The 72,089-nt window shown below is 37.1% G+C and overlaps 1 protein-coding gene, 1 non-coding gene and 1 pseudogene across 2 annotated transcripts in view; 1 reads left to right on the top strand and 2 right to left on the bottom strand.

Moving 5' to 3' along the window:
• TRNAW-CCA overlaps positions 1 to 19 on the bottom strand; it is a 74-nt gene extending 55 nt beyond the window's left edge. The window contains exon 1 of the tRNA in view: positions 1 to 19. This exon is cut by the window's left edge and continues 55 nt beyond it. This is a non-coding gene — a tRNA (tRNA-Trp).
• A 14,787-nt stretch (positions 20 to 14,806) lies between these two features.
• Positions 14,807 to 21,104, bottom strand: LOC110710900. The gene is made up of 3 exons (XM_021889244.1): positions 20,484 to 21,104; positions 15,013 to 15,106; positions 14,807 to 14,928 (listed from the first exon to the last, which is right to left on the bottom strand). The coding sequence occupies exons 1-3, from the start codon at positions 21,102 to 21,104 to the stop codon at positions 14,807 to 14,809; spliced, it is 837 nt and encodes a 278-aa protein (XP_021744936.1).
• A 9,351-nt stretch (positions 21,105 to 30,455) lies between these two features.
• LOC110710914 lies at positions 30,456 to 58,282 on the top strand (annotated as a pseudogene).
• The last annotated feature ends 13,807 nt before the right edge of the window (positions 58,283 to 72,089 follow it).

Raw genomic sequence — 72,089 nt, 5'->3', positions numbered from 1 at the left:
CGAACTGAACTAAGAGTGCTTTCTTATCACAATAGATAAGAAAGATTGAAAAGAATGGTTTTTTATAACTCCAAACTATATCTACATCCTATATGCATAAATTATCTACCATATAGAGTATCATAAAATAAAAAAAAATAAAAAATAAAAAATAAAAAAAAAAGATTATGTATTTTCGATTTTAATCAAAATTTCAATTAATCCCTCCTTACTTTTCAGAGTAAAAGTCATTAGGTAGGGATGACAGGATTTGAACCCGTGACATTTTGTACCCAAAACAAACACGCTACCAAGCTGCGCTGCATCCCGTTCAATTCAATTCGTTTTTATAGTGTAATTGTAAAGAATCATTGCCTTGTTTTCCACATTCTTTTTTCCATAAAAAGAAAATACAGAATTTTTTTTGCTCGGCTATTTCCTCTTCTTTTCGGCCTCTTCTCATACTAAGGTATAATAGAAAGTATTTGTATATTATAACCTAACTTAAAGTTAAAAAATAAAATGTTGTAGGAATGCTTAGTTCGGTAGATAAGGGACATGCTATTCTTTTTCTTAAAAAAATCTCTTTAAATTCTATTATTGGAAATTTTCATTTGACTTAGCTTAGGCAATATAAATCTTCATTTTCAATTATATTAATTTGAAGGTTACTAAATCATTAAGTAGTTTGATTTTCAAAAATAACACTTTTGATTTGCTACAATCAATTTTAACGTTTCACTGATGACTTGTGATGGTTTTCATATTATTTGGTTTTAATTACTCCCTTTGTTTTATTTTTTCAGTCCCATATACTATTTTGGGCTTTTCAAAATGATGTACCCATATTGAATATTTCCTAACATTATTATAAGGTGAATAATTTTCATAATCCATGAGCAATTAATCTAATTGGGTGTTTAAAGAATCAAATAATTTTGATTGGTTAATGTATGTGCTCGTGGATTGCTGACATAGCAAATTTTACAATCAAAATTTATAATAGGCGATTAATTATAGCCAATAACCATAAATAAAACAAGAAAAGACAAAACATTAATTACAAAGTTGCAATCAAATTTCAAATTACTAAGATTCCTCCTTTTCTTATTTTAAGTGATTGATTCCAAAAAAAAACTAACAAACTGAAATAGAGGGGTACAAAATATTGAAGAGGAGTTTTTAAGGGAAATATTCAATGTCAAAAGTTAACGTTTGATTGGGGCCATGGGGGGTTACATAAGCAAATTGCTTGAAGTTGGTAGTGAGTTACTGCAGTGTGTAACGTACACATTTACTCTAATAATGTACACATTTACGTAGAAAATTTCTTGGTTTTATATATACTTCCTCTGTTTTCTTTTAGATGCAACACATTTTTTAGCACGGTAATTAAGAAAGGTGGGGTTTACATGATATAATAAACTTTAAAATAGGATGAGTGGTTGTTAGGAGTGTAATTTAGTTGGCCATGTGCTTTAAATAAGGAAAATAGTATAGTTTTTTCCAAAAGTAACTTTCCTTTTATAGTGTGTTGCAAGTATTGTGACATTTCCTTTTTAGGAAAGTGTTGCAAGTAAAAGAAAACGGAGGAAGTATGTTTTTTTAGCATCAATTTTGACCTTTATAGCTAATCCGCTTTCAATGGTCCCAAGTGACCTGAAACCAACTTAGTAGGTAAATTTTTTTTAAAGTTTAATTTACACGTGTCACCACGTGATTGGTATAAAAAATAAGTTTTAATTGTAATTTTTTTAAGAAATGATTATTAATAATTAACTTTTTTTTAAACTAAAAAAAAAAAAAAAAACTAATCCAGCCACCACACCACCCCACAGCGACCCCAGCCACCTCACCGCCCCTACCATCAACCCAGAAGAGGTCCAAAGCAGCCAGCCCCACCGCGACCGCACCGTAGACCTCCGACGTTGTTATCCGACCCTTCCTACCCCTTCGCCAATAATCCACCAAAACCATTAACGACATCAAGGTGTGCGAAGAGAAGAAGGTCCAAATTCAAGGCGTGGTAAGGGGATAAAGGGCGAAATCGGGGCATGGGTATGGGAGGTTGCCGGAAAGGAGCCGGAGAAGGGGAAGGGGGCTGAGATTGAGGGTATTCGATGGTTTACAAGGTTTTTCGGCCATGTTCAGTTTAGGGTTTTGATGGTGGTGGGAGGGAGGTTGGTGGTTTAGGGGAGTGGGAATGGGAGGAAGGGCGTCGGCGCTGCGAGAGTGTTTCTAGGCGATCGGCGCTGTGGGACAGGGGATTCCGGTAGCTTGGCCGGCGTTAACGGGCGGCAGGGAGGGTGGTTTTGGCTGGTGTGGGCTTTTTCAAAATAAGTAATTAATTTTTTCAATTTTTTCTTTAAGAAAAAAAAAACTTTTCTTAATTTTATTTTTATTTTTTTGACCAACCGCAAGCCAACACGTGTTAAGTGACTTGTTATAATAGGTTAGGTGATCGGTTGGGACCATTGGGAGCGAATTGACTATAAAGGTCGGATTATTCAAAAATAGTCCAAAGGTGGGATTATTTTGAGTGGACGGCCCAAAGGTGGGATTATTCCAGGCAATTTTTCCTGTTTATTATAACAATCCCTCACATACTTGGATAATATACAAAAGTCGGGTATTTTGATTATAAATGCTTCTACTCCTTAATACGCATATTAGGGAGTGTATAAGTTGTTGTTTTATCATGGGGACAACGCGCCATTTACTCCCTGCGAGTTGTAATGGAGGGCGTCAATCGTCTTGAGGAGAGCTGAAAGTGATCCCCGACTCACCCAACTAAATTTTTAGATTATTTTCCACTTCATATTTCTTTATATTTTTCCCATTTTTTCCTTGTAGTATTTCCAACATTCTCAAAACGAATCATGGACCCTTCACTAACCACTTCCAATCCTAATGATTTTAACAAGCCTTTCAAATTTACCGGTGAGTTTTTCAAGCGTTGGACTAAGAAGGTGTTGTTTTACTTGAAACTCATGAAGGTAGTATGGATTTTGGACACCAAAAATTCTACTAAAAAAGATACCATCGGAATGAAACTCGAAGAGCTCGAGAATCACAATAAGGAAGTTTAGAAGTGGAAGAGCGACGAAGAAGGTTGTAGAAATTATTTACTCGATTGTTTGTCCGATAAACTCTATGACTACTACTCTAATTTCTACACCAATGCAAGGAAGATATGGAAAGCTCTCCAACACAAATATGATACTGAAGAAGCCGGAGCCAAGAAGTTCGCTTGTAGCAAGTTCTTGAATTTCAAAATGGAGAATAACAAGTCTCTGGTGGCACAAGCTCAAGAGCTTCAAAAATACGTCCACGATATTCAATCCGAAGGTATCATCGTGGATGAACTAATGCAACTAGAGTCCATAACTGACAAGTTACCACCATCATGTGGAGAATTTCAAAAGACCTTGAGACAGAAGCAAAATGACTTAAAGGTAATCGATCTCATGACAAGGATACGTATTAAGGAAGAATCACTAGAGCGTGACAACGTGACAAAGAATGGTAATGGTGATTCTAGTAAGGTAAATTTTATCACTTTAAATGAGGACTCTCATAAAGGTCATAACAATGGTTAAAATAATACTCACTTTAACCTATGGGTAAAAATTTTAAGAATAAAGGTCATGGCAAACATAACTATAATAGAAATTATAGTAATAAGCATAGGTCTAATAATAACGAAAATCAATCTCACACCAACTTCTCCAATAATAAGATCAATTTAATAAACCTCAATGTTGGGTGTGTGGTAAGTATGGTCATATTGCTAAAAATTGTAGAAATAAGAAAAATGGACCTACTTCTCAAGCTAATATGGTAGAGGAACCTCTTGTAGCCATGATTAATGAAATCAACATGGTTGATAACTATGAGGGTTGGTGGATTGATACCGGGGTTTCTAAACATGTTTTTCCATGATAGAAATTGATTTAAAACTTATCACCCTATCAATGTCAAAAGAAAATTCCTTAGGTTATTCTCACTCTACTAATGGTCTAGGTGTTGGTGATATTGAGCTTAAATTCACTTCTAGAAAAGTTTTGATCTTGAAGGATGTTCTCCATGCTCCTCATATTCGTAAAAATCTTGTTTCCGGTTATCTTCTCAACAATGCAGGCTTTGAACAAGTGACCAAATTCGACAGTTATACTATTACCAAGAATAATGTATTTGTTGGTAAAGGTTATGTTTGTGATGGTATGTTCAAATTGAATATTGAGATGAATAAAAGTACTATTAATTCCGTTTAAATTGTGAATTCTGTTAATGTTTGGCATGCTCGTTTATGTCATATTAATAGTAAATATATCAATAACATGAGCTATTTAGGCCTTATACCTAAATTAGTAAATAAATTTGAACAATGTAAAATTTGTAATAATTCAATTACAAAGAAGCCTCATCCTAAAGTTGAGAGACATATATACTCAATTATTAGAACTTATACATACTAATATATGTGAGTTTGAAGTAGAGGTGATCAAAATTCGGGTTGGACCAGGCCTTAAAACATTGCCTCGTGCCCAAACCCACAAACAAGTAGCGTGCTTTTCGGGTCAAATTGGGTTTTTGGGCTTTTCGGGCAGGGTTCGGGCTTTATAACTAAAAATGCATTTTTAAGCTTGTCCAAACCCGCCCTATTTTCGGGTCGGGCTAGTGGGCCGGGCCAATGTTGATCACCTTTAGTTTGAAGATATATTGACTAGAGGTGGACAAAGGTATTTTATTACTTTTATAGATGACTATTCACGTTTTACTTTTGTCTATTTGATGAAAAATAAAAGTGATGCTTTTGACCGCTTAACCACTTTAATAAAAGAGGTGGAAATCAATTTGAGCATAAAATTTTAAATATTTTGTAGTGATAGAGGACAAGAGTATGCTTCCTTAGGATTGATAGGCCATATAAAATCCTTAGGAATTATACATGAAATTACTCCACCCTATTCACCGGAGTCTAATGGTGTAGCGGAACGTAAAAATAGGACTCTAATTACTTTGAGTAATGCTATGATAGTAAATTCCGGGGCTCCTAAAAATTTTTTGGGGAGAAGGCATATTAACCATAAATTATGTGTTGAATAGAATACCTCGTAAAAAGACTTTATTAACGCCTTTTAAGTTAAGGAAAGGTCGTAAAATCAATCTTAGTTATTTTCATGTTTGGGGGTGTTTGACTTATATTCTAAAAACGGATCCTAAAATTCCTAAATTAGGCATCAAAGCAACTAGGTGTGCTTTTATTGGTTATGCTTACAATAGTAAGGCATATAGATTTTTAAACTTAGAAAATTATGTTGTGATTGAATCTTAGATGCAATTTTTCATGAAGATAAATTTCTTTTTACAAATAGTGGGGGTGATGTATCTATTAATTATGATCACGTTTTTAAAAGATCTAGTTTTACCAAAGCATTAGTTTTAGATGAACCTTCAAGAAGGAGTAAGAGGGGTAGGGTAGAAAAAGACTTTGGTCCTGATTTTCATTTGTATTCTATTGATAATTGTTTGTTTGATTTAGAAGATATTATTTTTAATATTGAAGATGAACCTAAATGTTTGGCCGAAGCTTTTTTCTCACCCGTTGCAAATTTTTGGAGGGAAGTTAGTGATGAGTTAAAATCTTTAATGTCTAATAAAACTTAGATTTTAACTTATTTGCCACCTGGTTGTAAAACAATAAATTTTAAATGGGTATTTAGAAGAAAAATAAAGCCTGATGGTAGTATTGAAAAATTGAAAGTCATACAAGGATTTCTTCAAAAGGAAAAAATAAACTTTTTTGATGCTTATTCTCCTGTTGCTACAGTGTCTTCTCTTAGAACTTTAATTGCTATTGCTGCTATTCATAATCTTGTAATTCACCAAATGGATGTTAAAACTGCTTTTTTAAATGGAGTCTTAGATGAAGAAATTTATATGAAACAACCTAACTGGTTTGTTCAACCTGGGATGGAGGATATATAAAGTGTGTAAACTAACTAGGTCACTTTTTGGCCTTAAACAACCCCTAAACAATGGCATAAGAAATTTGATGATTGTGTTAAAGCTAATGGTTTTTTGGCCAATGAAAGTGATAAGAGTGTTTACTATAAACATGAAGGTAATGATAGTATTGTTATTTGCTTATATGTTGATGATCTTCTTATTTTTGGTACTAACCTTTCCATTATTTCTTGTACCAAGAAAATTCTTTGTAATTATTTTGATATGAAGGATATGGGTGAAGCAAATGTGATATTGGGTATGAAAATTTATATGTGCTCAAATGGAATATTTCTTGATAAATCTCACTATGTTGAGAAAATGTTGAAAAATATAATTATGTTGATTGCAAACCTAAAAATAGTCCTTTGGATTCTCAAATTCAACTTTATCCGACCGTTAATAATTATGATGTTATTATTCTAAAGGAGTATGCTAAAATTATTGGTAGCTTAAGATATGATGCAGATACCACAAGGCCTGATATTAGCTATTTAGTTGGTATGCATTGGTTTGCTATAGAACGTTTAATGTGTTATCTTAAGAAAATTGTTGACTATGATAATTTTTTTATAAAAGACATCCTGCAATAATTGAAGGTTTTTTTGATAATTATTGTAATTCTTTAGCTGAAGACACTATGTCTACCAGTGGATTTGTGTTTCTTAATAGGTGGTGGTGCAATCAGTTAGAGGTCAAAAAAGCAAACAATTATATCCCACTCTACCATGGAGGCCGAGTTAATAGCTTTGTCAAATGCTAGTGATGAATCAAATTGGCTATGAAATTTCTTACATGATATTCCTATGTGGGATAGACCAGTACCACCAGTATTTTTGCTCCAATGTGATAGCACTGCGGCTATTGGAAAAGTACATAGTATGCACTATAATGGGAAATCAAGAAATATAAGAAGGATGCATGGGATTATAAGAGAATATTTGTCCAATGGCACCATAAATGTTAACCATGTACGATCGGAAGATAATCTTGTCGATCAATTTACTGAAGCTCTAGCTAAAGACAAGATTTGTAAAGCATCGAGGGGGATGAGACTAATGCCCAAAAATAAAATAAGTCATATATGAGGATACCTTATTAGGGAAAAACGAATCATATGATGACTTGAGGACATGCCAATTATTTATGTGCATATATTATTATTTTGTCCCTTCCTAAGGTGCAACATGTATACTTGTGGTGTTCATGAGTTTGAGCAAAGTAATGAATAAATATTTAATTTGCTTTATATGATGGTTTGTATGGCTTTGCTCTTAATGAACCTATAGCCTATGTGGGCGGAATGCTTGACCACAAGAGTATTCTTGATAGGATCACCTATATGAGTATGTATAGGGAATATTTCAAGCATCTCACACTTGAGCCCCACGGTGATCATACACTTAAGCATGGTGGCGTCCAAATAGAAGGAAGGTAGAGTAAAAGAGTCGTTAACAAGTTTTAGGAACTTGTAAACCGTTCACGAGGTGAAGGTTACACCCCTTCACGATCCATGTGATCGCTAACTCCATAGTGGTTTGGAACCATGACTGGATATTGGGGGTTAAGGTACAAATCCAACCTAAAAGAGATTGAACCTGCCCTAAAAATAGGCCTCTACTTTATTCTTCTGACATTCATGTGCGCTTTCTGACTAACGTGCAATTAATAGATTAACCTTAAACCTATTTAATCTATTTTGGTTGAATATTAATGCACAAACAAAACTATTATTGGCGATCACTTGAATTATAATCATATTAATCCTAAACAAGATTATTAATTATCTTATTAAGCATGATTACAAGTACAAATTTCCTTTAAACATGCATAAAAGGCGTGATCAAGCAATAACAATAAAAATGTCAAGCAACATAATAATGATAATAAATCATTATACTCATAATAATCATGTTAACAATAAAGCATAATATTAATAGCAAGATCCTAGGCATGATACTAACAAGATTAATAACAAATCCTAGCGTGTCACTACACATTAAAGATCAAAGCTTTATCCCTAACATGATACTAACATGATATTAGGAAGCATCATAAACATACATGATATTAGAAATCTTAGTTATTACCCTAAATATGATACTAGGAATCATAAAGACATCCTAACATGATATTAGGAATTAAAATAATTAAAGCATAATTTCTATATCAAAAGAATAACAATCAAATTACTTACTTGGATGTCTCGTATCTCTTTCTTTTACGTCTAGGGAGAAGGCAACTTCAAACTTGGCTAAGTGTGTCTAAAGCTAATGAATGTAGAATTTTGTAAGAGGGATGATTTAGAAAAAGAATAGAGAGAGAAAGCTTCTAGCTTTTAGAGAAAGATAATAGAGAGAGATGATAGTTGAATGATGATTCTAAATGAATGAAAATGGGGAGATACGACCCCTATTGATAGAAAAAATAGTTCGGAAACAAATCAAGTCTTATTCGGAATAAAATACCTCATGTCACCAACGACAGGAGTTAGCGCCAGACGACAGGCTTAGCGCCAGGCGACTGCCGAGAGGAAAAATAGGTCGTTATCTAATCTTCTCTCGGTCAAACTAATTTATAAACACTTTAAAAACCTAAATACGAGTATAGAGGTGTAGGCGTCGCTCGAAGTGCGCCTACGTAAAAGTATGGTGTGAATATGCTTGGCACTCATAGGAAGTGGGAATTGACATAATACGATTAGGGACAAGGAAAGTAGGGAGCCGCCAACAAGTTTTTAAGGATCTTGTAAACCGTTCACGGATCATAAAAAGGCAACCACGATAAGGGACAACGATAGGCAACAAAGATTGACCCGTGAAGGTTACACCCTATTCATAATCCATGAGATTACTAACTCCATATGATTGGGAACCACGAAAGGAGGATCGGGGATGATGGTACGAAGTGAGTCATGGAGTCACATTCGCCCGTATTGGCCTCTACTGGATTCTTATAGAGAAAAACATTTCTGCGATCTCAAAGGCATACAAACAAAGATTCAATTTGCTCCAATCTATTATTAAGTTAAATTGGTTGAATATTAATGCAACATATAATTCTAAAATATTGTGATCACTTGATTAAACAAAAAGATTAAAAAGGAATTCCCAGCCTGCTTTTCCGTCTAAATACATTTTTAACCCTAATTTCGTTCAGCATTTTAAGTGCCGATTGATAATTTCGGGCCATTTTCTGATTTACAATTATTTGGGCTAAAATAAGAAAATAATTAAATAAAATAAATAAAAGTTTTGGGACAAAAATAAATAATAAAACAATAAATAAAAAAAAGTTTGGGCTAAAATTAAATAATAAGTTAGGGCTGAAATTAAAACTATGCTTTTACCAAACATCAAGACTAATCTATGGACTGTTCAAAAATATGAATTTAATCAAATACGATTTTTTAAGCACTCTCAGGATTAAATACTAAACCCGACCAATAGTGGTGGTGAAAGGTTGTTCATCATCGGGTTTGGTTTTGGGGAGACATTTTTAGGTGTCTACAAGAGGCAAGTCAAGGGTCAAACCCAAGGGAACGATAATGTTAAAGCACTTTCAATTATGCGCCTAAGCTAGGTCGAAATCAAAGGTAAGATGTAACACTAACAACTAACAAAACAAGAAACCAAACAAATAAACACTAGGAACGGGGATCAACAAGTAATCATGTCAATAGAACCAACTTGAGAAGATCATTCCAATCAAAGGTTGTGAAGACTAATGATAAGAGCAATCAATTGGAATCAAAGAGTTATCTCCTAATTGTTAAGCTAGGGTTCACTATGAATAACAAACTAAAAGAATCACAATCAAAACCAATCGATAATTGCAATTCCTAAATAAATTGTTTGTGTCATTAGAAATTGCAATGCAATATAGCATAATTCTCAAGGCCTTATCGAATTACACACATGCAAACCTTCAATAATCACTTTAATCTCAATAATCAATCAACACAATTCCCAAATTAATGATAATTAATCAATCATACAAGTTTCGCCCAATTCCTAGCCAAACAACTATTCAAGAATCATCATCTATCAACTAACAACTATGGAAATCAAGAATCAACAATATATCAAGAACAACTACACTAATCAAGCATCAAACTTCAAAATTAAACCAAACAAACATGAAATTAAACAAAGTAATAAGGTGAGATAGAGTTAAGAATGCTCATTGATAATGGAGAAAATCTTCAACACAATTGTCACCCTTGTAATCTTCAATCTCTCAATCACCATTGAAATCCTTCACTTTCTATCTCTAAAACTACTCTTAATCTAGAGAGAGGAACTCCTAATCTATCCTAATCCTCCTTAGAGGAGAGAGAAACTATTCTAATCAAAAGAATTTCATGTATGAAGAATAAAGAAGGTCGTACAATATATATACAAAAGGAAAAAATAATGAAATCGCAAGTTAAACCCAGAAACCCGTGCCCGCGAAGGAAGAAACCCCCAAGCTCGCGCCCGCGGATGGAACCTGCGCCCTCGGGAAGTTTCCCCCTCGATTTGGGCAGTTTTGGACTGCAGCAACCCGCGCCCGCAGCGGCAGACCCCGTGCCCGCGGCAACAGGGCCGCGCGCCCGCGGCCAGCCCACGGCTGTGCTGTTGGGTGTGCGGCCGAGCTGCTGGGTACGTGGTTCCTCGTGCTGCACGCAAGAGTGCTCGGGCTGCTACGCTGCTAGGAGCTCGAGCTCGCTTCCTTGACGCTCGGAATCCCAACCTCGGAACTCGAGCTTGCTTGGATTGGCTTTACTTGCGTGCTTGGCTTCCCTAACTTGGCTCTGTTAAATTCCTTGAATGCACTTTAGTTCCCTCCTTGATATTAAATCCGCGGGAACTCAACATACCTACAAAACAAGACAAAGAAACAGAGAAGTGAGAGAAATAGCCAAGAAATGAATTAAATAATAAAAAAAACCATTAAAAAGCACGCATTTCTCTAAACTATCACACAAACACGCAAGTCAAGCATTATTCCCTAAAAACACGACATAAATGACTAAAAACGAGCATGAAAATATAAAGAAAACATAGCCTAAAGGTGTCATAAATGGCACGGATCAATGACATCTATTAGCGTCAGGCGACAACCTTGTCGTCTTGCGCTAAGTCAGAAATCAAACGCGCTTTGTACGCGGAATCCTCTTCTTAATATGATTAAGCAGCAAATTATGTGTTTATCAAATTAAAATCAGGTTTGTGATAAATCACTTATTTTATTCCAAATAAAACTCTTTAAAATATAATTATCAATCCTAATCTCATTAGAATTTAAAAGAACCTTCTAGATTATTCTAGAAGATGAAAATCAATCCTAATAACTTTAGAAATAATAATAATTAATAGGCCCTCCTCTAGATCATTGGGTCACATATAGAATTCATTTCGGGCCAAATTTAATTTAGGCCACAACTTCCTCATTATTCATCGGAATTGGGCTTATAATATATCGTTGGAAAGCTCTATTCTAGCCCAATCCAACTACACTATTATTGGACCCTTATCATGGACCAAACTAAAATGGGCTGGCTATTTTCATAAATAGAGTGTAAGAAGAAATATTTTCAAAAACAACAAGAGAGATATTTTAATAAAAACAACCATATCACTAGACTTTTCACACTTTCACTTCGTTCGATAATCAAATGACGTGAATGATATTCATCACTGGGTTTGGTTTTGGGGAGACACATTTAGGTGTCTACAGTATGGAAGTAAAACCGCTTCTATGAGGATGAGGGTACATTCTCTAAAGACACTTATGAATACCGAGATGGTGCAGATGGCCAAAAACACGCAAACCTAGAAGCTTTAAAATACCTAAGGTATCATGTGTGTGAAGTTTCCAACGTGTCATTAAGTAGTTGAAGTTTCTAGGTCGTGCCACTTTGACTCTAGTACGTGGTAAACTGAAACACTAATTAGAGGTTTCAATGAAGCCAACTCTATTATGCATGGTATATTGTGACGTTTATACAAGTAAGATATTTTTTGTTATAATAAGTGGGGGATTGTTGGATAGTTTAAATAAAAATAATTAGTATTATTCGATTTTAATTTAATGTGTTCAAGTATTAAATTTAAAATATAAATCTTCATTTTAAATTATTTTATTATTTGCATATATTATGAGATTTGTAACTCCTAATATTAATTTGAAGGTTACTAAATCATTAAGTAGTTTGATTTTCAAAAATAACACTTTTGATTTTCTACAATCAATTTTAACGTTACATTGTTGACTTGTGATGGTCTCCTTGTTATTTGGTTTTAATTACAACATATTGAAGAGGAGTTTTTAAGGGAAATATTCAATGACAAAAGTTAACGTTTGATTGGGGGGTTATATAAGCAAATTGCTTGGAGTTGGTAGTAAGTTACTGCAGTGTGTAATGTACACATATAATTAGTGATGGCTGATTTTGTACTTTTCAAGGGTCTCTTTAATATGTCCTTCGAATTCCAAAACATTGTCGGAGATAATATCACAAGGTATCTGATACCGACATTTGATGTTATTAATCACAAATTTTGAGACTTGTTTTGCTCCTAATTTTGAATATGATGATGCCTCCACCCATTTCAAAAAATAGTCAACAACTACAAGAAATATATTAATGTACGTTCGAAGCTTTAGGATGTATTTGCCCAATTCAATGATAGCTATACCCTAACATGAAAAGGGCCATGGTGAAGTAAAATTATTCACACTAAAAGGCGGCATGTGATAAAGATTTGCAAATATCTGACAGTTTTTGCATGTTCGTACGAACAGGATACAATCACTTTACAAGGTTGTCCAATAATACCCTACTCAAAGATTCTTCCAAGCAAGCATTCTTCCATTCATATGAGGTCCATATTCTCCATTAATCATAATTGTAGGCCAGGTTTCCATTAAAATTTTTATGATAAAATAAACCTTTTAATGTCGTGAAATGAGAAGCTAGCCTTTGAATAGCCAACTGATCTTTCTTGTGGCTTCCCTCAGGATACTCTCCACCGATTAAATACTTTTTAATATTAGTATACCAAGCATCCTCATTATCTTCCCGGGTTAACAGAGCAATTATTGGTTCATAATTAACCACTAGAATTTCTTTTTCTACCATCATTACCAATTGTACCATTACATCATCATCCCAAGTCAAATTCACCGCAAGGTTTGCCAAAGAATCGGTGAAGTTTTTTTTTCTCATGGGGGGAGATGCTTGAATTCTATATCTTCAAAGTATAGGATAACTTGCTGAAGATACTCTATGTACATTTGCAACCTTTCATCCCGAATTTTCCAAGCTCCAATAGTCTAGGAATTTATGAGATAAGAATCAACGTATATTGTGAGATGTTTTGCACTGGCTACTAATGCAGCTTTGATTCCGTAAATGCAGGCTTCATATTCATCCGTGTTATTCATCGTTGCTAGGAAACTAAGCTTTACAATGAATGGAATATGTACTCCACATGGATCAATTAATAATACTCCTGCACCATTGCCCCTCTTGTTAGAGGCTCTGTCAAAGTACATTTTCCATTGTGACGTACTAAGACAGAATATATGCTCATTCTGAAATCATCATCAAAATCATCACCTAATATAGGTCCATTAGCTAAAGCTTCAAATATAGCCTTTCTTTTTTGTTCATGCATTGAATGTCACATTATGACAATATTACATGCCATCTTGCTATTTATCCTTTCACTTAAGATTGGTTTCTCAAAGATATACTTGATTGGATCTAATCTTGAAACTAGATAAGTAGTATGTGCTTGCTGATAATGTTAAAGCAACTTTGTTGCATAAATAAGGGCAATGAAAGCTCTTTCTAAAGGAGTATATCTAGTTTTATACTCAAGGAACTTTTTACTGAGGTAGTAGATAGCTACTTCCTTCCTGGTACCCTCTTGGTATTGTTCCAAAAAAGCTACCATGGTCATTTTCATGATAGTAAGATATAATATTAAGGGTTGCCCCGGTTTCGGCGACATTAAAATTAGAGGGTTGGAGAGGTTTTCTTTCTATCATTCCATTTTGTAGGGACATTTTTAAGTAGCTTGAATATAGGTTCCAATCGGGTTGTCAATTGAGATATATGAACTTATAACTATATTGGATTCTACCAAGAAATTCTCGAATCTCCTTTTTTGTTCTTGGTAGAGGAAGCTCTCGTGTAGCCTTTACCTTGTCAGAGTCTACCTTAATTCTGTCTTGACTTACAACAAATCCCAGAAGCTTTCCAAAGAAACCCCAAATACACATTATTAAGGATTTAACCTCATATTGTATTTCTTAATTTTGTCAAAAATGATTTTAAAGCATTGATGTGAATCTCACGATCATGACTTTTGACAATCATATCATCAATATAGACCTCTACAATATCATGGATGAGATCATACAAAATTGTCGTTGCAGCCCATTGATAGGTAGCCCCTGCATTCTTTTTCTGAAGGGCATTACTCTATAACAAAAGATCCCCCATAGGGTGATAAAAGAAGTTTTCAACATATCCTCTTCTAACATGAGTATCTGATTGTATCATGAGAATTCGTCCATGAATGAGAACATGGCGTGTCATGTAGTGTTATTAACCAAAACATCAATGTGGGGCAATGGAAAATAGTCTTTTGGTGATGCTAAATTCAAATCCCTAAAATCAATGCACACTTTGACCCTTTCATCATTCTTGGACACTACCACCACATTCGCCAGTCAATTCGGATGCTTGATTGGTTTAATGAAGTTGGCATCAAGTTGCTTTTGAATTTCTTCCTTAACTTTGAGACAAACTTTCGCTTTCATTCTACGAAGCTTTTGTTGCTTTGGCTAGCTTTCGGGGTAGAGCTAGAGGCATACGATGTTCAGCAATATCACGATCGACACCAAGCATATTAGTATAAGACCATGCAAATACATCCACATATTCTGTAAGTAAAATAATGAATGCATTTTGTTCATCAAAGGAAAGGGAAGATTCTATCTTGACTTCTTTTACATCACTTTACGTACCCATGTTTACAATTATAGACTCTTCCATGGGTGTCACGCATGATTTAAGTTCATTATTAGAAGATGCATCATGATCAAGATTAATTTCTTGTACCTAAACATGTAACAAACAACTTTTTCGTTGTCTTCATGGTATGAGGTATCGGGCAGTGTATGGATAGATGATTGGCTAGATGATGAGCTATTAGTTTCATGTCCGTCTGAGGTTGAGGATTATTGAAAGGTATGCGGTTAATGAAAGATGATATTGTTGACTATTTATAAAGAACGATTATTGTTGACTATGTTATATGATATATACGTTCGTTAAAAAATATGTATAGTTCGCTGGTGGATATATATTATTTGATAGAGGGTATGTATTTTTTTATTAGGAATATGTGTATAATTTGGCGGAGGATATGTACAGTTTGTTGAAAGATATGTATTATTTGATAGATGATTTATATAACTTAATAGAGGATATCATTATTTCAATAGAGGATATATTTAAGGCAAAAAAGGATATTGTTATTTCAATAAAGAACGTATTAAAATAAAAAAGGAATAAACCAAACGTATGTTAGTGAATATGTATCATTTGTTGGAGGATGTATATTTTTTTATAGAGGATATGTACAATTTGTTAGAGGATATATGTACTATGTTAGATAATATGTACAGTTCGTTAGAGGATATGTATTGTTTGATATAGTTTATGTATAGTTTGTTGGAGAATATGAATAATTTGGTAGAGAATATGTACTTTCTAAGAGGATAATGAGAATTTTCTTTTTGAAAGAAAGATAATAAAAAACTTAAGGGCATGTTCTAATAGACTAAAATCAGCTGAACTAAACTGAACTGAACTGAACTGAAATGAATATTTTATAAGAGAAGGAAATTACGAGCTGAACTGAACTGAGCTGAGTTGAACTGAAATGAACAGAAAATAAACGTATGAGAACAAGCCCTAAGAGTTTAAGGAATAATAATTTTCTGAAATTTAATACTACCAAAAAATCATCATGACGGGTCTCGAGCTTCCACCTTGCACCATAAGCCTCTTCCAACCCAAAAAATCATTATGACGGGTCTCGAGCTTCACCATACGCCTACAAACCAAGAAATAAGAACCAATAAAAGAGAAAACAAGAGAAAATCTACAAAAATGAAGAAAACACAATATAAGCAAGAAATAGAAAAACTAAGGAACAAATGAACAAACTAAGCATATAAAGGGAAAGAAAGCTATTAAAAGAAAGCAAAACATCCTAAAATACTACCATTTGAGTTTCATAATGACACCCATCAATAACTCCGTCACATTGTTACCGGAAATGAGAGGAAAGGTGGCAAATAGATGTCGAAGGCGTAGTGAGGAGAGAAAAAAAAAGTTGAAAATGGTGTCAATTAGAAAAGAGAAAATTGTGAGAAATGACCTTTTAAGTGGTCGACTTTTTTAAAAAGGACCTTTTAAGTGAAAACTTGTGAAAAATGATCTTTTAAGTTGTATTTTGTTTGTATGGGGTACTTGGGTGAGCTTGCATGGTGGTAAACGTCGGAGCTTCGACGTGATGGTCAATGCGGTTAGTCACGTGACTTTTTTTTAATAAAAAAAAATCCCCGAGTTTCCCTCCTTTCCCGACCTATCCCTTTCATTGAATGCTTTGTCTTCAATTTGGGTTAGGTTGGGAAAGGAGGGAAATTTAGGGATTTTTTTTATTTTTATAAATAAGTCACGTGATTAACATGTGATAGTTTGCGCTGGAGCTCTGGCGTTGACAACCACGCAAGCTCACCTAAGTACCCTATACAAACAATATACAACTTAAAAGGTCCTTTTTCATAAGTTTTCACTTAAAAGGTCCTTTTTCAAAAAGTCGACCACTTAAAAAGTCCTTTTTCACAATTTTCTCATTAGAAATTGATTGCAAAAACAAAATTTCGGCATCTAAGAAATTGATTAGTGAAATCGCCAATCAACTTTAGGAATTTAAGAGAAAGGGGGGGGGAATCGTATTGGACATTTAGATAGAGATTAGAGAATAACTGCAAGAAATTCAAGGGTTTCTAGAGTAGCCAACGATGGGGTGTGGTGGTGGTTGCGGTGGAGGGTGGAGGAGAGAGAAAGGAAAAAGCGTTGGGCATATTGTAGTTACTAGTGGATGAGGAATTTTGTGTGATGATGATGTGATTATATTGCCGTTGCTAGCTAGTGAGAACCATATATAATCGATGTGTCACAAACTGTTGCCTCACTGTAGGCGTCGTTCGAAGTGCGCCTACATAAAAGCATGTTGTGAATATGCTTGGCACTCATAGGAAGTGGGAATTGACATATACGATTAAGGACAAAAAAGTAGGGAGCCGCCAACAAGTTTTTAAGGAACTTGTAAACCGTTCACGGATCATAAAAAGGCAACCACGATAAGGGACTACGATAGGCAACAACAATTGACCCTTGAAGTTTACACCCCATTCATAATCCATGAGATTACTAACTCCATATGGTTCGGAACCACGAAAGGAGGATCGGGGATGATGGTACGAAGTGAGTCATGGAGTCACATTCGCCCGTATTGGCCTCTACTCGATTCTTATATTGAAAAGCATTCATGTGATCTCAAAGGCGTACAAACAATAATTCAATTCGCTCCAAACTATTATTTAACTAAATTGGTTTAATATTAATGCACACATAATTCTAAAATATTGGTGATCACTTCAATTAATAATAAGATTAAAAGGAACCTAAACCGGTTGTCCAAATTATCTTATTAGGCGTGGTTTTCAATTACATATTCCCTTTAAACATGCAATATGGTGATCAATAAAAAAATAATAGAATAAAAATTAATATTGGAAGCAATTTAACAATAATAGTGTTAGCCAAATCAAATATAAAATAACCCTAATCATGATACTAGCAATATTAAAAATAAAATAAGAGCAATTAAATTAATTAATTACTCACATTTTGCGCGTTACTTTAAATTGATACATCATAAACAAACTGTTAGTAACTTCATTATTAAAATATAAAGTGAATGAAAATTAAATCAAATAAAAAGTAGAGTTGATTTGGTCCAAACCCTCAGTTATTTGTACCTTTCATGCCTTGGTTTAAGGACGGAACCTCGGGTTAAGTATAGACTCCTTGGAGTGCTTACGGGAATTGTTGTGGAAGAATAAAGAGGCTAGAAATTAGGTTAAAGAGGGAGAAGAGAATGATTTTTGGTGTAAGGTGAGAGAGAATTATTATTGGTGCCCCCGTGTAACACCCCCAAAATTCGAGTCTTTAAAAACAATAAGAGTAACCTTTAACTTTCAAAAACCCAACCATCGAACTCTGGAAGTGTTACTGCTACACTTATTTTCCGTAGAAAATAAATGCAAAGCAAAAATAACATAATGTTTAAAATAACTAAGTGGTCTAAGTTGTGGCAAAATAAAATAGTCATTACATCAAACTGCAATTATTTGAAACCAATAACTGCGAGGAAATAATTAAATTCGGGGATAAACTAAATTGTCTTAGCTACGTGATTATTCTAACGTCTCCTCACACGTAACAATGTACCTTTTCTACCAACCTACAAAATAAATCAGAAACAAGAAAAAGAGAGAAGACTCCCAAAAATCAGATAAACTGAGTAATTCCAACTCCACCCCGTAAAATAAATAAATTTTAGTTTAAAACAGTTTATACATAATATAGTCTCATAAATATTTTAATACTCAACCAAGTTCAAATAGCCACATAAAATATTATTACTTTATTTAAGAAAGGGAAAGAGAACGCCAGTAAGCCGGGACTAGTCTCTGTCACCACCTACTTTACAGAGGGTCGCACGTAACCCCAATTGGCCATAAAATAAAACAGAATGTCCCTAGTGTGCACACCCCTCACTAATACCCAATTATTAGGAGGAAGACTAACAACAATATACAATAATTTAAACCAACTAGTAGCAACCATAACTACTAGTGGGCAACCTGTTCTTCACCCTTTCGGGTTTCATTTCCCTTCTTAAATTAAATTTTACTGTACATCTTATTAGATTATATCATCCAATTACATTGTACACAAGTATTGCACAAATCAATTTAATTTCAAGTATCAATACTTCAATTTCAGTATTATTAGACCATAGTCATCCTACATGACATTATAGACCATCAATCACGTATAATCAATCATCCAATACCCAAGATTATATTTTAAGAAAAAACTCATACGATAACAAATAATGAATTTTTTTTTTTCGAAATTACATATACTAGTACACAAATTAGAAAACTCATATATAATATATGATTCCATAATAGCATACGATAGCACACTCATCACATATGATTACATAAGCACGTATTTGACACATAATATTTCAAAATAATTTCCTAACAAGATTCTAAAGATGATGGACATTGAAAATTACCTTGATCGCGCGTAAAAACTCAAGGTAATTAACCTCCGAAACATTCACCTAGTAGCCTCCGTTTACAAATAAACGAGTCCAAGTTAATTTAGTATACTAATCGAATTAGTTAGGCAACCTCATTAATGCTTGATGCCTATTACTAATACACCACTACGTAAAAAGAAAGGAAGTAGATTTTTTTTGTTTTTATATATAAAAGAGATGTCTACCAACTTTTCTAACTTTGTAGATCAATTACTCATCTAACCCCACCATTGTTGCTCCCCTAAGAATCATCTTACAATTTACAGAAGACCAAACAAAACACCCCCCGCCCTTTTCCTTTTTTTTTCTTTTTAACAAACAAAAATAAATAATAAAAACCATACTCTTTAAAATGTGAATCGGAAGAAGCCATAGAAGTATAACTCAAGGTCAAGGGACGAAGGCGTAATTCGTGGTGGGTTAGCTAACAATTATTATTATCAAGAATGATAGACGAAGAAGAATCATGGCTTACCACTATACTCAGTCAATTATAGTTGGTGTTTTAGCAATTGACACAACTAAGTGATAATAATCGGTTTTGAGGGGAAAAGAAAGCTTCTTGGAGCTAATGTTTTCTCATAGCAACTTGGGTGTGTGAGATTGGGAATTTATAAGCTTAATATTGTGAAGGTAGATTCATCCAGAAGGTCTTCTACAAGATAAGGACTGATTTCAAATAGAATTTGTTTGTTGTTTTTCCTTTTTATCCGATAACACCAATTCTAGAAAATCGGTTTCTCATTTTTTTTTATTTTTTTTTTCAAATACGAAAATTATAATAATAATAATTTTACAACTTGAAAATAATAATTAGTTTTAAAGTTTATTTATTTTTGAAAAGAAATCGTTGACTAAAAAAAATACTCCAAAATTTGGGGTATTACATCTACTCCCCCTTAAAACGAAAGTTCGTCCTCGAACTTTAAAATTAGCTCTCAAAAAGTCTCATGCGAAGATAAAAGATCAGTTAGTATTACATTCTACCCCCTTTAAAAGTTTCGACCTCGAAACTTGGCATACCTGGTCGAAAAGTTCCGGGTAACGTTTTTTCATATCATGCTCAGCTTCCCAAGTTGCTTCTTCAGAATTCTGATTAGACCATAGGACTTTAACTAACTTTACCGCCTTATTTCGGGTACTTCTCGTTTTGGTGTCTAGAATTTTCACAGGGCGTTCTTCGAAAGTTAAGGTCTCATCTAGCTCAATAGACTCGGGTTGGATAACATGGGTAGGGTCATGAACATATTTTCGGAGTTGGGAAACATGAAAAACATTGTGAACGTTGGCTAACTCCATGGGTAAGGCTAGTTGATATGCTACCTCACCAACTCTCTTCAATACTTCATACGGGCCAATGTATCTAGGATTCAACTTCCCTTTTCTACCAAACCGCATGACTCCCTTGGTAGGTGAAACCTTAAGTAAAGCCTTTTCCCCAACTTCAAATTCCACTATTCTCCTATTCTGATCTGCATATGACTTTTGTCGATCCTGAGCTGCCTTCATGTTTGCCTGGATAAGCCTAACTTGCTTCGTTGTTTCTTCAATCATTTTTGGCCCCAAAGTCAAAGACTCACTGATATCGCTCCAACACAAGGGACTCCTACATTTTCTCCCATACACCGCTTCATAAGGTGCCATTCCTATACTCGCATGATGGCTATTATTGTATGAAAATTCTATCATAGGTAATCTTTCGTCCCATGCTCCGCCAAAGTCCATCACACAAGCTCTCAACATGTCCTCCAAGGTCTGAATTGTTCTCTCTGTCTGTCCATCTGTAGCAGGGTGAACGCTGTGCTAAACTTCAGGATAGTGCCAAATGCTTGCTGAAACATTTCCCAGAACTTTGTTAAAAATCTTGGATCTCTGTCTGAAATAATATCTTTAGAAACTCCATGTAGTCTCACAATTTCTTTCACATAGGCAGCTGCCAATTGATTCACATTCCAAGTATCCTTTATTGCTATGAATCTTGTTGTTTTCGTTAAACGATCAACTATGACCCAAATAGCATTCTTTGCTGCCCTTGTAAGTGGAAATCCCATCACAAAATCCATAGAGATAGACGCCCACTTCCATCCTGGTACATCTAACGATTGCAGCTTCCCTCCAAGTCTCATATGTTGTATCTTCACTTTCTGACATGTAAGGCACCTTGCCACAAACTCGGCTACTTCACGCTTCATGTTTGGCCACCAAAAATGTTTCTTAAGATCCTTATAGAGCTTATCTCCTCCTGGGTGTACAGAGTACGGGGTGTTGTGAGATAATTCTAAAATCTTCCTTTTGAGATCTTCATTTTTAGGAATACACCATCTCCCTTTGTATTTCACTGTTCCATTATCATCTACATCAAACTCAATTGTCGCTCCTTCTTCTTTCATCTTCCTCACCTTGGTCAACCACTCATCTAACATTTGCTTCTCACGAATCTCATCATGTATGGTAGGTTTGACTGACATTGCATTCAACTGAGCGTTCACTTGGTCATACTCTACAACCTCCAAGTTTAACTTCCTAAATTCTTCACAAAGTTCCTTGGCTAAAATCATCAAGTTCACTATATGAGTTGTCTTCCTACTCAAAGCATCAACTACCTTGTTTGCCTTTCCTTCGTGATACAGAATGTCTGGGTTGTAATCGGTTAACACCTCAAGCCATCTCCTTTGCCTCATGTTCAAATGAGTCTGTGTGAATATGTATTTAAGACTCTTATGGTCCGTATACACCTTACATCTCACACCATACAAGTAGTGTCTCCAGATCTTGAGAGCAAACACTACCGCTCCTAGCTCCAAATCATGAGTAGGGTAATTCTGTTCATGTTGCTTGAGCTGCCTTGATGCATAAGCTATAACCTTCCCATGTTGCATAAGTACACACCCAAAGCCATTCTTAGATGCGTCACTATAGATTTCAAACCCTTCAGTCCCTGATGGTAAGGTTAAGACTGGTGCTGAGGTGAGTCTTCGCTTCAATTCTTGAAAAGATTGCTCACACCTCTCATCCCACTAAAACTTAGTAGTTTTCTTCATCAAATTTTTCAAGGGTTGAGCTATCCTCGAAAAGTCTTGTACAAATCTCCTATAGTATCCAGCAAGCCCTAAGAAACTTCTCACTTCGGTCACACTTCTGGGTCTTGGCCAATCAAAAACTGCCCGAATCTTGGATGGGTCCACCGCAACTCCTTCCTTTGAGATCACATGGCCTAGAAATGCTACCTTCTCTAGCCAAAATTCACATTTTGAAAATTTGGCATATAACTTCTCCTTTCTAAGAATCTCCAACACTTTTCTTAGATGTTCTTCGTGCTCTTCTTTATCCCTCAAGTACACCAAAATATCATCTATGAACACCACCACAAATTTATCTAAATATGGCTGAAAAGTTCTATTCATGAGATCCATAAAAGCTGCCGGCGCATTAGTGAGTCCAAAAGGCATAACAATGAACTCATAATGTCCGTATCTTGTGCGAAATGCTGTCTTTGGTATATCTTCCTCAGCAATCCTCAACTGGTGGTATCCTGTCCTTAAATCAATTTTTGAGAATATCCCAGCACCTTTAAGCTAATCAAACAAGTCCTCGATCCTAGGCAATGGATATTTGTTCTTTATAGTGACATTATTCAACTCTCGGTAGTCAATACACAACCTTAAGGATCCGTCCTTCTTTCTCACAAACAAAACCGGTGCTCCCCAAAGATGAAACACTTGGCCTTATATAACCCTTCTCCAGCAACTCCTCCAACTGTACCTTCAACTCTTTATCTCTGCTGGTGCCATTCTATATGGTGCTTTAGAAATAGCTCCAGTCCCAGGCACTAAGTCTATTTTGAAATCCATCTCCCTAACCGGCGGCATCCCTGGAATTTCATCTGGAAACACATCTTGGAATTCTCTCACCACTGGAATGTTCTCTATGGATTTCTCTTATACACTCACATCTTGCACATGGCATAAATAAATAGGGTATCCCTTTCGGATATAAGAATGAAAAGTCATGGCTGACACAATACTGATCCCTGGTTTTGACACAACCCCCTGGTAAGAGATTCTATTCCCTCTTGGCCCCCTAAGAGACACCTTTTGGGTATGACACCCAATTCTAGCCTTATATTTACTAAGCCAATCCATCCCCAATATCACATCAAAGTCAGTTAAGTCAAACTGAATAAGGTTTGCAAGCAACTCAGTTCCAACAATGTTAACTGGAATGTCTTGGTATAGGGATCTACAAGGAACTACCTCCCCTGAAGGAATTGTTATATTGGTTTGACACAAGGATGAAGGTTTTAAAGCATGCTTATTCACGAAAGAAGTGGCGACAAAAGAATGAGATGCCCCAGAATCAAAAAGTAAATAACCAGGTTTTGAGTTCACGAGAAAAGTACCCGTCACAACGTCGGCATTAGAGTCAATCTCGCTCTGGTTCATGACATAGATTCTTCCATTACTGGTCCTACCATTGCCATTGTGGTTGCTTCCTCCGCCATTGTTGTTGCTTTGGCCATTCCCTCCTTGAGCATTTCCATTTTGGCCCTGAGAATTGTTGTTGTTGAAGCGGTTGTTGTAGTTTGAGTTCCTCCCATAACTACCTCCCTTGTTGCCATTGTTGTTACCTTTCCCATTCTGAGCTTGATTATTTCCATTCTGCTTCTTTGGGCACTCAAATTTCTTGTGACCAACCTCCCCACATTCAAAGCAAGTAAGCAAATCTTCATTGCAGTTGCGTCCTGGATGGCTCTTGTCACATTTACGGCATGGTCGATTGCGAGATCCTTGCTGATTCTGTTGTCCCTGGCCCCGGTGGTTGTTGCTTTGATTGTTGTTGTTACGGCCTTCCTGCTGACCATTTCCACCATTCCCATTGCTATTACCCACTAGGCGTGGTCTCTTGTCATAACCTTGAGGGTTCGATGAACTCTCACCATTTCCTTTCCTCTTATGCCTATCCTTGACCTCCTATTCACGTTTCAAAATCCTTTCAATATTACAAGCTCTATCATAGGCCTCTTTATAAGTAGCAGCAGTACCAACCCCGATCACCTTCTTTTGGATCCTAAAAGTCAGTCCATCTTCAAACTTCTGAGCCTTGGATCTCTCATCAGGCACTACATTAGGACAAAACCTTGCGTACTCATTAAATTTCTCAGCATACTCCTGCACACTCATACTAGCTGTTTGGTTAAACCTACTAAACTCACTGTATTTATGCCTCTTGATATGCTCAGGAAAGAAGTGATTCCTGATTGCTGTCTTAAAAGCCTCCTAGTTAAAATTCTGTTGAGCTCTTATGGTGGCTGCTTCATTTTCCCACCAAATATCAGCAGCCTCACGTAAATAGAATGTGGCTTGATCCACCTTCTGAGCATCAGGGGTACCAGCAGCAGTGAAAATCTTGTCAAAGTCACGTACCCAGTTCTCAACCAACATGGGATCTTCCTTCCCCATAAATAGCGGAGGTTTCAATGCAACAAGTTTCTTAGCCATAGCAGCTTGAGGGTCGTTGTCATTATTATTGTGGTTGTTGTTGTTATTCAGCTGGTTTTGCAACAACATTCCAAGGTTCTAATTCATTTGCTCAAGAGCTCTTAACCTAGCAGCAAGTTGTTTAGGAGTCTCAGCCATTTGTGCAATTCTTCTCCAACGAGACATGGTGTAAACGTGGTAATTTTGCATACACAGTATGCACAATTTCATCACTGCTGTTACCACCATACACATTTTAACACGACTTATTTAGATCGTGTGAATTGCAATTAAATCATCAACCACGACATGCTTTCATGTAACACATCAGCACATATAGAGACAAGAATTAAGCGATGTATTAAATCTCATAGAATTCAAAGAGTCGGCCAAATTCCAAACCAAATAATGCATCAACTTAGCATTAGACTATAAATTCGCGCATTGCTTTGTGATTTCACTATCACCCGACCAAGTCATTACTAGTTTTGACTAAAGTAAGCATAAGAAAATAAGAGCTTTGGCCTATATAAATACAATAGATAGAAAAAAAAAAGAATTGATTTTGATTAATAATCATAAAATAGCAAGGTAAAAATATATTAATCAAAATTATTTTGTTGCAAAACCAGAAGAGAATGAAACCCGTCTTTGAAATAAAATACTAGTACTAAATAGCTCAATAAACTACTAGTTACAAATAAACCAAAACTATAGTTTCTAGTCATAAGAAACTAGCTTTTGTTTGTAAAACTAATATATAAAAATTTTAACCAAATAAACTAAACGTAGCTTTAAAAAAAAATAAATGGATAATTCAATTACTATTTTCCCCTTGACTCTCACGAGCTTCACTTTCCTGGGGCTCATCCTCCTCCTCATCATCCAGGTTATAGTCAAAGTCTCGCTTGGCTTCCATCATTGCCTTCTCAAGGTAGTCCACAGTAGGGATCCATTGTTCATCATAATAATACTTATCATTCGGTTTACCATTAATGTATAAGTCAACATACTTCTTTGTAAGTTGAGGATAGGGTCCCTTCCCAATTAACGTGTGCAGAAGGATTTGAGATCGCCTCTCTGGAGTGAGATAATCAGATTGGCCCCCAAGTATATTGTAATGAAAGTGCTCAATGCCGAGATTTAAGTGGTGCACGTAATGTCGAATATTTTCATTATAATTCATACGAATCCCATAAGGAGAATCAGGTAATAATGTGTACGCTTCCTAGCACTCGACTTTCTTGCGGTTTTAAGTACTCGTACCATCTAATAAAATAAAGTAAATAATCACATAATAAGTATTAAATAAAAGTAATATAAAACACATAAATCCCTTATCGTGATTCCCACACTCACGGCTTTCCTAAGCTTAAATAAATTTTAAACTTATATACAAATTTTAAACCTAAGTATTTAATTTAATTCATTTAGTCCCTAAATTTTGAAAAACCTGGGGTCTGATACCAATTTGTAACACCCCCAAAATTCGAGTCTTTAAAAACAATAAGAGTGACCTTTAACTTTCAAAAACCCAACCATCAACTCTGGAAGTGTTACTGCTACACTTATTTTCCGTAGAAAATAAATGCAAAGCAAAAATAACATAATGTTTAAAATAACTAAGTGGTCTAAGTTGTGGCAAAATAAAATAATCATTACATCAAACTGCAATTATTTAAAACCAATAACTGTGAGGAAATAATTAAATTCGGGGATAAACTAAATTGTCTTAGCTACGTGATTATTCTAACGTCTTCTCACACGTAACCGAGTACCTTTTCTACCAACCTGCAAAATAAATCAGAAACAAGAAAAAGAGAGAAGACTCCCAAAAATCAGATAAACTGAGTAATTCCAACTCCACCCCGTAAAATAAATAAATTTTAGTTTAAAACAGTTTATACATAATATAGTCTCATAAATATTTTAATACTCAACCAAGTTCAAATAGCCACATAACATATTATTACTTTATTTAAGAAAGGGAAAGAGAACGCCAGTAAGCCGGGACTAGTCTCTGTCACCACGTACTTTACAGAGGGTCGCACGTAACCCCAATTGGCCATAAAATAAAACAGAATGTCCCTAGTGTGCACACCCCTCACTAATACCCAGTGAGTAGGAGGAAGACTAACACCAATATACAATAATTTAAACCAACTAGTAGCAACCATAACTACTAGTGGGCAACCTGTTCTTCACCTTTTCGGGTTTCATTTCCCTTCTTAAATTAAATTTTACTGTACATCTTATTAGATTATATCATCCAATTACACTGTACACAAGTATTGCACAAATCAATTTAATTTCAAGTATCAATACTTCAATTTCAGTATTATTAGACCATAGTCATCCTACATGACATATAGACCATCAATCACGTATAATCAATCATCCAATACCCAAGATTATATTTTAAGAAAAAACTCATACGATAACAAATAATCATATTTTTTTTTTTCGAAATTACATATACTAATACACAAAATAGAAAACTCATATATAATATATGATTGCATAATATCATACGATAGCACATTCATCACATATGATTACATAAACACGTATTTGACACATAATATTTCAAAATAATTTCCTAACGGGATTCTAAACATGATGGACATTGAAAATTACCTTGATCGCGCGTAAAAACTCAAGGTAATTAACCTCCGAAACGTTCACCTAGTAGCCTCCGTCTACAAATAAACGAGTCCAAGTTAGTTTAGTATACTAATCGAATTTGTTAGGCAACCTCATTAATGCTTGATGCCTATTACTAATACACCACTACGTAAAAAGAAAGGAAGTAGATTTTTTTTTGTTTTTATATATAAAAGATATGTCTGCCAACTTTTCTAACTTTGTAGATCAATTACTCATCTAACCCCACCATTGTTGCTCCCCTAAGAATCATCTTACAATTTACAGAAGAACAAACAAAACACCCCCCGCCCTTTTTCTTTTTTTTTTTTTCTTTTTAACAAACAAAAATAAATAATAAAAACCATACTCTTTAAAATGTGAATCGGAAGAAGCCATAGAAGTATAACTCAAGGTCAAGGGACGAAGGCGTAGTTCGTGGTGGGTTAGCTAACAATTATTATTATCAAGAATGATAGACGAAGAAGAATCATGGTTTACCACTATACTCAGTCAATTATAGTTGGTGTTTTAGCAATTGACACAACTAAGGGATAATAATCGGTTTTGAGGGGAAAAGAAAGCTTCTTGGAGCTAATGTTTTCTCATAGCAACTTGGGTGCGTGAGATTGGGAATTTATAAGCTTAATATTGTGAAGGTAGATTCATGCAGAAGGTCTTCTACAAGATAAGGACTGATTTCAAATAGAATTTGTTTGTTGTTTTTCCTTTTTATCCGATAACACCAATTCTAGAAAATCGGTTTCTCATTTTTTTTTTCAAATACGAAAATAATAATAATAATAATAATAATAATAATAATTTTACAATTTGAAAATAATAATTAGTTTTAAAGTTTATTTATTTTTGAAAAGAAATCGTTGACTAAAAAAAATACTCCAAAATTTGGGGTATTACACCCCGAACTGCAGAAAGGAGGGGGGTATTTATAGGGAAAATGAGTAGAGGGAACACACGGAACCCTAAAAAGATAAAAACCCTAAAAAAGGCTACCGTGACACGGCAGATTCTACCGTGTCACGGGGGAAATTAGCGTGACGCGGGAAATATTTGACCTACGGGAGTAAAAATGCGTGAAGGGATTACGCGGAAAAGACACGGATTACGCGTGAAGGCATTAATTCCCGTGTCACGGCACACTTCCCCGTGACGCGGGGAAGTTTTAAGCACCGTGACATGTCAGCAACCCACCGTGACACGGCAAAAAAACGTCGTGACGCGGCAAAGTCCACCGTGTCACGCCATATGGCGCCGGGTCACGGTACTTATGCCAAGTCACGGGGCACTAAAAAATATGAAAATCCCCTCCAAATTACCGTGTCACGGGAATTTCTCCCGTGCCACGTCAGATCTTGCCGCGTCGCGGCATTTTAGCTGCTGCGCGGTAATTCCAGTTTTTTTTATGCGTTTTTAAAATCATCATAACTTTTGATCCGTAACTCAGAATAAAGCATATAATATATCATTGGAAATCTTATCAAGTCTACTTTCCAACCCAATTAGAATTAGGTAAAAGTAATTTGTAGATTTTATGATATGGCCTTTTTAGTAGAAGGGTGTCGGTTTTGGGCCGAGTTTAATGTTTTGCTCATATCTTTTTCGTTATAGCTCGGAATTGGGCTTATGATATATGGTTGGAAAGCTTATTTAAAGGCCTATCCAAAAAAATAATAATTGGATCAAAATTTTATAGCCATAAATTCTGTTTCTCTCAGTTTTGCGATGTGGACACGAAAAGTGGAAAATAGGTTATGGTTTAGGGAAATGAGCTAGAAATTGTATTGGTTCATGAAATATATTGGGTAGAACATGGATTTAAGCACTCCAAAGATTAAATACTCAACTCGACCAATAATGGCGGTGAAAGATGTTCATCAACGGGTTTGGTTTTGGGGAGACATTTTTAGGTGTCTACACTCACCCAATAGTATATGTTAATATTTACAATTTTCATAATTTTTACATATATGAAAATGAAGATAAAAATCATTATAACACGCATCTTGGAGACCATAATTAATCAATAGGCTAAATTATTAGGGACAAAGGGAGTATATATTATTAAAAAAATATAAAATAAAAGGGTAATATTTTGGAAACATACATAAACAAAATACTTTACTAGTACATGATCAAAGTTAGCATATAAATCAAAATACAAATTAGCGCCTATTCTGATTTACTGAATTGAGCTGAATTGAACAGATTGGAGATGAACTGAACTGAATATTTTATAAGAGAAGGAAATTAAAAACTGAACTAAACTGAAACAGACTTGAGCTAAATTGAATTAAACTGAAAATAAGATGAAGAGAACAGACCCTTAATGCGATTATTACGAAACAGAAATAGTAAATAATGTCGACAAGATATTATCAAAACTTTGTAATAATTAGCCTCAACTACATCGTCTAACATGTTAGGACAATCCTACCCACACTCTAGTCGAATAATGGAGAAGGTTAAGGTAAGCCATAGCATGAGTTGCACAATTAACTTCCCTATTTTATTAGCATAAGGATAGAAAAAGGATTACTCATATTTAGAGGTGTCAAAAGCACATCCGACCCGATCCGAAAAATATCCGATTCATATTTAAACTCGTATAGACATAACAATTTAATACTTCCTCCGTTTTCTTTTACTTGCAACACACCTTTTAGGCACGCAATTTTAGGAGATGATTAGTGAGGGTAAATGAGCTATTTTATCAATATAATTTTTACATGAAGATTATAGGGTTAAGTATCATTTGTAAAAATTATAATGAATAATTCATTCGTTTACCTTACATAAACCCGACCTCAAAACACGTGCCACAAAGCTGTGTTGCAAGTAAAAAGAAACGGAGGAAGTATGACTTAATTTAAAAATTTACCCGATTTGACCCAACCATATCAGACCTAATCCGATCCTGCGAATTGATACCCCTACTCATATTTAATGAGTTGCACAAGCTTAAGATTTAAAATTTAAATAAAGCTTTCTAAAGAATCTTAAGGTTTATATTTAAAATTTAAAGAAATCTTTCTGAAGATTTATACGTACAAGCAAAAGATTTAGCTAGGTCTTCTTAGGATAAGAGTGGTTCACTCAAACAGCTACTATAGAAGTCTAGAACATGCGCGGGAATTTTATTACAATATTTTTTTATTGGTTAATGCGGTGTTATAAATTCACTCACTCACTTTTCTTCTCTTCTCTTCTGTGTTAACTCCTGTCACTGATCATTTTGTGATAAAATTCAAACACACTTTTCTTCTTTCAAAATTCAAATCCTAAATTCCATCTTTTTTTTCTTTTTTTTTTTCTTTCTCCATTACTATCTTCTTTACTTCATCAATTGCTGCTGTATTGTGTCGGTAATGTCGCTGGAGGCATCGTTAGAGGAGCTACGGCTTAATGTGCCAAGGAGTCGAAGAGAGATTGTGTTAGATGCGCTTCAAACACTTGAATTCCGTAAGGCTTTCTTGATTCTAAATTACATTGGAAGGTAATATTCGTTTAAGTTTATTTCTCACTTGATTTTAATTTATCTACTAATTTCAGAAATTAAGGTTTTTTTTTTTTTTTTTTTGGGGGGGGTGAGTTGTAATCTGGAGGATGTTGTTTCTGCTGATAAAATTATGAATTATCAAACGCTTTCTATGAAGGAATTTGAGGTTGAGATTTGGAATTATTTTGGCAGAATCATTCTCCATGAAGATGACCGACTTAATATGGTTCGATTATTATTGTTGCATAATTTTTAATTTTGCAGTATTTCATCACTTTATTATTATTATTATTATATATTTTTTTAATGAAATTTACAGGTGAACTGGGAAAGTAGAGAAAGGTACTACTACTATTGTCATGTTGATGGACAAGGAAATTGCCGCTTCAAGGTTCTTACTTATCCTTGTTACTGTACAACTTTTTACTTTTCCATTATTACCTCCTTTCACCTTCTTTTCCAATTTATACGTGTAAATTTCTAAATATCAACTAGTTTTTAGGTTTGGGCGATGCCCATGATCAAATTATTACATAGAAGTATAGACCTGATTGATTAGGGGATTTTGCTCCCACCAATCGGAATGCGCCACGTGGGCCAATCAGGTCCTGCCAAGTGTCCCCCAGTTGGAACTGTCAGGGCTTGCCACGTGGCACGCGCTTATTCGTCCACCTTGGACCTGTTATGTCATGACATGTGGCATACTCCATGCCTAATGGAGAAACCGGCCACCCAGGCCCAACTTCCGAGGGAAGCCCAATCAGCCCTAGGTTAACCTAAACCTAGGATGGGCACGTTTCCCAAGGTTATAAATACCTCCCTTAATCCTCATTAAGGGGGATAACGAAAAAAACACATTAATTACACACAGTAATAACCGGCTGATCTCGCTAACAAAGCAAATTACCTACATTAAACACTCTTACCTAGAGAGACCCAATCACTTTAATTTCCGCATTAATTACTCCTTAATCAAGTACTAACTTGACCGTTGGAGGCGGAGCTCCCAGGAGTCTCCGTTATTTTGCAGGTACAGGCGTCCGGTTCCAGTCTCGGAATTGTAACTCTCCCGCAGGACATCAGAAAACCCCGAAACATTTGACGCCATCTGTGGGGAGAGTACTTCTGAGATGGCATCCAAGTCTGTACCGACTCCTGAAGAGAGGCGTCCCCTAGACGACCCTCAAATTCAGTCGGACCATGATACCGAGAGTGAATTTGAAATTGAAGCTCACACAGCTTCAGACGGGACCCTAGGGGGCCCGACGTACCCGTCATACCGAAAGGAGGGAACGGGAACATCTTCAAACTGGAAGTGAGCCAGCAGGCGCACCGCCTGTTCGGCAACAGCCGACTGATGGGTCTGCTCTCATCACAAGGAACGAACTCATGACCTTCATGAGGAATTTCAAGGGAGAGATTCAAGAGTTTATCAACAAGAAGCCGCTTGCTCCAGCCAAGGAGCAGTCGACTAAGAAACCCTCCACTTCACTGAAGAGGAAGCCAGTTCAAGGGCGAGAGGCGACTCCTCATCCTAACCTGCCCTTGATTTCACAAAATTCCGTTTTCCTACAGGAAATAGGAAACCTGTTCGTCATATTCAGGCGGACGGGTCGAAGCAAACATTCACAGACGCTCGGCTACTGCTAGAGCAGAAGAAGAGTGACCGATTGTCAGAGTCGGCCTCTACTTCAAATTTTCAAGACAGTCTGCGAAATGCCTCGATGAGGCATACTCAGTCGTATCATGAGAGTCAGGCGGCACCTCTCGTCAGTCCGGCTTTCATAGCGACCAGGCGGTACCAAACTTACCATTTGTGCCGCAACAACAGTATTTTTTGCAGCCACCTCCGTTTGGTGGAGCTGCAGCAAAAAACGTCCAACCTATGGACTGGCAGCTACGGTTGCTTAGACTTGGTGAACAGCCGTCGGCCTTCTCCAAGGAAATTACAGAAGCCGCTCAGCCGGCCAAAGTGAAAAATGTATTAGTAGGCGCCTATGACGGCACTACTAACCCAGAAGACCATCTGATGACATTCACCAACCTGATGTACCTTCAAGGGTTGGATGATCCCACTTGGTGCAAGTGTTTCCCAGCGACTCTCAAAGGAATCGCACAACAATGGTTCGGCAACCTGCCGACTGGTTGTGTAAATAGCTTCAGGACGCTTGCTTACTTATTCACCTCCAACTTCGCCATGAACATCCCTGCGAAGAAAACGACCCTTGATTTAGGAACAATTCAGCAGGGCGAGAAGGAGGGGCTTCGTTCTTACATCAGGCGGTTTAACCTGATGAGAATACAGATTCAAGGGTTACCGGATGAGGTAGCCTATACTGACTTTTTCAGAGGTCTCAAAGACGGGTCTACCTTCAAATTTGATTTGGTTCGAAAGAGGGTGGCGACTCTTCAAGAGGCCTTGATTGAAGTGATTGAAGCAGAAGCCTATATACAGACGACTGATCTTTGTACGGTAAAACAGTCGGACGGGAAAATGTTCGACAAAAGAGAAGGACGACAGAAACAGTCGTCAAACAAAGATGAGAAGAGAAAAGAGGTCAGGGCGGCTGATTCCTCTAAACAGTCGGCCCAGAAAAAGAAAAAAGAATTCAAACCATACTCCCCAAAGTATGCGTTTAACAAGGATAACCAGTTTATCCTAAAAGAAATCAAGGGACGGATCTCAATTGAGAAGCCGGTCCCCATGAAGGGTTCTGCAAACAACCGGAACCAAGATAAATTCTGTGCTTATCATGATGATGTTGGTCATCACACCAATGACTGCATCAGTCTCATGCGGTATCTGGACCGCCTGGCTGAGCAAGGTGATCTTGACACTTATGTCAAGAAATCTACGGGGAACACTTCCTCAAAAAAGCAGTCGGCCAAAAAGAATCAGCAGGCCGACAACTCCGATACAGATGATGCAGTCGTCTACACCATTGCAGGCGGCTTCTCAGGAGGCGGCCCCACTATTAGGGGCAACAAAGATAATATAAGGCGGTTAGATGTAAATTCCGTTCACCAAGGACGGCCGTCCAAATATACATTTCCTGAGATTGTCATCACTGAAGAGGATCTAGGAGGGGTAAGGGGGCCGCATGACGACCCTCTCGTTATTGAATGTAAAGTGGCCAACCAGAGAGTTGGCCGAATCCTCATAGATACCGGGAGCTCCTCAGATCTCATCAGCAGCAAATGTCTGTCGAAACTGAAATATCAGACTGACTGCATACATCCGGCCTCCCACCCTTTAATAGGGTTTGGAGGAGGAGTCGTCCACCCACTGGGACGAGTAGATTTACCCATTCGCCTGGGAGAAAAAGGGGAAGGACGACACATGGTAGTCCGGTTCCTAGTAGTAGAGGAACTCTCGGCCTAAAACATGATTCTGGGTCGACCAACCCTGAATAATTCCAAGGCTGTTATAATCCCGTCTCTTATGTTGCTCAAGTTTGAGAGGGATAATGGAACAGTCGGCTCCCTAAGGGGAGATCAGAGGATGGCCCGAGAGTGCTATCTCTCGGATGTCAAGCCCACTTTTATGGCCACTGGGTCAAGTGGTGAAAAAACAGACCTTGACAATGTCAAGGAGAGTGCGCCTGTTCAAGAAACAGGCGGCAAGAAGAGAGAGGCTTCTCAGACAGGGGCCGCAAGAAAAGAAAGAAAATAGCAATCATTGGCAGAGGAGCGGTCGGATGAGTTCCGCCCTCAGCCAGCTGGTGAGCATACGGACCTGATCTTAGACGACTCACGTCCTGACCGAACAGTCAAAGTTGGGACGACTGCTCTGAGAGACCTTGGTGACGACTTTCACAAACTATTGAAAGAATACAAGGACATCTTTGCATTCGAAGTCCATGAAATTCCAGGCATTAGTCCTGATCTGGCGGTACATAAACTGGCCGTGGATCCGAAAAAGAAGCCGGTACGGCAAAAGAAGCGGAACCATGGCGAAGAAAGAAGTCAGGCGGCAGCCGCCGAAGTTAAAAAATTACTTGATGCAGGGTTCATTCGGCATTGTTACTTCCCAGACTGGGTTGCAAATGTGGTGCTTGTTAAAAAGCCGAATGGCACCTGGCGAATGTGTGTAGACTACACAGACTTAAACAAGGCGTGCCCCAAAGACAGTTACCCTCTGCCTAAAATTGATAACCTGGTCGACTCAACAGCCGGCCATGCTGTGATGAGATTTATGGACGCCTATTCTGGTTTCCATCAAATTCCTTTATGGAAGAAAGATCAGGAGAAGACGGCCTTCGTCACTGATCAGGGGTTATACTGTTACACGGTCATGCCGTTTGGTCTTAAGAATGCCCCGGCTACCTTCCAGCGAATGATAAACACTGTGTTCTTTGATCAGATTGGGAGAAACGTCGAGGCATACATTGATGATATGATTGTCAAGACTAAACTTCAGAAAGATCATCTGTCGGACCTCCGAGAAACTTTCGCCACACTCAGGCGGCACCATGTCATGCTCAATCCCAAGAAATGTGTATTTGGAGTTGAGTCTGGGAAATTTCTCGGATTCCTTATCAATCAGAGAGGAATAGAGGCGAACCCTGAGAAGGTGCAGGTGGTCATAGACATGCAGTCGCCTCGTACCATCCGAGAGGTTCAGAAGTTAACAGGTTGTCTGGCGGCCTTGGGAAGATTTCTAAGCCGATCAGGCGACAAATGCCTATACTTTTTCCAGGCAATTAAGAAAAAGGCAAGGTTTGAATGGGTGCCGGATGCTGAGGCCGCCTTCCAGAAATTGAAAGTTCACTTGCATTCCTTGCCGAGGCTGGTCAGCCCTTTGCCCAGAGAAGTACTCTACATGTACCTGGCCGTCTCTGATCATGCGTTAAGCGCTGTTCTCCTTGCTGAAAGGGACGGCTGTCAGCTCCCGGTCTACTTTGTCAGTCACGTACTGAAAAATGCCGAGTTGAGGTATCCCCTAGTGGAGAAATTTGGTCTTGCACTCTTCATGGCTGTTAAAAAATTGAAGCCCTACTTTTTGGCACATGCAGTCGTCGTGTATACAGACCAACCTATCAAGCGGCCACTTACCATCATGGAGTCGTCAGGCCGAATGATCAAATGGGCTATAGAAATACAGAGCCTCGAAGTTACTTTCGAGCCTAGAAAAGCAGTGAAGGGGCAAGCCTTTGCTGACTTTATTGTAGAGATGACTCGTCCTCCTGACTCTCAAGTTCCAGACCAAGTATGGAAGGTATATGTGGACGGAAGCTCTACTTCAAATGGTTGTGGAGCAGGCGTCATATGTCAGTCGCCAGAGGGCGACAGGTACGAGTATGCTCTACGCTTCAGTTTTCAGGCTTCAAACAATGAGGCAGAATATGAAGCTTTACTAGCCGGGATCCGCATGTGCAAGGCGGCAGGGGCAAGAAAAATAGACGCCTGTTCCGATTCACAATTGATAGTGAGTCAGTACAATGGCGAATACAAAGCAACCCATCCGGCCATGATCAAGTATTTACAGGCGGTCCGACAAGCAGTCGGCTCCCTTGAAGATTTCCATCTGATCCAAGTGCCGAGATCAGAAAACAACCAGGCAGATGCACTGTCAAAATTAGCATCATCCGCCTCCTCTGATACTCCTCGAACTGTTTTTTGGGAAGTAATGGAGAAGAGAAGCATCGAGGAAGACCCTATTGGAATCTTAGACAAAATCTCAACCTGGATGGATTCAATCAGGGCATATCTGACAAACGGTACACTGCCGGATGATCCTCAACAGGCGGCAGCACTGAAAAAGCGAGCCACCTGTTTTGAAATGATAAAGGGAGAACTTCACAAAAGGGGGTACCTTCAACCCTTCTTAAAGTGTGTTACTCCAGAAAAGGGACGAGAGATACTAGATGATCTTCACTCTGGTTACTGTGCTTCTCATATAGGCGGTAGGACGCTTGCTCAAAGGGCAAGGCGGCAGGGCTACTTTTTGCCTACTTTGGAAGCAGATGCAATGGAGATGGTGAAAAAATGTGACAAGTGCCAAAGGTTTGGCAAACTAATTCACCGTCCGGCTATTGACCTCACTACCATTCATAGCCCACTACCGTTTGCTAAGTGGGGCATGGACATTCTGGGTCCATATACGCCTGCTACAGGCGGAAGGAGGTACATACTTGTTGCTGTTGATTACTTCACTAAATGGGTAGAGGCGGAGGCTGTAAAGGGAATCAAGACGAAAGATGTAATTTCATTCATTTGGAAAAATGTCATCACTCGGTTCGGGGTTCCCATGTCTATGGTTTTTGATAATGGTCCCCAATTTGAGACGCCTGTTCTCAAAAGCTGGTTGGGTGACCAAGGAATTGCAAACTACTTTGCATCTGTCGGCCGTCCACAAGCAAACGGCCAGGTAGAAGCCTTTAATAAAATCATCTCGGACGGTCTCAAGAAAAAGATTGAACGAGCAGGCGGCCTATGGGCGGATGAACTACCACATGTTCTCTGGGCCATTAGGACGACTGAAAAAAGGGCTACTGGAGAAATTCCATTCCTCCTAACTTACGGTGCGGAAGCTGTTCTTCCAATAGAACACTACGAGCCGACTCTTCGAGTAATGCTATATGACGAAGAGGCAAACTGGGAAGCCATGCGCCTGGCATTAGACTCACTTCCTGAAAAGAGGGGCAATGCTGTCTTGCGCCATGAAATCTATCGCCTGAGAATGACTAGATCATACAACAAAAAAGTACACAGGCGTCCACTCAAAGTAGGGGACTTTGTACTTAGAAAAATGGAAGCAGTTGGTAGGGCTAATGAGTCTGGCAAACTAACTCCCAACTGGGAAGGACCCTACCGAATCTATGAGGAAGTCAGGGACGGTACCTACCGTCTGGAAACACCAGACGGACAACCGTTGCCTCGAACTTGGAATGTAGATAATCTTAAGAAATATTTCTTTTGAATGATGTAAATAGTCAAGAGCTACTTAATAAAAGTTTGCACTTACTATTCAATTTTGTATTAAGAGGGGCACGCCTACTAACAAATAGTCGGCTACTCTCCATGTTTAATTTTTATTCTTACTTCAGAGGGGCATGCCGTCTGTATCTTTACCGTCGACTACTCTCCATTGAGTATTTTTACTCTCTTCAGAGGGGCATGCCGTCTGTACCTTTACAGTCGGCTACTCTCCATTGAGTATTTTACTCACAATAGAGGCATGTCGTCTGGACATATAGTCGGCTGCTCTCCATAAGAAGATGGCCGACTGGTCCAAACACATAGCCACCCCCTAATACTTAGCTAAAAAGATTAGGGCCTGGCCGACCCTGTGCCTAACAGGCGGCTACCCTCCTTTTACTTAGCACCTACGTTCACCAAGAACTTACTAAGGCGACAGGCCGAATGATCAGACCAGGCGCCAAGCCAACTGATCAAATCTACAAAACTAATACGACCTGTCCCAACATCATAGCAGGCGTCCGGCGGCATCCCTCCGGATGAAATTCGTCGCAGAGAGCAGCTCCCTTTTGGGTGGAACATTGTTCTATAAACTAATTACACGGCACCTATACGATTGTCCCCAAGGGCAACCACGTAGCCGTTTTTGAGACAAGGATAACTCTATCACTAACCAAACCCGTGGTAGCAGTTGACATCTGAGTCAGATGACCGCCTGTATTACTTGGGATAAATGCAGGGGGTACCTCTTGAGTTAATAGCCAACAAACATTGGCGAATCAAGGGGTCTAGCCGGCCTCCGCCGCCTTGTACCTCTACTTCTCAAGCAAGAGTGACGGCGACTGAGTAACTCCAACGTTAACTCATAGTCACTCCCTCAAATTTGGTATGGAACCTAAAAGGTTTGAGTAGACCGCCTGTTTTTTGGCAAACAGGGGCACTCAAACCCCTATTCCTACTAGGTAACCTATTGAGTTAATAGCCAACAAACATTGGCGAATCAAGGGGATCAGCCGGCCTCCGCCGCCTGGTACCTCTACTACTCAATCTAGAGTGTGACGGAGACTAAGTAACTCCTATGTTAACTTATAGTCACTCCCTCAAACTTAGTATGGAGCCTAAAAGGTATGAGTCGTCCGCCTGTTTTTAGCAAACAGGGGCTCTCAATCACTACTCCTGCTAGGTTAACAAATTATGAGTTAAAAACCAACAAACATTGGCGAATAAAGGGAAACAACCGGTACCCGCCGCTTGTTATCTCTACTACTCAGTTCCTTGGCGACTAGGTAACACTCATGTTTACTTGGTCAGACCACTTTCCTACTTGGTTAAATTTACAAATGACAAGACCGCCTGCCTAAAAAGGATCCAGACAAAATAGTTCGAATACCGATTGGATAAATGGCCGACTGATCGTCTATCCTGGAAACACCCAGACAACCAGTCGTCCAGGGGCATAGGCGGCGTGACTAACTATATGTACCTGTCTGCAACTATCGGCCATGTAAAACAGTCGGTCTAGTGAACAATTGGATATTAGAATATGGAATACTTAGACAAATTTGAGGCAAAACAAAAATTCATTAAAAAGAAGCCGGTCATTAAAGACCGGCAAAATATTCAAAGCCCCGGCCCCCTGGCCGGGTAAATACACAACAAACGGCACGCAGGCCGTGGAAAGAATACATAAAGCTTAAGAAGGGGGCAGATCTTCAATATTAGCAGCTGCCGCCTGGTCAGCACTCTTCTTGCTGGACTCGGCTTCAGCTGCATCCTTTTTTGATGCCTTACCCCCAAGCGGCACAAGCGCCACTACCGGCTCCTCCTCCTCCAACGCTTCCTCCAACGCCTCTTCCTCAGCAGCCGCCAGGATCTCTTGATTATATGTATCAGAACACTGGCGGTACGTTTTTTCCCAAGAGGCAAAGTCGGCATTGGGGAAGAGGCAGCCCCAAGTCATGCGCTGGATTTGAGCGGAGTCTTCCATCATCTCCCGGACAACTCTTTCTTCTCTTGCTCGGCCTTTTCCGAGAGCTCCTGAGTAAGACTTTTCTCCTGGGTCACCAGGCGTTCCTTTACGCTGGCCAAGGATTTCTCCAAGGCTTCGTAAGAGTACATTTTTAGGCGAAGAGGTTTCAGATCGGCCTTGAGATTGGTGATGGTCGCCTCCAGCTCGCCATTCCTCTTCTAGGCCGCCTCTATCTGAGCCCGAACAGCGGCGGTAGCCTGCGCCTGATAATAAAGAATATCAATGGTCAGAACTTCATTTTGGGCAATTTGAAACATTGCCTTATCACAGTCAGAGGCGGCCATAGCTTTTGCAGCCTTTACCTCTTTGTTCTTCCGGTCAAGCGGCTTGCGAAGGCCGTTCACTCGGAGCAGGGCCTAAGTAAAAAGAAACAGGCGTCAGTTTCCAAACAAAAAAGAAAACAGGCGTCCAGAAATTCAAAAACTCAAAAATATGCTAAGTATACCTCAGCAAGGACCCCTGCAATCCCGTCTAGGTCAAGGGTGCCGACACCCCTGACCGCCTCCCTTTCAGCTGGAGGAACTGCTCTGATCATAGACTTGGCCATCTCTACCAAGTCAGGTTCCTGAGGGCCGGCTGCATCAAGCATAAACAAACGGATTAGACCTAGTAAAAAAGGGAGCGAGTCTAAAATTTACAAGGACAACTTCTTACTTCTAGGCAGCCCAGTTGGAGTTTTAGAAGAAGTGGTCGGCTGTTTCTTAGCCGCCACATGTTTCCTAGCAGAACCAGGAGAGCTCCCAACAGTCGTCCTCCGGGCCTTGGGGTCCGGCTTTTGGGAAGATGAAGCTCTTGGAGCACCCGTCTGAAAGATTCGGAGCTCACCAGGGGTGCCCCCTTCTTGGGGGAGTCGGTTGAAGCTTGTTGCATGATGGAGGCCCGCAACATGGCCGCCGCAGTCTTGGAGGCGGTGATTTTGCTCAAGGCGTCAGCTGCAAAAACAAACAGCAAAGTTAATAAAAGTCATAACAAGAAATGTATGGAACAACAGAGTATTCGACAGGCCGACTACCTCTTGAGCACCGACTGCTGAGGCCACAGGCGGCCAAAAAGTACTCGTCATAGAGCCATTTGAAGCTCGGGACGCAGTGCAGGGGTACTTGTTCTCGTACCCCTGAAGTAGAGTCGACCCTCGACTCTACTTTAAAGAGTCCTTTATCAAGAATCTCTTTCTTAGCCTTGGGGGGAACAGGCGGCATGCTACGGCCGCCTGCAAGAAGGGGCGGATTCCTGTTCCACCTATTGAAGCGCTTGTTCAGCTCAATGTCTGAACTCTCAATGATGAGGAAGGTGCTCCGCCAGTCCTTCCACTTGTTTGCTTTACCTCTCGTCATGAGGTAGCCCCTGTGGCTTGTCAATTAATACCAGCCGGTACCGCCTGTCTTAGGGGTCCGGCTGAGATAGTTCATATGGGCGAAAGCCTCGAAGCTCGGCTCCACCCCGTGCAGTTCGCACCCGGCCACATAGCCGAGTACGTTGACCCAGGAGTTTGGGGCTAACTGCCATAACCCCAACTCATACCCATCCAAAATCCGCTGAACAGCCGGATGTAATGGGAAGCGCAGCCCTGCCTTGATGGCCGCCTCGTAGCAGCCAAAGCAGGCGCTATCATAACTGGAACCAGCCGGCCAGACGACTGTGTCTTCTGGATCCGGCACAAACACTAGAAAGTTGGGGCCCATGGTGTGGTTTGCAATAAAGCTCTCCACTTTCTCTTGCATGGCTGTGATTCGGCCCCGAGGTACCGTGCAGTAATAGGGGGTATTTAGCTCTCGGTGAGAGGCGGATGGCTCCGCCCAATTGTCCTCCTTCTCAACTGCGTGAGAAAGTCTCGCCTCTTGCAGGCGGCTGTTTTTCTCTTCTGTGTCCAAAGAAGTATGGCCAGAAGAGCTTGACTCGGAATCGTCCTCTGACGAGTCCGAAGAGGACGACTCCTCCCCTCTCCCGGAGGGGCCCGTCTCCTCTCTTTGAAAAGGAGCAGAATTGTTAACTGTTAAATGGGAAGGGGTCACTATGACTCCTCCCTCAGAATTGCCGGCTTTCAGGCCGCCTTGTTTCACTTCCACATCTGGCGCCTGGTCAGATGTTTCACTAAGCGGCACCTTGTGGGAGGAGCCGTCTGAATTTGAGATCCTAGTAGTCTTTTTCGTTCTGGCCATCCTGCTCTGCATAGACACAGATACAGTCAGACTTTGTATAAAGGGCAAAGATGGGTCCGGAAAAGGGCAGGCGGCACTCCTAGTTTAGATTCAGCCGTCCCCGGTGACCGGCTGATCACTAACCTAGGTCGTGTCGTGTGCTTCTGTGGTGCCATTTCAAAAAATAAAAAGAAAATTAAGAGCAAGAGAACTGACAGTTACGTGAACGAGTGACGGTTGATGAAGTTCTGAAAATCCTGTGCAGTCGGCTTGTCAGAACAGGCGGTAGGCAGAAAAGGTCCGAAATGTCAGAGCAAGTTCAGGGGTCCGAATGTTCTCAAAAAGTTCTCAAAGTGTGAAAATGACTCAAGACAATCCTCCCTTATATAGGCGAAGTGAGAAGGCGAAGGGTCACTTTCAGAATTCAAAATTTGGGCGGGAAAATCTCTCGTCCTTTCGCCGACTGACACCTGTAGAAGGTCGCCGCCTGTTACAGTGCGACACCTGTCACAGGTAACACGTGACCAATCACGTGCCACCTATGAGGGGCAAATGATTAGGGGATTTTGCTCCCACCAATCGGAATGCGCCACGTGGGCCAATCAGGTCCTGCCAAGTGTCCCCCAGTTGGAACTGTCAGGGCTTGCCACGTGGCACGCGCTTATTCGTCCACCTTGGACCTGTTATGTCATGACATGTGGCATACTCCATGCCTAATGGAGAAACCGGCCACCCAGGCCCAACTTCCGAGGGAAGCCCAATCAGCCCTAGGTTAACCTAAACCTAGGATGGGCACGTTTCCCAAGGTTATAAATACCTCCCTTAATCCTCATTAAGGGGGATAACGAAAAAAACACATTAATTACACACAGTAATAACCGGTTGATCTCGCTAACAAAGCAGATTACCTACATTAAACACTCTCACCTAGAGAGACCCAATCACTTTAATTTCCGCATTAATTACTCCTTAATCAAGTACTAACTTGACCGTTGGAGGCGGAGCTCCCAGGAGTCTCCGTTATTTTGCAGGTACAGGCGTCCGGTTCCAGTCTCGGAATTGTAACTCTCCCGCAGGACATCAGAAAACCCCGAAACACTGATCATTAATATATATATTGTAATTTATGATCAATTTTCTTGTAATTAATTTATTGCTCATACTCTCATTTGCTACATATTTATATTTCACAAAGCAAAAGCTAATTAGTGCCCTAAGAGTTCTAAATAAGAACAACATTTAATGCATCGCCTTTCTCACATTTATTGCTCATATATCAAATAAGTAGTATTTTTTATTGTCCCCAAAAAATATACTAGTAATTGAGTATTATGTGAATACTGGGTAATTCCAAGTTTCTCTTCTTGTTTGTGTCAAAAAAAAAGTTTCTCTTTTTGATAAGCATGATAAGTATCTCAAAGGGATGTTTTTGTTATTTTGGGTATGTAAGTGGGGCTAATTATGTAAATTGTTCTTAAATTGGCATTCTTTTCCTCTGTCCGTTCTCCTTCTTTTCTCCATCTGTTCTCCATTCTCTCACCTACTTTAATGAAATTCAATGGAGAAATCAGAATACATGAACATCTTCGATGAAGGTAGAAGTCGAACCTTTCCCTAAAGGGTTAACCAAGCCCTAATTTCTCTATTTTTATTAGGGTTTTTCGTTTGATTCGGCGGTGAAGCCACCGAAAAGGTATGGAGGTTGAAGAAAATAGGGGACGACGAAGATGATGGTGGTTTATGAGCAACACGATGATGGTAGTTTATGGTTGATAGTGGTTTAATTTTAAAGGAGTACACTGGTGATTTGGTGAAGGTGAGGGGACGAAAGATTAGAAACAAAAAGGTACAAAAAATAAAATAAAATATTAAAAAAGTTGCTTTTATTTATCAATAAGCCATTTTGAGATACAATGATATTTATTAATATGAGAAACTGGGGCTTACCCGTGAATACTAACCAATAAATTACTGCCATAACTTTCATTAAATAACAGAAGATAGAAAGCCAATTTATTTTACACGTAATATACTCCGTAGTAAGCAAATAAAAACAAAAAGGCTACCCAACTATTGTAGTCCCCTATTTTGGCAGACTATCGACACAACAAAAACGTAATATACTCCGTAGTAAGCAAATAAAAACGTAAAGTTCAAAGAAGGATAATATTGGACATTGACTATCGACAAAACAAAAAGGGTAATTATGTAAGCAATTCACTCTAGCATATAGAAAATAAAGAAGATATCGTTGAAAGAGGTTATAGTATATTATTTCTTGAATATTGGCAGCATATTATAGTCGAGAATATATACTATTTGGCAACTAAAGTAATTCTAGGAGAAAATTACGAAAGAAATACAGCTAAATTCTAGAGCTAATTTAACTATGGAATGAATATTAACCAAATACGATGCAAGTAATTGTGATAGATAAGGATGACTTTGAAATATAATGGCTACCCAACTATTGTAGTTGGGTAGATAAGGATGACCAAGGTTAATAAGTCAATCCCTATCATAGCATGCATGTAGTTTATGAATCAGGGGCAAAGCCAGGAGGGGCCGGGCTTATTAGACAAAAGATTGATGGAAAAAAATTAAAGTGTACTAATATTTTATTGTCACCAAAAAAAATTAGTTAAATCGTACTCGATGATTTTTCATAGTAGCAAAATCATCAATCAAAGATTAAATACTAAAATCTACGACAATCTCTTTTTCTATGTATACAATCAAAACATCTTTAAGAAAATCATCTTCCTTTTTACTCCTTAGTTGAATTTTGACAATATTCATTGCAGAAAAGACCCTCTTGTTGAATATTAACTTTTCGTAAAAAGAAATTTGCCTTTGAAGTGGAACCCTCCTCTTGTTGATTATTAACTTTTTTGTACAAAAAAAATCTAGTGTTTTTTTATTTCATGATTTAATCTATATCAATACAAAAATTACAATTATCAAATTAAGTAGAATATAACCGTTAAATTTGGTCCTAAATGTCCATTCAATAAATTAAAAATTATCCAAAATTATAAAGTAAATAAACATATTAAGCAAGTAAACAATTAAACCCAACCCACTTGAAAAAATAAAACATTAACCAACCAACATGACAAGGTATAATTATTGTTATAATTGTGTCTTGAATATTATACTCCCACCGTCCCCGATTGATAGTTACTTTTGCCATTTTTTATGACTCAAAATGTTAGTCACATTTGCTTTTTTCAAGTACCATTAATATTAATTTTTTACCAAAATTCTCTAATATTTGCAAAAATATTTGTGCAAATTTAACTTTCCCATGTACTTTAATTACTTTCTCTCTCTAGTTTTTTGCATACCCAATGTAAATTTACTTTTTCAATGTACTTCCTTTATTTCTCCTTAATTCCCGTGATTTTTTAGCAAAAGTGACTATTAATGGGGGACGAAGGGAATATATACTAATTTTACAGAGGGCCATAAACTATAATACATGGGCAGGGCCTCCCCGAAAGTCCCCCCTCCCTTCGCCCTTGTTATGAATTGTTGGATTCTTTAGCTCTCTTTGTTATCTCGTAATAGTACTATATAGTGCTAGCATAATTTTTATTTTTATTAAATTTACTTAAAAAAAATTGTGTTTAATATTTTACTTTCTGATTTTTTTTCTTCTGATTTTCTAGTAGCAAAATGTTTTATTGAATGAATGGATGAACCTTCATCAAATAAAGAAATAGTTCTTGTAAAAAAAAAAAAAAAAAAGAAATAGCAATGTGTGGTTCCTACACCCATGATACACCTGAATTTTAAATTTCAAATTTTAAATTTTTAAATTTTAATTTCTTTTTCAAAATCTTATTATTCAAAATACTATATTTAGTTACCTTTCTTTAAAAAAAAAATTCATATTTTTTCACCAATATTTAAAAAAAAAAAATTAATAATAATATTTATTTTAATGATTATTCTGTGTACTTTTTATGAGGCTCTTTATATGACTATATAATGTTCTTTATATATAAAAAAAATTATTCTCTAAAATTATTTCACCAAAAAATAACTTAAGATTAAATTTCAAAATTTAAATTTATAAATTTCATTTTAAATATTTAGTTTTTAATTTTTTTTTTAATTTCATTCATATTTTTCACCTTTAATATATATAGTTACAATATTTATTTTAGGGTTGGTATATATAATTTTTTTGTGATGTTCTATATGTGATTTAATAATGTTCTCTATTAGAAAACATGATGTATTTTATAGCTCTTTATAATGTATAATTATTTTTTAAAATTATATCCTTTTCCTTATGTCCATAATTATATCATATAATGATTTTTATTAGATTTTTTGATAGTTTATTTTAAATGTCCATGTTTTTTTATTGTAATTGCAATGTACTTTTATCGTCACATAATGTTCATTGCTTATTCTGAAATGTTCTTTGAATTTTGTCTTTGGATCGTGGTAGGTATATATATAAGTTATGTTCATTACATAATATTATCATGTTCTTTAATAATATTACGGATGTTCTTTAAATATGAAAAACAATCATTTATAGAGGAGATCTCAAAATAATATAGTCATCAACCTTCACGATCTTGAATTTTTAAAAAATATACGTAGTTAGTGATAATTAATATTAAAAAAAATATATAGAATTAATAAATGATAAATTATTGTAGACACCCATTTGTGTCTCCCCAAAACCAAACCCAGTGATGAGTGCCTTTCACGTCGAATCATAATCGAATGAAACGAAAGTGTGGAAAGGTCTAGTGTTGCGGAAAGTTTTAATTCTTTTCTCTTCTCTCTGTTTTTGAAAACTTTATTTTAAGAAAACAGTCAATCCATATTGGTTGGTCCATGATATGGGTCCAATAGTGGTTTAGTTGGATGGGGCTTGCAAAGGCCTTTCCAACGATATATTATAAGCCCAATTCCGATGAATATTGAGGAATTTATGGCCAATTTACTAAACTGGGCCCGGTTTGAGTTTTAAGTACGGCCCAATGATCTAGGGGAGGGCCTAATATGATTTATCATTCCTAATGTAATTAGGAATGGTTTTGGTCTTCTAGAACATTCTAGAAGGTTTTTATCATTCTTAATGCAATTAGGACTCTTTAGAGTTTTAATTAGATCAAATAGCATTTTCGACTGAAATTATATTATTTTATCTTCCAGTACGGGATATTTATCATATATTCGAAAACGCGTTGAAATCCAATTTGGCGTCCAACCCCAGGCCTTGGCGCCTGGAATCAGAATTGGCGCCAGCCAGTGGTCCTGGCGCCAATGAGCCAGGGCTGGCGCCAAGGTGGTTTTTGCGATCTTCAGACTTTGTTTTGATAAATTATCTTTTTTGGATGATTTTCTCTATAAATATCGTATCAAAAACTCCGTTTTCATGGATCATCTACATCTATCGTTCACCAATTCTCTTTATTCTTAAGTTTTCATCAACTATCTTCATCATCGATCATCAACTCTCTTCATTCACAAATCGTTCATCAATTCTTTTCATTCATTCATCTCTTTCATCAATAATTCTTAATATTCATTCTTTCTACTTTGGTTTTAATACAAAATTCCGCATTCACAAGATCTAGAAACACCTAGCCATATTCGAAGTTGCCTTCGCCCTAGACGTGAAAGGTTTTAATTTATGAGGGTTTGGTCCCAAATCTCTATTTCAATTATTTAATTTAATTGTTTTGATTATTATTTTCCTTGAAGTTACTAACGTGTGTATTTTGTTATTAGAAAGAGGTACGAGGCATCCAAGTAAGTACTTTAATGGTTTAATTGATATTATGACGTAGATATCATGCTTAGATCGTTATTTTGATTCCTAGTATCATGTCTAGGGTATCTTTAATATTAAGTATGATTAAAAGTATGATGCCTTTTATGTTCTTCCTAATATTTATGATTGATTATTATTATTAATGATGTTGATTATTTATTATGTTGCTTGATATGCATATTATTATATATTGTTATTGCTTGATCACCCTTTTATTGTAGGTTAAAGGGAATGGGTATTTGCAATCACGCTTAATAAGATAATTAATAATCTTGTTTAGGGTTAATTGTGATTATAAATTCAAGTGATCGCCAATAATAGTTTATTTGTGCATTAAATTCAACCAACATAGATTAAACAGGTTTAGGGTTAATCCTATTGATTGTATGTTAGTCAGAAAGCGTACATGAATACGAGCAGAATAAAGTAGAGGCCTATTATTAGGGCAGGTTCAATCTCTTTTAGGTTGGATTTGTATCATCATCCCCGAGCCCCTATTTGGTTCATGACCTTATGGAGTTGACGATCTCTTGGATCGTTAAGGGGTATAACCTTCACCTCGTGAACGGTTTACAAGTTCTTTAAAAACTTGTTGGCGACTCTTTTGCTCTATCTTCTTCCCTTTTGGACGCCACCGTACTTTAGTGTATGATCATAGTGGGGTTCGAGCTAGTGGGATTTTAAAGGCTTGAAAATATTCCCTACAATTATTTAAAAAATATTATAATAATTCAAATAACATACTGAATAAATCAAAGAACATAAAGGATAAAAATAAAGACAATTCATATAATTGTTCTATAACTATTATAACGAACATAAGTACAATTTATAAAGAACACCATCTTCAACATTTGACAAAATATAAAGAACATCATGTTCAACCTTTGACAAAATAAAAGATCATCTTTAACCTTTGTCACATGGATCTCGAATTCATAAATATCAAAATTGAAAGAAAAAACAACAATATTTTACAATAATCGTGCAAAATTATAACGAAATATAATCAACCTAATAAGCAAAATCCTGAAATTAAAATCATAACAAATAAAATCAAATTACCTTCTCCGATCCATCAATTATAATGTTCTCATAATTTGCTTTGTATTTTTCTTTCTACAAATTTTTTTTTAAACTTAATTCTCTCTTAATTCGAAATTGAAGTATGAAAAAATTTATTTTGAAAGTTATGTAAAAATGGAGAATATCACGTTGAATCCCATGAATTGTGGAATAGATTGATTTTTTTTTTAAATAACAAACTGACAGCTTGCAAATGAAATGTTAAAAAAGCATCATTTAACACTAGGTGTACCATGAGCATGATACACGCTAGTGTACTGTACAATTTTCAAAGAAATAGTTGCCATTAGGGATGACTCATTTTTAAGGGTTTTCACAGCTTTCCCAACGCGGTTGACTCTTCCCCTATTTTCTTTGTTTTTCTTTAGGGTTTTGATTTTAATTTCGATGCTAGCAAAGTTATTGATTAACTAGTTGTGAATTTGTGATGGCATGGCACTGGGGTTATTATGGATTGCGGATGGTGATGGCATATCAATTTTTTAGGATAGAGTATTATACTACGGAGTACAGATTAAAATAAGCTTTTTAATTCTTATTTTGGAAATCTAAATTAGTTGATCATGTATTAAACTGCCTAATTTAATGCATTTATAATTATTACCGATGTTATTATATGGATTACATAATTTTTTGCTCTTATCTAATGCCCCAGTGCGCCCGTTAGACGCCCGGGGGCGTTCGTTAGCAAGACCCTAAAAAATTATATAATTTGGTGTTAAGACATTTAGTTACAGAATTAGTGATTTGGAGAACATTTTTTTTTATTATTATTATTAGTGTATGACATGTAATGAAAAACAAATGGAAAGAAGTGAGGGGAGTTTACGTGACACGTAAACAAAGGCCTTATAATTATCGATGTTAATGGTCAAAAGAATTACATTTCCAAGTGTGAAATGACTATTACTAAAAATAGGAATGAAGTATTCGTATTACCGCAATGAAATTTTTTATTTTTTATTTTTTATATTTTTTTTTTTTTTTTTGTATTGAATTCATGGATTTACTCTTTTATACAGGGTCCATACCTAAACAAGGCAGGTTCGCTCTTGCAGAAAACAGTAGGAGATGAAAATGTACTAATTGTCAAGCTTACGGACCAACAAACTCAAAGTCCTGTTTTTGATATGCTTTCTCAAGGAATCCATGTTGGTAAAAAGTGTTACCGCTTTTTTGGTGAGTTTTTATTGTTATACAATATACAGTAGTTTAAGTTTTTGCTTGTGACATGAAAGTTGACACTAATGATTATTCCTGATTTAGTTTTTAAGAAAAGTGTAAGAAAGGAAAAGAACAACTGCTACTTCGTATGTATGGAGAGGTTTGCGAGTCTGTTGAAGATGCCACCTCATCTTTTAAATACTATCTCAGTGCAAGATGCAAGAGGTTTATTCATGCACATACATAATGCTACCAGTGTGTGGAATTATATGGCCTGGTATTGTAAAAATGTGTTTTTCCTTTTTTAATAAATTTACCTACTTTCAAATTTTCAGTGTACAACTATGGTGATGTTTTCAAAGTGCAATTCCTTATTAAAGTATAATTCTTGATTTCCCTTGAAAAGAGAAGTGATTAAATTATAATATATAGAATGGAAGAAGTATAAATAAATACGAGTCTAATGTTATCATTGTTTGGTGTTTAATCTGTTCATGCTGGCAGGTTTTCTCTTGTACTGTCGAAAACCATAACATTGGACCTAAATTTTGATGATATGCATGTTGAAATCATTGAAGATATACCTTGTCGGGTAAACCAACTGTTTTTAAAAGATTGAACCATTTGTAATATTCTTTCTTATTGATTCAATATGCTGGTCATTTTGTGGTCATTTATTGTTAAATTGTATTTTATGATAATAGAATGAATATGGTGAAATTATCCGTGGTGAAGACGGTAAAGCCCTGATTCTTACAAATGGAACCGGTTTCATCTCTGAAGATCTTGCTTTAAGGTGTCCCCATAATTGTTACAATGGTTCCGTAAATAGTGAAGGGAATGTTCAGGTTTGTTGTGCTTGCACTAGCTCAAGTTTACTTGCTTTAAAAGTGTATCGATTTCATCCTGTAGTTGGTTAATATTGCTTAAGGCTGTATCAAGATCGATATGCTTCCTATAATGATAGATCTCCTAAAATATTACAAACTTGTTAATTGGTTTCATAATCTCAGGGCTTGAATGGATCTTTTCAAGCGTATCGATTTGCAGACAACTATTCTGGATTGATTGATTTGAATTCACTTGTGGTTGTGCCGGTACTTCCATTCACATCAATCTTTGGGTCTATGGTTTCATGACATTTTTATGCATGATATTGATATGTTATTGCCTGTTGTCTCCACCTTCCAGCCTTTGCTCATACAGTTTATAATGTTCTACAAAAGTCAAGCTATGAAGGGAACTGTTGTCGTAAACAGACAGGTGAAAAATCCACTCTTTCGAATCTCGACTCAACTTTTTAAAGGTGGTAAGCAGGGTTGTTTGATTCTGTTGACTTGCTGAGAATTTAAAGCTCTGTATATTGTGCATGTTTCATTGTTGATTTATTACTTCCAGCTTTAGTTCATAGAGCTTGCTATCCTGTTAAATGCTACTCTAGACTCATTCCCTTATAAACTAGCACTTGATATTTTTTTTGTTTTTTATCTCCAGCTTCCCCCCAATACCATTCAAGTTCGTCGATCAATGGTAAAAGTTGAAGCCGATGAAACACTTTTAGATGCTCCAACTGTTAATTCATTTGAGGTTGTAGCAACCAGGTAAACAAGTGCATGATTTGTGTTAACTAGTGTATGATTTGTTGCATTTCATTGGCCGCTCTTGGACCCAATAATTCGATGGTGGAGGTGTATGCACATTGCTCATTGTGCATATTTAAAACGTCAAACCTAACTTCGAAACATTACATCATCGTAGTTGTAGCCTTATTAATTTCTTCCCTTAATAGATTCCTGAAGCATGGCTACAATTCAACTCAATGGTACATAACTACATACCCTAAAAATCTTAGAATCAGGGTTGTTATTGGGGGTTAGTTATCTAAGAAACCTGACAAAATAGGGAGAAGAGAGAATGAATACCTTGTTTATTATTCATTAATAGGTAGAGTATTTATACAAAATCTACGAACATAAAATAGGAAACAATATTCCTAAAAGATATACCACCATAACCATAAACCCTAAAGATGTATTCTCAAAATAATATCTTAACATAAATATCCTAAATATATTATTCTCTGAATGATATCAACGGAAAATATATCACACAATATTTTCCGATATCTCATATCTCTAACACTCTCCCGCAATCGTAACGGCAGTAACACGAACGTTGCGATTGGAAATTCTTCAATTTGTTGAAGTCGAGATGCACACTCTTGTGATGTCGCCTTCAATTTTTGTTACTTCTTTTTCAACGATGAGAACGTTCATCTTTTCGAACTCATCAGTCATAAATCAAACAGGAACGTCATTCTTTTCAAACCTTGCAAATAACAATTTTTGGTTTTTCCAAAGCAAAACCGAGCTCCAATCAAATATTGGTTTTTCAAGAGTAAACCACCCTCAAATCTTTTATTGGTCTTCCAGAGTATACCACACTCTCATATCCAAATGAGCAAAATCATGCTCGAATCAACTCACAAACCTTGCCTCATGGCACAAGGAGAACCAAATATATGTTGTCTCACGGCACAAGAGAGCCGGTTTTTTTTTTATTATTTTTTTATTTTTAAATATTGCGTCAAGCATAACGCTATTTAATGTCTTCATCTCCAAAGATGTGTTATAGTGGAGGAAGTCCACTCACATACTCCCACAAACAAAAAAAAATTCTCCCAAAAAAAAATTCACATACACATATGATTAACGTGTACCAACCCAAAAAAAATTAAAAATTTAATGAGTATTAATATTGCATAGCGGAAGCAAAATTTTGAATCCCACCGGTGGGTTTAACTTTCTAATCCACCGGCAGGGGGAAAATTTTTGTGAGCGATCCCAAGATTTAACCTGCTCTTGATACCATGACAAAATAGGGAGAAGAGAGAATGAATACCTTGTTTATTATTCATCAATAGGTAGAGTATTTATACAAACCTACAAACATAAAATAGGAAACAATATTCCTAAAAGATATACCACCATAACCATAAACCCTAAAGTTATATTCTCAAAATAATATCTTAACATAAATATCCTAAATATATTATTCTCTGAATGATATCTACGGAATTATATCACACAATATTTTCCGATATCTCATATCTCTAACAAAACCGTATGATGGCCTGACCCGTGATTCATAGTTTAAAACCATTTTCCATTCGCTGTCTATTCCTCTTCTACTTCCTATGGCTATACTAATTATTTGCCACTAAGTTACTCTCAAAGTATTTTATTGTCTTACTATGTAGTAATATGTAATTATTTTCTTAATTGTTGTTTACTATCTGTCAATTTCTAGTAATAAACCAAAGGCTGCCGCTCTATCAAAAAATTTGATCATGCTGCTTAACTACGGTGGGGTACCAAAGGAATTCTTTTTGGCTAAGCTGTGGAAGGCTTTTACAAAACCTCTGTCTGTTTGGTATAATATACAAGCAGCAGCAAGAGGTAATGTTGCTGAATTTTATTTCTTTGCCAAGTCTGGATTTTGTTCCCATCCTTTTTGTTATTATTTTTTGTTGGATATTTGATCGTTGGTAGACCAATATTGTTTAGTTTGAGTCATGTTTTAAATTTTTGCTTATTTGTTGGTCTATAATTTTCTTGACCAGTCTTATGGAAACATTCTAAGAGCTTTCATTCTTTTCTTGTCTCTTTGATGATTTGTTCAGGTGTGGTTGTTACTTGGGAGTTTGTTGCTGCAAGGATGGTTGCATATGGGATTCCTCTAGATGAACCATATCTTCAACATTGTTTATCTGAATTTGCAAAAGATAATTATTTGAAGAGTCTGAAAGGAGGGAAACTTCCTGTTAGTGACAGTTTCTATTTGATGGGAACAGCTGATCCCACTGGAACGCTGAATAGTGGTGAAGTTTGTGTTATTCTGTATGTATTTATCTCTATTGAAATATCTAATTCCTCCATTTTTAAGTGTATCATTTCTCTAAATCGGCTGGATTTTTTCCAAATATATCACTTGGGAAATAAAAAATCAAGGAATTATTGTTTCATGTTGACTTTGAATTGACCCTGTACAAGTTTGTCTTCCATGATATCACTTTAGTAATTATGTTTTTCAACCATTCCATTAGTCTATGAATAAATATTGTATTACGATTCTTAATATGTTCTAGTCACTGATATATCTGTATGGACTATGGAGTCTACAAAAGAAGTTAGAAGTGGTCCGAAAGGTTAAATAAGAGATTAGGCAAAAAGCTTGTCATAAGCAAATGTCCGTATATATGATCAATAGAATTTATATGCAATTAGATAAATGTGGGCTTATTTTCATAAAATATTAAGCTATCAAATGCATATATTTTATGTTCTCATGTTCTGACTCAATTTTGTTTCCTGTTGATGTAGGGATCAGGGTCAACTTTATGGACCAGTATTAGTCTATAGAAATCCAGGCATTCACCCTGGGGATATTTATGTTGTAAATGCAAGATATGTTGAAGGTTTGAAGGATTTTGTAGGAGACGCTAAATACGGAATATTTTTCCCTTCCTAGGGACCAAGGTCCATGGCAGATGAAATTGCTGGTGGTGATTATGATGGAGACATGTATTGGGTCTCCACGAATAGTGAGGTATGCACTTGTGCTCTGTTCATAATCATCTTTTTATTTTCTCTTTACAAATAAATAATATAACACCTTCATTATTAACTTAGCGAAACTTTCTGTTGATTAGTGTATGTCAAACTTGTTCCCTCAACCTTTGGGTATAATTTCTTGCAGTATATTTTCTTATTACATACTTGCGTGCAGATTTTTTTATTTTAATTTTTGAAGTTTACTGGAGTTAAATTACATTGCAAATCCATGTATTACAACCTTAGGCTCTAATCCTTTAGAGTCAAGCTATTAAAACCTGTTAATAGGATAAGAGTCTAAGACAACTCTTTTGTAGCAAGTAATAAAAGGGTTTAGACAAATCTTTGGTCTTTTAAATCTGACATATCTTTGGTTTAATCTTCATCTTCTACAAAAACTGATTAGGGGAGGCTTCATATGTGCGGTTGTATACTTGTGTTATTCTTTCATCTTGGTTTTTGTGATGAATTGCCTCATTTATTATTCTTCTTATTCATAATGTTTAAAGTAGGCTCATCAAGCTTTTCTTTTCAGCTACTCAAGTTTTTGCAAGGACTCAGCCTAAACCGGATATTCGTTTCACTTATGCTAGAAGAATCAGGAAATAACCAGAAGTGCTAGAAGGATCAAGAAATAATCAGAAGATAGAAGTTGCTGAGCTGTCAGGTGGTTAATTTCAGATTTGGGAGAAGGGTAGATTGGTAATGTGAGGGAAAGTTTGTTAGGATTCTGTTATTATAGGCTGGCATTTGTTTATGGCTTATTTTTGGGGGTATTAATAGAGAATCAGGGAAAGGGGAATGTATCAGAGAATTTAATTGAGAAGTAGATTTGGGAGAGCTCCTTCCTCTCAAAAGGTTGTATTGTTGGATACTCCGTTCAATAATACTACTACATTCCCTTGGTTACCTCTGTTTTTTATCCTTTTAGTTTGATTCTTCACTGATCTTATCTTATTCTCTAGCAGTTTTCAAACCAAGCGAACCTTGGAAATGTAATTCTCTCACTAATGTCAACAACAAAAGTCTTCCTTCAGCCGAGACATTGGAGTGCGAACTTATGCGTCTATACAGCGTGACTAGGTTTCATCAAAAGTACGTACAATTTACGGAAACTGTCAGATCATCGTAATTCCACGTCTTATGATCACTTTTTTTTATCCTCACCACCTAATTGTCAAAAGAAAAGTTTTTAATTGTCCAATTGCCATGGTATTGATATGAGTTACTTCATATGATACCAGTATGTGATTGCTAATGTTTTGCAATCCTGTTTTAGTGAGGCAATAGCCAAAGCTGCAGATTGGTGGCTTGTTTATATGGATCAATTGTTGACGTTGGGAGATGACCGTGCTGATGAAAAAGTTGTACTGATGAAAAAAATTGATCAGTTGGTTGACCTCTACTATGATGCTCTGGATTCACCGAAAAAGGGATTAAAGGTCAGTTCCCCTAATATTTGGTTCAACTATTGGAAGCAGTGCTTGTAGTCATGTATGTGAGAATTTTTCTCAGTGCTCCTGCTTTCTGAAATTAATTTATTTAGTTTATGATGTTTGCTAGGTCTGTGGGACCATTAATCTGATAAGCAAGATGAGTAGTAATGATGTTGGTCTTGGCATAGTTTAGTCAAGTAGTGATTTGATTCGTCAAGTTTCTGATGTCGGTTTTGCTTTTCCATGTTTTATGAACTGCTATATGCAGATTTATGTTACAGAGGTACTGAAACCAGACAAATATCCCCATCACATGGGAAGAGGCGAGGATTGCACTTATAAATCCAAGTCCATATTGGGTGAAATTCATGACATAGTGGATCAATTCATTGCTCCAATAAAATGTGAGCTCTTTTATTTGTTTGACACTCAATTTGGTAGGGTAGATAATTATATAATGCAACAAAATTCAATTACTATTGCAAAGTTTTCAGCTTGTTTTATAGCAGCAGTGAAGCACTTAATGATCACCATATTATGCTCCATAGCCTCTATACAATGTGAAGTGTTGCATCTTTACACAGCCGTAACCATATAAAATACCAAGGAAATTGGTCAAAATTTATGCGTTGCATCCTTTCCCAACAGCAGCCATATAAAATATTAATTATTTGTATTTGTGGGTGTCATGTCCTCCCATTAATGCTTTACAAGCTTTTTATTGTGTTATTTTTGTCGATTGTACATGTAAAACGGTTTCTAGTGCTGGAGCAGCGCTTCTGTGGTGCTTGACTGCTTGAGATTGATCTTTGGATCTGTACTTTAATATCTGATCCTTGATAGTGTTGCTACTCATTTATGATAGATAAGGCCACTAGTGTTGTTGATCAGTGATGCTATAATAACAGTATTTTTGGGTTTGGTATTATTTTTTTTATTTTTTTTGACAGTTTGGAAACTTAAATGCTTCGACGTTGAAATTCCCGAAGTGCACCTAGCAGATTGGACAAATTATTACTCAACTTACAGAACTGATATGCTGAGGGCTCTCAATGAATCTGAAGACTTTGCTGCAGTTTATCAGCATTACCGAATGGTAATCTGTCTAGACATTTCATAAAATTTGTGCATATGTTCTCTTGTAGAACTTGTATTAGGACCCTCTAATACGTGATAAATTACACATTTTTTAGGTACTCTATGGCGGTGTTGATGATTTGGAGTCGAGCGAAAAGGATTGGGAAGAGATTCAACTTGAGGCCTTGGCAATATATCATGTGTGCTATGACTATGCTATATTAATAGATGACCCAAAAAAAGTGTGAATTTGCTTGGAAAGTCGCGGGAGATGCCTTGCTGAAGATATATTTGAACAAACTGAAGACTACAGGCGAAAAGCCTATATTGTTTGCAACTTTGCGCCACTAGTTGTCCGCCAGATGATGCGCTAAAATTCATTGTTATACAATTTACAATGCATGTATTACAATGCAAGTCTTAAGTTGTACTGTAATATGTTTAGATTTATTCAGACTGCTAGATCTTAAATGAGCATGATGTTCTAGTTTCTCTATTTAGTCTTAAGCTCTTAACTATTTTGGTTGCTATAGCTTGTGTAAAACTTTGGCAATTATGTTTGTTGTAGACTTGTGGTAAGCCTTGTGTTTTCTCCGACCAGCATTTCATTGCTTATTAATAGGATTGTTGGGTATGTTCCTGGTTGGGGTTATTACTTCTTAATAGGATTTCTTACTTCCGCTTGTATAAAGTGTTAAATTTGTATTAAGCAGTGTAGTTTCCTTTTTCTTAGGTGAAATTATGGTGTTATGAATGAACATAATTTGCAGATTTCATTTACGTCTATTTTTCAGAAAGATTATTTTGGGATAATCGTCGTGCTTAAGAAAATGAGTTATAATTTGTGTTGATGATATCGCAAGTCATAGAGTTTTAATTCGATTTTTTTTTTTTTTTTTTTTTTTTTTTTTTTTTTTTTTTTTGACAAGAAGCTCTAACAAAGAAAAAACACACTAATAAAAGCTAAAAGGACCAACAAAGCAACTGATGACAACGAGCTTGAACAGCTAACCAGTGAGCCGGGGCAACCTACTGACGAGGAACTTAGCGAAACTTGCAAACAGAGAACCATAAGAGAGTTAGCCGAATATTTTGAAGCAACCAGTGGCAAGAAATATCTCCATCACGACCATCCTGAAGAAGGGAAAAAAGATTCGAGGCGGAGTAGATAAGAAGACGACGAAAGCCTCGACGACTGGCAGCCTGAAGAGCCCACAAACAAGCCTGTAACCCAGATTGAAGAGCCGAAGAGGAAAAACATGCTCTCGAGCAACCACCTAACACAGAATCTGAAAAAACATCCCTAAAAATCCAACCAGCTCCCCTGCTAAGATCTCGATTGCTCCAAGCCCCATCAAAAAGAAGGCAGACATCAAAGGAAGAGGAGGAGTCACCCTGCAGATAGCAAGAATAAGAATCTACCAAAGTGGGGGGAGAAGGTCTCCCTAACAAGCGAATGCGGGACCTGAACCCTTGCGCTGAAACACTCCTAGAAATCCATTCCGCCATCAACTGGAAAATCGCTCCGGGAGACAATACTGCATGTCTAAAAATCTTATGGTTACGCGCAAGCCACACTCCCCAACAAAAGGAGACAAAGGAGATCAAGCCGTCCCAATTCCAAGAGGAACGAAACTGAGAAATCATGTCAACGAACCAATTAGTAAAAGGTTTTCCATGCAAAAGAGGAGGATAGCTGACAAACGGAGCACAAGCCTAAATTGGGAAGTGAATGAACAATCACGGAATAGGTGGGCCGATGTTTCACGTTCCTGATGATAGAACACACAAGTCGGATCTATCGGAATTCCCTTAAGCTGCAGATTCCTAGAAAGAGGCAGAGCGTTGTGAAGCAATTTCCAGCAAAAGCACTGAATTTTCGGCAGAAGAGGCAATCCCAAGAAATGCTTCCACCAAGAGACTGAGATTGTACCCGAGACCCCAGAAGACATTGAATTACTAAGTAACATAGCATAAGCAGACTTAGTTTCTAGTTGACAAAGTCGTCCATCGGTTGAAGAGGGCGATCCAAAGCTAGGATGCGAAGCACCGTAGAATTATCAGCCGATGAACAGAGGTCGAATCCTATACGTAAAAACGCGGACTAATAATAGAAGAAACATGTGTCAGAGATCTTGACACACCAGAATCGTGATGAAAAACAATAGGCCCCCCCGGGACCCAATTATCTTAAAGTATCCGAACCTTAGAGCCTGAACCAACTTTCCAAGCTATTCCTTGAGAGAGAGTGAACATACCCGACAATAGGTTACGACAACCCCAAGATGGCCGAGGAATCTGTTGAGTCTGAAAACAACGCAGGGAAGGATACTTAGCTGTAAGCAGCCTCAAAACCAAAAGCCGAGGGTGTTGGTGAATGCGCCAGCACTGCCGAGCGAGAAGCGCCGAGTTAAAGCTTTCCAACCGACGAATACCCAAACCTCCCAACCCTTTAGGAAAATGAAGTAGAGATTTTGAACGCATTGCTAAACCCCGAGACTGAGAATTAGATTTCCACCAAAACCGAGCAAACAAATTGTCAATGTGAGAGAAAACCGAAGGAGGGACCTTAAACGCTGACAGGATATGATTGAAAGAAGCAACCAACATCGAATTAATTATAACCAATTTAGCAACAGAAGACAATCCAATAGTCGCAAAGTCCAAAAGCCGCTTAACCACTTTGTCAATCAGAAAGCCAAAATCAGCCACTTTACAACAGCTTAACTCAACCGATAACCCAAGATAAGAACCAAGAGAGGACTTGCAATGAAGTTTCAGAATACGAGATAGATAATCCCGATAATCATCTGGAGTGTTAGGGCTAAACTTGATGAACAACTTTTGCAGGTTAATCACATGTCCCGATAGTCCATAGAACTCAGCCAGGGGAGCCAAAAGATTGTCACACGCGGAAGGAGAGTCCTGAATGAATAACAAGGAGTCATCCGCGAAGAATAAATGAGAAATCGAAGGGGCTCCCCTGGAAATACTAATCCCCCGAATAAGAGAGTCCCTCTCGACTTTCCTGAGCATGGCAGAGAGAACTTCCATACAAAGGACAAACAAATGTGATGAAAGCGGGTCCCCTTGACGAAGCCCACACTTAGGTTGGAAGGATGGGGAAGGATTACTATTAATTAGAACCTGATAAGAGATTGTCGAAACACACTGACTAATGATATGAATCCAGTAAGGCGGAAAACCGTAAACTTGTAGAACTCGAAATAGAAACTCCCAACGAACCCGATCATATGCTTTATTCATATCATGTCCAACTTAAGAGCTGCATAAAACCTCTTCTTGGCCCTTGAATTGTTCATAAAAGAAATAACCTCATGAGCGATTAACGCGTTATCCGATAGAAGACGGCTTGGAACAAAAGCACTTGGTAATCAGCTACCAAACTAGGCAGGACCAAACGAAGGCGACTAGTGAGACATTTCGCAATACACTTATAAATCACATTGTAGAGCCCAATCGACCGAAACTGAGAGATTATTTCAGGATTTTCTACTTTAGGAAGCAAAACAAGGAAGGTACGATTCCATTCCTTTAGCATATAACCATGAGCAAATAAGTGTTGAACCGCCAAAACAACAGACGAACCAACTTCGGACCAGTGAGCTTTGAAGAAAACCGAAGAAACTCCATCAGGACCAGGAGATTTGTTGTTGTCGATGTCAAAAATGGCTCTCTGAATTTCCTTAGCTGAAAAAGGAACCATAAGAAGTTGTTAAGAAAGCGTCGGTAAATGTAATTGCTCCCACCAATCAGAACCTTGGGAAGAAGCATTATCTGAGACTAAATAGAGTTCCTTATGAAAGTTCAAAGATAAAGAAGCAATACACTCAGGATCCTTTTGCCAAACACCAGACGAATCTCGCAACCCATAAATCTTATTTTGACGATGTCAGGACTGCACCAAGGAAAAGAGGAGTCGGGAATGAGAATCACCCAATGCATCCAATTTATTTTTCGCTCGTTGACGCCAGAAAAGATAACCTGTTTGTACCTCTGCAACTTTTTCATCCTTTGTAGTAAGAAATAGGTAACGATCGATTCGGGAGGAAAAAAACTGAAGAAGCTTGCTGAACTTCTGTAACCAGAGTCTTCCAATTAATCCCCCAGGCCTTTTTATGAGAAGCACACCAAGCTAGCAACCGTTCTCTAATAACTGATAATTTCCGAGATAATAAGAACATTGGTGAGCCCGGTTAAAACAAGGAGAGAGAAGAGTGTACAATTTCACGAACCTCACTAGCCGACAAACACTAGTTTTCCACTCTGGAAGGACGCTTTACGTACCCCGATTCGACTGTATCCGAGAGAATAATAGCTTCATGATCCGAGAACAGGATAGGCTGGTGTAAAACTCTTGTATCAGGGTAATCAAGAAACCAAGAGGAAGAGGCGTAAGCTCTATCTAGTCTTTCAAAAATCGGTTCTGAATCGGTCCTATTATTAGTCCAAGTATACTTTGGACCAGAAAACGGAACATACACCAAATCCAACCCCAAACTCCAACTAATAAAATCCTGGAATACATCAGCTACCTCCCAATTTATCTGAGAGGTATTCTACTTGGTTGAAATCCCCAATAAAAACAATATTTGGAATGGCTTCAAGAATATTGGTAATCAAATTCAAAACCTCTGAACGAAAAGAAATATTAGGCGAGCCATACACAAACATTACATGCCTTATTTCATCTCCTTGCACCAATCTACAGAGAAAGACATTCTGAGAGCGATATAAAGGAACCAAACCCAACAAAGTGAACCACTATACAGATATATCGCCACTCAGGTCCACATCATCTACTCCATTACAACCTAAAAAAGACAAAGAAGCTAACTTTTGTACAACAATATCAACAGACACCATTGTTTCTAAGAGACAAACGATATCCAAACTATGAGAGCGGACTAGAGAAGAGATATAAGGAATTTTAGGGGAGTCCGCTGATCCTAATCCCTTACAATTCCAAGCATCGGCCTTCATTTAGACTCTGGTGACCCAATACGGGAGGTCACCGATCCCTCAGAAGTTGTTGTAGCCACCAAAACCAAATTTCCTTTGCGTTTCTTATAAGGTAAGAAGCACGGCAGACCCCAGATTCACTAGATTTTTGAAATTGTTCCTCGGCTTATGGGGGTATAGAAGTATCTATTACACTACTCAACCATTTCCTAGGCCTATGGTGCTTAATCCGTTCCCACATTTTTCCTCCGCTCCCCCGTAACTTCATACCAAAATATGTGAATCTTGTAGAAGGATGTTTTGGTTGTTTGAGAGGATGTGATCTTCGTGAAGAGAATGTCATACTAATCATCCCGGGCTTATAGTTAGGACTAGGTTTTGTAAAAGGTGGGAATTTAGATGGGGTGGAGGTGTGGCTGGGTTCTTTATGAGGAGGAGTTTTAATTTTTATGGATTCTGAGTGCAGCCTCCTCTTTTTCAAAGGGGAGACAGATGGAGCAGCAATCATAAGGGATCTTTTTTTTTTTTTATTGGCTACTCTTGGGTCGGGGTGGAACAATGTCTTTGAAAAACCTTTGAAGATTCACTCTAGTAGTTCTGAATCTTTCTGTCCTTGTTAGGCCAATATTCGAATTGGATAGATTATGTTCAAAGTCAGTCATTGGCTTACATGGTCCATTGTTATCAGTCACCAAAGGATTAGGTAGACAAGAGGACAAAAGACAAGTATTCTTCTTATGTCCTACTCTGTTACACCCCGAGCACAAAACAAACAAATTCTCATATCCGAAATTGATCCATTTAAACTCAGAGTTGCCGAGGTGCAAGAAGAAACCAGGTACTAATGGTTCAAACACATGAATTTGGAGTTTTACTCTAAGCAAACACGTAATTGGACCTGGTATAGGATCATCGATACACAAAATGTTCCCAGCCAAAGAAAGCATTGGTTTAACTATATCTAACTTGCATAAATTCAGAGGTACCTCATCAAGTGTACCCATATAGCAGCCTCTTTGAAGCTTATATCCCTGATTGACTTACCTGAAATCCAAGGTTTAAAAACTAGAAGAGTCGCCTGGTACGCTAAGGATCCGTGCTCCAACATGGCATCTCTGTCACGGGAATCATCACAGAGAAACAGAAAGATATTATTGAACTTATGAACATTAATTTCCCCATATTTAATCCATTGGTTTGTCACCTATTCTTGAATTCGATACTCCGAAAAATGACGATAGTCTACAAACTTCCCGAGAGCTAGGTGATGAAGGAAGTCGGAAGTTTGGGATGTGTGACAAGACTGTTTCTGGCTTGGGTAATCAGAAAATTGAGGCGAAGCCATATCAAGTGAAAGAAGGGAAGAGAAACTAGGAAGATCGTGAACAGAAGACTAAAGTTACCAAAACAGAGCTAATAAAATTATTGAAACCCACTGATACGAATAGTAACAATAAGCGATAATTTAATGGAAAGAAAACACTAACTACTCAAAAACCGTCGCCAGTGATACAGTCCGCCGAGAACACGACGATGCGGTGATGAACAGAAAACAGGGGTAACAGCACCACCAATCGTTCAAGAGAAATGGGGTTTCCGGTGAAATCAACAAAAACTTGGTTTGATTGATTATAGATGTTGGTGAGAAATGGTGGCAGGAAGGAAAGGCTCTAGAATTCTTCTAGAGAGAGAAGCTCCCTTTTAGAGAGAGAAGTTGAAATTTCTATTTTACGAGTATGTTGTTTTAATTAGAAGTTGGGATTGAGGTTTGTCCTTGTACACAACATTATTTGTCATGCTATTGTCCATTTGTGCAGTTGTGCTTATGTTTGTTCGCACATTTTTTTGAAAACTTTAATTTAAGTGCACCAAAAAGATACAGTAAACCCAATTCTCCTATATTTGGTACAGAAAAGGGAAAGTCTAAAATTCAAATAACTAAGTTTGATCTTGTACCATGTACTGTATTTTTCAAGAGGAAGTCCCCAGTTATCTCCAATAGAGATATATTTTTTTATTTTAAAATGGTACTTTGGTAAATATGAAAAATTGGATGAATTTTTTGATATTTTTTTTCGTACATTTTTTTTTTGGGTTTCTACGTGGTACCCCTTAGTTATTACCAATTCTACGTTGTGCCCTTCTAAATAAAATATTCTATACGGTGCCCATGAGTTCAATCATTTTTGTAAATTGTACCCTTAATTCAGCATTAGAAATATTAGCTAAAGCACGGTTATATAATAACCACACTCCCTATAATAAATTGGATTTGAAGTTGTAGTGGGCAACACTCTTAACAACATAGTGCAAATGAACCGGATTTCGCAATTACGAGACAATAACATGCACTAAATAGTGTCATTTCTTCCCATAAAAGATGCAGTAAGAACTTCCATTTTGTCCAAGTTCTGGAAAAGAGTATGCAATTCATACTACTATAAGATTTGGTTCCCTTTATATTTGGATCATAATTCGTTTGCATTGCAAACTTAATTACTGCAGAAAGTGGGAGAGAACCTAAATCTATGAAATAAGGGACAAATTCATGGAATGTGTAAGAAGTGAGCTTATAAAGTTGAGCCAACAAAATTCACCAGTGCTAAAATTGGTATTGGATATGGCTTTAATTAATAATGAGTATTATTATGTTGATGAGTTGTTAGAATTAATTCTCAAACTAAAGTTGAGGAGCTGTATTATAGGGAGTGTGGTTAATATTTAACCATGCGTTAACTTATGTTTTTAAATTGTTAAAATTAAGGGTACAATTTACAACTACGACTAAACTCATGGGCACCGTATAGAATTCCTGATTTAGAAGGGCACAACGTAGAATTAGCAAGAACTCAGGGGTACCAAGTAGAAAAACCCTTTTTTTTTTTGTCCTTTCTTCTTCCTCTTCCATCTTCTTTAATCTTCATGCTTTCTTCCATCTTCATTGTAGTAACTTGTGAAACACTACTTTCACCACTGATCCAAGATCAACCAATCCACTTAGAAGCTCCATGGATCAAGAACCGATTGCCCTTGTTTTAGAAACTCTTGGATTTAGCCCATTTGCTCTCAAGCCCAAATTTATCACTTTGCTCACTTGGGAAGCCCACATAGGAGTGTTATCTATGAGTGCATGACCCATTTACTACTTTGAGATATAATTAAGTTTTATTTATCTTTTATTTAAGTTGTAATAAGGCTTAGGGGAGTAACTAACTTTCTCTCTTATTTAGCCGTAAGCCAGCTTATGTGTGAATAAGAGTTACAAAGGAGTGAATTAAGAGCTAGAGTTTTATTTAGTTTTTGTAACCGTTGAATTAATGTGACGGTTTTAGGAGATGTTAAGTGGTAAGTTTTCACTTACCTTACTCCCCATATTTCCTATAAATAGGGAGCTAATAAGTAGTGAATCACAACTTTTAATTATTGATAAAAACCGAGTGTTTTAGCATTTTTCTTTGAGTTTTTCTCGAGTTAAAGTGTTTCCTTATAGCTTTGAGTTTGTTCTTAAGTTATAATATTAGGGTGAGCTTTGAGTGTGTCTTGAGTTCTTGCCTAAGATCCAAGAACTTTGAGTGTGTTTTTGAGATTTGGTTGTCTATCCCGTTTCGTGAGTATTCTAGTGTAATTCGAGAGTAACCCGTTTTAAAAAATTTGAATTCATCAACCTATATTCAGGTGGGTGTATTTAGAGTTACATCATCTGGTATCAGGCATTCGTGTGGGCTTATTGAAGAAAAACGAGTTTTTGGTGGTTTAGAAAAACGCTGGAATTTGATCAGTTTTTTTCTGTCAACTTTGTGGGACGATATCTTGGTCGTCTGGAAGCCAAATTGAGTATTTCTTTTTCTCAATTTGGATTTTTTCTGCGTAGAATACTCATATAAAATTTTAGAATTGTTCAAAATGTGTTGCTATTAAACTTGCCAGATTCCTGAAGACAATGCAGAAAGGAAGCCGTTTCAGCACATCAGATTTTCTCCTTCATCCAAAAAGCTTTAGAGGAGTTTCTTTTTTTTTTTTTCAAATTGATTGATTTAATTTAAAATTTCTTAATGTTCAAGCCTTTGAGAGACTTAGGGCCTATTCAGTTCAGTTTAGTTTAGCTCAGCTCTAATCAGTTCAGTTCAGTTAAACTCCAATCAGTTTAGTTCAGCTCAATTTAGTAAATGTGAACAGACCCTTAAGGCATTTTTATTTGTTTTTGCTTTATGTTTTCAACAATATTTCATCATTTGTAATTGTAATAGTCTAGAAAAATAGTGAAAAAAATGACTGGTGGAGAAGAGCTTGCTAGAATGTTACAAGCAATCACTGAAAAATTAGAGAATTTAGAGAAAAAAATGAAGAAAGCGAGGAAGAAAAGGCTTGGCAAAACACAAGGATGGATACTATGTCTGACATGCTTTTACAAGCCAATAGAAAATTGAATGAGTTAGAAAATGAGGATGTGGGTGGTAACAATCTTAGGCAGTTTGATGAAGATAGGGGACTTAAGATTGATTTACCTGGATTTGATGGGGGGCATGATAGCGAGGCCTTTCTTGATTGGGTTAGGCAAATTGAAATCGCATTTGAGTATAAGGGGTTCGATGATAACAAAAGATTCAAATTGGATGTCCTTAAACTCACTAAAATTGCTGCCCAATGGTATGAAAACCTCAAGGCAAATAGGAGAGAGGGAAAAGAAAAAATTCACTCATGGGAGAAGTTGAAAAAGAAAATGAGGGATAAATGGGTAAATAAGGAGTATGAACAAGAATAATACCTAAAATTGACCCATCTTTCCCAAGAAGACATGAGCTTAGAAGATTACATTAAGGAGTTTGAGAAGTTGTGTTTAGTTTGTGACTGGCAAGAGAAGGAGACCTTCAAAATCGCTCAGTTTTGTAAAAGATCTTTCGAAGAGTATTAGTCAAAAGGTAGAAGTGACTCACTACACCACCTTTAGTGATGTTTGCAAATTGGCTTTTCGTTATGAAACTCAATTAAAAGAAGAGAGGCCCGAAACCCCTTCTTTCAAAAGCCCTATGAAATTTACTCCTACTTACTCAAAGGGGAGTACGTTTCAAAATAAAATAGGTGGTTCTTTTCAAAATAAGTCTTCCTCTTCTGGTTCTAAGTTTGATAAGGGGAAAGAAAAGGCCGTAATCACACCTAGTGAACTTGCTAGTAGGAGGAAGTGTTTCAAATGTCATGGTAGAGGACATATAGCTTCCGAGTGTCCAAGCAAGAAAGTATTGACTGCCTCACAATGTGCAATATTTGAAGAAGAAGAAAAATTCTGTAATTTTGTTGCACAAGAGGAAAGTGAAGAGTTTGATGAAAAGTATGATGAGGATAACCTCCGGAGAATGAAATGAATACGATGGTTATTCGAAAGATTTTTTTTAGTGAGCCTAAAACTGATGAAAGGCAACGAAACAACTTGTTCCATACTAGATGCAAGATAAGTGAAAAGACTTGTAATGTGATTGTTGATGGAGGTGCACAAACCGATGTAATCTCTTCTAAGGCCGTAACTAAGTTGAAGATTACTACAAGAGATCATGATGAGCATTACAAATTGAATTGGTTGAATGATGGTACGGGAATAACAGTGAAGAAGCAAGCTTTGGTGACCTATTCCATCGGCGGCTTTGAAGACGATAGATGGTGTGACATATTGCCAATGGATGCGTGCCTGTAGATACCCATTCGTGTCTCCCCAAAACCAAACCCAGTGATGAATACCTTTCACGTCGAATCATAATCGAATGAAGTGAAAGTGTGGAAACTCTAGTGTTGCGGTTAGTTTTTATTTCTTTTCTTTCTCTCTATTTTTGAAAACCTATTTTTAGAAAACATCCAATCCAGTTTGGTTTGGTCCATGGCAAGGGTCCAATAATAGTGTATTTGGGTCGGGTTGGAAAAGAGCTTTCCAACGATATATTATAAGCCCAATTCCGATGAATAATGAGGAAGTTATGACCAAATTACTAAACTGGGCCCGGTTTGATCCTTATATGCGGCCCAATGATCTAGAGGAGGGCCTAATATTGATTTATCATTCCTAATGCAATTAGAATTGATTTTATTTTTCTAGATTCTTCTAGAAGGTTCTTTTCATTTCATTCCTAATTTAATTAGCATTGATAAATTCACTTTAGTTGACTTTTTAGAGTTTTAATCAGAATAAAAAAATGTTTCTGGGAAAATACGATTTTGCCCTTCTGTACGGCTAAATTTTATCAAAATTAAGAAAACGCGTGAAATTGATTTCTAGCGCCTGACGACAGGATTAGCTCCTGGCGCTAAGGCTTGGCGTCTGGCGCTAAGCTGTTTTATTCTTGTCGAAACTCTGATTCGTTTTTCTATCCATCCGGCTGATTTTCTCTATAAATAGCCTCCTAAAACCTCCATTTTCTATCATAAATTTCCATCAATTCTCATCAACAATCAATTATTATCATCAATTCTCTAATTCTCTCTTTCACCAATTCTCATCAAGAATCTCTTGATTACACACGCTCTCTCTCTTTTCTAAACTAGCTTTTTGCATACAAAATTTCGCATTCACAAGATCTAGAAACACCTAGCCAAGTTCAAATTTGCCTTCGTCCTAGACGTGAAAGGTTTTAATTTATGAGGGTTTAGTCACAAATCTCTATTTCAATTATTTAATTTAATTATTTATTTTTTTATTTTCCTTGAAGTTACAAACACGTGTATTTTGTTATTAGAAAGAGGTACGAGGCATCCAAGTAAGTGCTTTAATTGTTTAATTGATATTATGATTCTTAGAGATCATGTCTAGGTTGTTATTTTGATTCCTAGTGTCATGTTAGGATGTTTTGGTCTTCCTAGTATTATGTTTAGGGTAACAACTATAACTTCTTATATCAAATATGCTTATTGTGATTCCTGCGATGGTTCCTATTTTCTTCCTAATATTCATGTTAGTATCATGTTAGGGCTATATATTTCATCTTTGATGTTTAGTGACATGCTAGGGATTGTTATTAATCTTGTTAGTATCATGCCTAGGATCTTTCCATTATGATGCTTTATGCTTTAACATGATTATTTTAATTATGGTTATTATTTTAATGATTATAATTATAATTGTTATGATTATTATTATTATTATTATTATTATTATTATTATTATTATTATAATGATGATTTTATTATTATGTTGCTTGATGATTTTTATTGTAATTGTTTGATCACAGCTTTTATGCATGTTTAAAGGGAATTTGTACTTGTAATCACGCTTAATAAGATAATTAATAATCTTGTTTAGGGTTGATTTGATTATAATTCAAGTGATCGCCAATAATAGTTTTATTTGTGTATTAATATTCAACCAACATAGATTAAACAGGTTTAGGGTAAACCTATTGATTGCATGTTAGTCAGAAAGTGCACATGAATACGATCAGAATAAAGTAGAGGCCTATTATTATGGCAGGTTCAATCTCTTTTAGGTTGGATTTGTACCTTCATCCCCAAACTACCAGTCATGGTTTTAGACCTATTGGAGTTGATGATCCCCTGGATCATTAAGGGGTGTAACCTTCACCTCGTGAACGGTTTACAAGTTCCTAAAACTTGTTGGCGACTCTTTTGCTCTATCTTCTTTCCCTTTGGACGCCACCATACTTTAGTGTATGATAACAGTGGGGTTCAAGATAGGGATAATGCTTGAAATATTCCCTACAATTTTTTGCGACTCCACTTGTGAGGATTTCTATTTTAATTCCTGAAATTTATTTCGGCAATGATTTAGAATGAGTGGATGAGACTCGAAAAGTTCTAAGTATTTCATGTGCGTAATTTTGATTAACATTATTGTCATATGCATAAAAAATATCTCATTGGAAAGACCATCCGTAATGAGTTAAAACATAGGATTTTTACGCGTAGGAAATTTGAGGAATATCTTTCACAACTAGGATCGAAATAACGCTGCGCGAAACTGGAAAATTTTATCGAGCACAGAAAGCTGCTGAGGCATGTAGGAACTAGCGTTAGAAAACAGAGTCTAGTGCGATGATTTGACTCTGGCGCCAGGCGATAGCTCCTGTCGCTAGGCGCCAGAGCCAAATCGCGGCGCCGACCTCTATTTGCTGGCGCTAATCTCTTCAAATACTGAGCCAGAAATATGCGTTCTAATTTTGGCCAGTTTTTAGCACTGTTTGCTCGATCTTACTTCCTGATTGAGTTTTTCTCACTTTTTTTGAAATCCATATGTGTTCTACAATTGGACATAACCCTCTGAGAATTCATGCTCCATCTACCTGATTGAAAGCTCTGTGCAACAAAGGGTACTTCTGAGAATGTTGAATTCACTAAACCATGGAATTGAGTTTTTAACTCGTGGTGTCCCATCCACTCGCGCCAACCCTTCAAAGATAAGGCTTCCACGCGGTGCATCCGGACAATTAACCATGGACCCTCTTTGACTAACCCATATCCTAACTTTAGAGAACTAGAGCCATGGTTAGGTTGCAAACTCATTGCGTCATATTGTGCCTACTTGACTAATTGCGCATTATTTGTTGTGCATACTCCATGTGTTTTATCCTAACCATTTGTTTGACTTGTGTGAAGATTAAATAAACTAATTAATGACTAAAGGACTTTGCCTAATTAATTAATTAATTAATTAATTTTGAATAATTAAGGTCTAATAATTTAATCAGACCTGACTTAGTACGACTTTAGACATGTCTTGTAGAGTATTAATACTGAATGCAGTCCCAGATCAACGTTCCAGCAACGGCGCCGAGATTTGGATTGTAGCGTCACACTTTGTTGTGCATCTCCTGGCGACAAATCTGTTGTCTAGCGCTACACTGCAAAGTGCGGCGCCAGTCCTGTTGCTTTGACGATAGCTCAGTATTTTTCTTGAGTCATCACTATGATTATAATTAAACAGTTTTCTAATCAATTCGATTATTTTGTTAGTAACAATACCTTCGTTAAGTCCTTAATTGAGTCTAGTCACATAGTCTAGCCACATGGTCTTACACAAGAGTCTTAATATGTCACCTACGCTCACTGCACCTACTAGTCTTAGCACAAACTTTGAGTATATGTCACCATGACCATGTCTTAGGTTCATGCATGAGTCGGTTTTTTCCGTCATTTGAGTTGGGGGTACATTCTATTCCTAATTTTTTCAGATCTCCCCGTCTACATGAATCCTTCATATCACAATATTCATTCCATCTATTGCATGTTGAATAGAGTTTGAGTCAAATAGTTAACAATGAATATCTCTAATTTCCCTTTCCGCAGTACTTGGTCAAGGAGAGAAGGGCGATTAATCAAGGAAAACATATTTGTTCAAGTTCACTTTTTGATTAACCAGTGATTTGGAAAAGGAAAGCTAAAAAGATAATGGCAACTCAGCAAGAAGTCAACGAACTTAGGAATCAATTGACTGACGTGACTGAGGCGTTGAAGGCTTTAGCCCTCAAAATCAATGACCCTGTGAAGCAACAACAAATGTACCTTATGCAAGAAAGCTTGAGCAAGCTATCAATTGATTACAAGTTTCAAGGCATTAGTTCACAAGGGGTCTTGGTGGACAAGGAGCTTCTTCCGCAGAAGTTCAATGCCACTGACATCCCTAAATTCAAGGCATTAAATAATCCTTACCTTCACTTAAGAGCCTTTGAAACTATAATGAACATCAAAGGGATTGATAAGAAAGTCTTTCATTCCTTGTTTTCCTTATCTCTTGAAACCATTTGCC

The sequence above is a fragment of the Chenopodium quinoa genome, unplaced genomic scaffold, assembly GCF_001683475.1.
Source record: "Chenopodium quinoa cultivar QQ74 unplaced genomic scaffold, ASM168347v1, whole genome shotgun sequence".
NCBI classification, from domain to species: domain Eukaryota; kingdom Viridiplantae; phylum Streptophyta; class Magnoliopsida; order Caryophyllales; family Amaranthaceae; genus Chenopodium; species Chenopodium quinoa.
The sequence above is the reverse complement of the archived record's forward strand: the minus strand, read 5'-3'. Positions and strand labels throughout refer to the sequence as shown.

Coding starts and splice junctions, on each gene's coding strand:
- LOC110710900 (XM_021889244.1), bottom strand. CDS start 21,104: ATGGCACCTTATGAAGCGGTGTATGGGAGAAAATGTAGGAGTCCCTTG. Junction 15,107..20,483: donor ACCCGGAACTTTTCGACCAG/GTATGCCAAGTT, acceptor TTACATGTTTAG/GTACAAGAAATTAATCTTGA. Junction 14,929..15,012: donor GTCTATAATTGTAAACATGG/GTACGTAAAGTG, acceptor TTTTACTTACAG/AATATGTGGATGTATTTGCA.